The sequence below is a fragment of the Lynx canadensis genome, chromosome A2, assembly GCF_007474595.2.
Source record: "Lynx canadensis isolate LIC74 chromosome A2, mLynCan4.pri.v2, whole genome shotgun sequence".
NCBI lineage: Eukaryota > Metazoa > Chordata > Mammalia > Carnivora > Felidae > Lynx > Lynx canadensis.
The window spans coordinates 12342581-12412616 of record NC_044304.2 but is presented as its reverse complement, the minus strand read 5'-3'; the positions used below and the strand labels follow the sequence as shown (position 1 = coordinate 12412616).

Genomic DNA, 70036 nt, shown 5'->3' with positions numbered 1-70036 from the left:
GCAGAGAGAGAGGGAGACACAGAATCGGAAACAGGCTCCAGGCTCTGAGCCATCAGCCCAGAGCCTGACGCGGGGCTCGAACTCCCGGACCGCGAGATCGTGACCTGGCTGAAGTCGGACGCTTAACCGACTGTGCCACCCAGGCGCCCCACAGGTGATATAATTTCTTAGGACAAAAGACATGTGCACACGTGCACAAGCATAAATGCACGTCTGTAAAAGTGATGCTTTTTCTGGTTGTCAAAATGTCCACTTCTTGGTCGTCATATTGTACCTTAGTTTTGCAAGGTGTTAACTTTGGGGGAAACTGGGTAATGGATGCAGGGCGCTACTTCCTGTTTTTTTTTTTTTTTTTTTGCAACTTCCTGTGGCTCTCTACTTCAGGATAAAAAAGATGGAAAGAGGAAAGCTGCTCAAGGTGCCTGGAAATATGCTGGGAAGACGCTGGTGCGAACATGCATTTGTGCTTTCTGCTACTTTCAAGGAGTTTCTATTTATTCTTTCAAGCGGAGATTCCTTAGAAAATTTTTTTTAATGTTTATTTATTTTGAAGGGAGGGAGAGCACAAGTGGGGGGAAAGGAAGAGAGAGAGGGAGAGAGAGAATCCCAAGCAGGCTCTGAGCTGTGAGCACAGAGCCAGATGCAGGGCTCCATCTCACGAGCTACGAGATCATGACCTGAGCTGAAAACCGAGAGTTGGACGCTTAACTGACTGAGCCGCCCAGGCACCCACCCCTCAAGTGGAAATTCTTAATGGGCTAGGTTTGACTGAATGAGATCATGGCTGGGGCGAGACCAGGGGACAAGATCCCCACCACAGCTCTGTAATGTACTACCTCTGACTAGTTCCATTTTACAGATGAGGAAACTGAGGCTGCAAACCTGCTAGAAGTCGATACAGCTGGGAAAGGACAAGGCTGAACCGCAAGTCCGGGCCCACCCCGAAGCAGAGACCCCAGACGCTGATTACAGTCCCAATGGCAGATATCTCTATGAAAGCAATTAGCGTATTTGTCTTTGAGTCATAAAGCAAGCGATAGCCACACAGTAAGTGCTCAATAAACAGTAGCCATTAACATTGTTATTCACATAAATGGCGTATTCAAAATTGATACGTCATTGCTAGTCTTAACTCAAGTATCAGGTTAGCATCACCTGTGATGTCAGGTGGGCATCAGGTACCCCTGATATGATGGGATAGGGGGATAGGTTTCCTTCCAGAAACCGATAGCCCCCGTCTAACCACGAGAAAACACCAGACAAGCCCAGATTGAGGGGCATTCTGCAAAAGATGTGGCCAGCGCTCCTCACAATGGTCAAAGTCATCAAAAACAAGGAAAGGCTGAGAAACTGTCACAGTCCAGAGGAAACTGACATGTGACACACGTCCCTGGATGGGATCCTGGGACAGAAAAACATTGATGGGAAAACTGAGGAAATCTACATAAAGTCTGGAGACTAGCTAATCGTCATGTACCGATGTTAACTTCTTAGTTCCTGCAAATGTACTGTGGTCACATAAGTTGTTAACTTATCTGTGTGAAGAACATGCAGAGACTCTGTACTATTTTTGTAGCTTTATAACACTGTAATTTTCCTGAAAATCTAAAATTACACCCATATTAAAAGTTTATTTTCAAGGGGCGCCTGCATGGCTCAGTTGGTTAAGTGTCCGACCCTTGATCTCAGCTCAGGTCACAATCTCGGCTCGTGGGTTTGAGCCCTGCATGGGGGGCTCTGCACTGACAGCATGGAGGCTGCCTGGGGTTCTCTTTCCTCCTCTCTCTCTGCCCCTACCTGACTCTCTCTCTCTCTTTCGAAATAAATAAATAACCTTAAAAAAAAGTTTATTTTTAAAAATGGACATGTCATTACTAGAATTAATATAATATATTGTCATCAATATATTTTAGTAAAATTAAAATACCGTTAACATAAATTACTATATTCTATATATTTAAACAAATCAATATATTTAATACGTTCATAATATAATTCCACATATTTAAATTTTTTAATGTTTTATTTATTCTTGAGAGAGAGAGAGACAGAGCATGAGCAGGGGAGGGGCAGAGAGAGAGGCAGACACAGAATCGGAAGCAGGCTCCAGGCTCCGAGCCATCAGCACAGAGCCCGACGTGGGGCTCGAACCCACGGACCGCGAGATCGTGACCTGAGCCGAAGTCGGACGCTTAACCGACTGAGCCACCCGGGCGCCCCTAAATCCATATATTTAATATGTGGATAAAATGAGTTCATGTTTTTAATATTTTTAGTACGAGAAATTGACATGCTTAATAGTCGTGGAGAAATTGACATGCTTAATAGTCGTGGTGCTGTAAATGGACACATCTGACCTGTGAATGATAATAAAACCTGTTTCTTGCTGACAGCAAACAGCCGGGAAATGGCTTGTAAAAACGTTACATTTTTACAAAAACCTTCCTGGTAGCCAGTGCAGAGTATAGAAGAACCAGAGGGGGAGGCTAGAGGTGGGAAGTAAGGGGCCAACTGGGAGCGGGGTGATAGACTCGGGTCAAATCCCTATCCCCCACCTCAGGCAAAGGAGACCCCTTCCTGTGCCTCGGTTTCTAGCTCTGAGGCAGGCGTAGGGGGGCTGGAGGACCCAGTCTCCCCAGCAGGGGCTGGCTGTTGGGCTAAAATTAGGTGATCCACAGTTTCACATCTTCCAGGACTATCTGGGTTCAGCCCTGAAAGTCTCGGACACACCAGGATAGCAAGTCATTTCAGAAGCCTTCCCCCAGAGCCAGGAGCCTCCCTGGGAGAAGGAGCTGGAGGAGGAGAAGAAAGGAGGGTCCTAAGAGGCAGAGAATTAACCAGAACATGGCTGCACTCTTGGATCAGTCAAATAACCCCTTCCAGAACCAGGGATCCAGGAGTTAGGCTGGTTTGACATTTACAGAGGTACGGGCTGTGGTGTTGGGACAGTATGCAATGAGCGCATTTGAACATGGGGCATCTCCTGTGGACCCTGAGGGGGCGTCCCAGTGGCCTTACCTGACCAGTGATAACGATGCCACTGCTCCTGGGTGATGAGGCCCAGCCTCCGGGCCTCCTGGGCTCCAGAGCGTAGCACTGAGGTCAGCGTGGCCTCTTCGGGCCCACAGGCCTCCGAGGTGCCCAGGGCCTGCAGCAGGTAGGTGGGGGGCACGGCGTTCTCGTCCCTCCGGAAGTGTTGAGCTACCAACTCCAGGTCGCGTGGCTTGGAGGTCAGCTGGGCCCTCAGAGCCTCCCACTCCTTCTCCTCGATCAGCGTGGGGACTGGACAGGGGCCGTACTGGTCACCGAGAAGGGCCTGGCAGAGAGAGGGGCACGCGTTCAACCCTCGGCATGGGCACTTAGCTCGGTGGCCCTGGGTGAGACACACTGAGCCCCCCAAGATGGGCCTGGCTGTGGTGCCACGGCGATAAGTCCAGTAAGAGGTGCAGGCAGAGCCTTAGAGCACCTGCACGTGAAGGTACCTGAGACGTGGGACATCCAGCAGGTAAATTTTGAATCTGATCCCGTGTCAGCCATCATGGAATCTTTTGCCTGGAAAACCCTCTGAGGGGGGTGCCCGGGTGGCTCAGTTGGTTAAGCACCCGACTCTTGATTTCGGCTCAGGTCGTGATCTCACGGTTTGTGGGACCGAGCCCCGTGTCAGGCTCTGCACTGACAGCATGGAGGCTGCTTGCGATTCTCTCTCTCGCTCCCTCTCTCTCTGCCTCTCTCCCGCTCACACACTCTTTCTCCCTCTTTCAAAATTAATGAATAAACATTAAAAAAGAAAGAAAACCCTCTGTGGAAGCTAAACAATGGCCCCCAAAGATATCCAACCCTAATCCCTGGACCCCGTGAATGCACCTTGTATGGAAAAGGGCTGTGAAGGGTTAATTTCAGGTGTCAGTTTGACTGGGCTAAGGGATACCCAGATAGCTGGTCAAATATGATTTCTGAGTGTGTCCGGGGTGGTGTCTCTGGAGGAGACTGAATTGGTGAAACGGGTGAAACAGATGGCCGTCCCCGACACCTCATCCCGTCCACCAAGGGCCCAAATACGACAAAAAAAAAAAGGAGGAAAGGTTTCCCTCTCTCTGCCTGAGCTGAGACATCCTTCTTCCCCTGCCCGTAGACATTGGTTCTCATGCTTTTGGACTCAGATCAGGACTTGGAATCTTCAGCCCCCTGATTCTCAGGCCGCGGGCCGACAACTGAATTACGCCGCCTGCTTTTCTGGTTCGCCAGCTTGCATGTGGCAGATGGCGGGACTTCTTGGCCTCCACGACAGTGTGAGCCAGTTCTAATAAATCTCCTCTTATGTGTATCTCTCTATATCCTATCGGTTCCATTTGTCTGGAGGACGATGGCGAACACAAAGGGCTTTGTAGATGTGAGTAAGTTAAGGATTTTGAGCTAGGGAGATTTTCCTGGATTACCGGGGCCCCAAGTGCGATTCCAGGAGTCCTTATAAGAGACAGGCAGAGGGAGAGAAAACTACAGCTTCTTATAGGTTGGCCCTGGCTTGCCCCAGAAATAGAGCCGTGACAAAAGCTAAGATCTCCGTCGGCCCTGCCCAAAATCTCATGCTATGATGTGGTCCTGGGGGCAGATGGGTCTCAAGCGTGCAGGGTGGATCCTGTCTTTATTTAGAATTAAGGATTGAGCTGCAGAACAAAACACAAGGAAGAGTGCGCTGGGCAGAGCCCCTTGCAACCAGAGGGAACAGCATGTGCAAAGGCCCTGTGGCAGGAAGTGTGGTAAAGAGCCCAGAGAAGGAAAGCTGGGGTTGGGGAGGTACTTGAAATACCAACAAAGAGGGGCAGTGCTAAAACATAAGGCCATCTCCGTGGGCAAGATTTTGTGGGGAGTGATGTGGCCCTAAGACTTTGGTCCGAATGCTGAGAACCCCAGGAGCCCCTCTTTCTGCCCCAACAGAAGGTGCAAACTGCAATGCTAGAGAATTAGGCTAGAGGAGGCCTAGGACCTCGAGCCTCAAGTCTTGAGTTTCCTCATCATAAAATGGAAGCAATCACCCCTCCCCTCTTCACTGAGTTGTACCAGAATATTCCAGGCATGTGCACCCAGGAAACCTGGATAAATGGAGTCTGTGATGGAGGGAGGTTGAACAGGAGCCCACTCTCCAGGGGACTTTCCCGCAGTGCCAGCCTTGGAGCAGTGAGAGAAGTTGGAGATGCCGGCCAGCCACAAACCACCGATCCTAGGAAGGAGGCAGAGGGTGGAAAATTCTCCTGCCTGAGGGACCAGAGTCAGAACAGGAAGAGCTTGAAGGAAAAAGGCCAGGACCTACCAGGAGCAGCTCTCCGGAGCTGCTGTGCTGGAGCTGCTGGTGGCCCAGGAGAACTAAGCCTCTAAAGCAAGTACCACGGGGAGTTGACTCCTGCTATTCGTGCTGCCTAATGACTTATTTGCTAGAGAGCCACCTCTCCAAGGGCCCCTGGTGCAGCCCTGATCTGCACAGAAAGACCCCCATGCGAAGCCACTGAAGGAGAATGATGCCGTGACCCTTGGGTGACAGAGGGGAGGTGCTCGGTTTGGGAGGAAAGCCGGAAGTGGGTAGAGGTCACCCCGGCGGCCCAAGGATCCCTTCTGGAAGGACGAGCAAGGTCCCTAGGCCGGTTGGGCCTGGGGAAAGCTCAGGGATCATCATCCCGTCCCCCATGCCACCTGGAAGCTGCGTTGTGCTTTTACTGCCTGCACCTGGGGTTGCAAAATCGAATTCCTCCTGGAGTTCTTTTTGCCCCCATCGCCCATTTTTCTTTAGAAAAAAAAAAAAAAGTTTTTCTTTTCTTTTTTTTTTTTGAAATGCCACAAAATGATCAGTCATCAGGCTCATTTGGAAAACGAAATCGGAAGATTGGTGGAGGGTGGGGAATGTATGAAGAGGGAAGGTAGAGGCCTCCAAACACTAGGATGCATTTTAAGCAACGATAATTAAAGCATCGGGACTCGAAGGGCACAGACTTCCGCTTATAAGGTAAACAAGTAGCAGGGATGCAATGCACAGCCTGAGGACCATACTTAACACTGCGGCATGTGTGTTTGGAAATTGCTAAGAGGGGCGCCCGGGTGGCTCAGTCGGTTAAGCGTCCGACTTCCGCCCAGGTCATGATCTCGCGGTTCGTGAGTTTGAGCCCCGCGTCGGGCTCTGTGCCGACGGCTCAGAGCCTGGAGCCTGCTTCAGATTCTGTCTCCCTCTCTCTCTGCCCCTTCCCCACACTCATTCTCTCTCTCTCTCTCTCTCTCTCTCTCTCTCTCAAAAATAAACATTAAAAAAACTTTTTTTTAATTTAAAAAATTGAAAAAAAAGAAAGTTGCTAAGAGAGTAGATCCTACAAGTTCTCATCACAAGGATAAATAAACCATTTTTTTCTTTTTCTTTTTTTGTATCTATATAAGATGATGGATATTAATTAAACTTATGGTCATCATTTTACAATTTGTGTAAGTCAGGTCATTAACGCTGTACGTCTGAAACTTACACAATGCTGGATGGCAGAAAATATCTCAATAAAACAGGAGAAGAAAAAAAAAAGCAGAACCAACATACAAAGAAAGGTATAGAGCAAAAGATTGAAAATGCAAGCCGGACCGTCCACATGAAACTTAACACATAATAAAGAAAGCTTCTCATATGTGTCGGCCAGGTCTTACTTAGTTTCTTTTAGGGAGATCGAATCTCTAAGGCAACGCTAGAAACTCCAGCAATGTTGGAAGTATGCTCCTCTGTGTTGTCCAATATGGTGGCCAGCCACCCCATGTGGCTACTAAGTCACTGCAATGCGGCCAATGGGACTGAGGGACTGAAATTTTAATTCAACTCAATTTTAATTTCTTTTTTTTTGAATATTTATTTTTGAGAGAGAGAGAGAGAGAGAGAGGGAGGGGCAGAGAGAGTAGGAGACACAGAATCCGAAGCAGGCTCCAGGCTCTGAGCTGTCAGCACAGAACCTGACGCGGGACTCGAACTCATGAACTGTGAGATCATGCTTGGGGCCGAAGTCGGACGCCTAACCCACTGAGGCACCCAGGTGCCCCAATTTTAATTTCTTCACCTTAAAGTTTGTGGCACGTGGATCATGGTTATCGCCCTAGACAGTGCCATTCTAAAGCCAAGCAGCTCCCATACATTTCTCTTTATTTCCCTAGAAAACAGTTTTTATTTCATTGTATTTAATTATTTTTCTTAAGTAGGCTCACATGGAGCCCAACGTAAGGTTTGAACTCACAACCCTGAGATCAAGACCTGAGCTGAGATCAAGAGTCAGCTGCTTAACTGACTGAGCCACCCAGGCGCCCCCAGAAAACAGCTTTAATAATGGGGACCACCCTCTCCTACATTCTACTTTATCTTCAGGAGAGGTTCCAGAGGATTTTTCTGGAATTGTTCAAAGCTTCTTTGTGACTAAGATGTCTTGGGCAAGACTTTTTCCCTCTTTACCTTTTAGGACAGAGGTCAACAAACTTTTTCTGTAAAGGGTCAGATAGTCAATCTTTTCAGCTTTGCAGACCAGGTGGCCTCTGTCACAAGTATTCAGCTCTCTGTTCGTAGCTGGAAAACGGCCCTGGATGCTACGCAAATGAAGGAGTGTGGCTGAGCGCCAATAAAGTTTTATTTACAAAAGCAGGCAATGGGCCGGATTTGCCCCCTAGGCTGTAGTTGGCCGACCCCTGCTCTAGGATTTGAGAGCTCAAATGTCGTATTTAATGTATCTGGAACGTGCTGGTGTGATAAATCAGGACCGTGGAATAACATTTGCCGATTGTAGCCTAAACCACTAATCGTGAGCTGGGGTTTATTTCAGTGACAGAGAGGGTGCTGTTGGGATGGGTAGAGAGAAAATTCCCTGGAACATGGAAAAATTGACCCCACCTGGCATGGGAAGAAGTTTTCCCAGAGGCAGGCTCTAGATGGCGCCCCAGAGGCCATTCCCAACACCATGAGGCACAGAGGAGAAAAAAATTCCCGACATCCTGTGGGTTTCCATCCTCTGTATGGTTTTCCAGGATCCCCAGGTTCCACACGCAAAAAGTGCATGAGCTGGGAAAGCTGGGGGAAGGTCCAGAGCAAATCCCAAGGTTCTTTCGGGCTCCAACCCTCTGCTCTCCAACCTACCTGCTGCTTCCACTTGGCTGCTAATGTCTGCATCCCAGCTAGCTCTGTGGAAGATGAGTACTGTGATCGATTAGCAATGTCTGCCATGGGCAGGCTATGGAAATTGGGTACTAGAGCAGAAATACCATCTCTCCTCCACTGATGGGTTTGGCTAGTGAGCAGGGGCCACGTACTGGTGCTGGAATGAGAAGTAAGCACCAACCCATCCCTCCCAAGAGACTCACAACAAAAGCCGGCCCTGTGGATGTTTTCCGACACCGGTCGAGTTCCTCCAAGCAGAGTTCTGTGGTCATGTGCTCAGTGGCCTCAGTGTTCCGAATACCCCACCTGAGATCGACAACCTGGAGATCACAAGCGTGGGTTTGTCAGGGAGGTGGCAGAGTGGGTGAGTTTTTTTTTTCAATTCCCTTTGACAAAGGCATAAAGTTTCTTTCAATAATTTTTGACAGTCTCACCCCAAAGGGGGATGTACGAATTGAAAGAACTTGAATGAAGCCCGTAACCCCAGTGTAACCAGGAGAAAGACATCAGACAGACCCAGATGGGGGGCATCCGGCAGGATGGCCGGCCAGTCATGAGGACATGTCCACACTTGTTCTCAGAACTTTCTTTGCAACGAAGGGTATTTAGTTTGGCCGACATAGGACTTGGCAGGATCTCCCTAGCAACCGCACGCTTGAGGTCCACTTTTGCCTGCTTGCCTGAGGGGGGCCGGGGGGAATGGTTCAATTCGGGTAGCAAAGCCGAGCCAGCAGAAGGCTGCGATAGGGAGGCAGGGGGGGCGGGGAATGGGACTCAGAATGTCCCTCCCTCCCTAACTTCTTTTGGCCGGAGGGAAAGACGCAGAAATTCCTAACGAACTGGAACACGAGGATAAAAGGACGCTAGTGTTGAATGTGGCTGAATGCAGAGGGGGAAAAGGGTCAGCCACCAGGCTTGGGCAAGAGCCTTCCGCGCTGCGGGCCGCTGTCTCCCACCCCGGCATCGACGCTGTTTACAGCGTTTGTCACACAGCACCTGCCTGGACATGAAAGGCCCTTCATCAGTTCTCAGCGTGTGTGTTTTCCTTTTTAGAGCCTCTGCCATTGAGTTGTGTCTCATGATCCATGGCAGGCAGAGTCCCAGCACCGTTTCTTTCTTAGTGACATATAAACCACGGTGTGTCTTATAATCGAGAGGGCCTTTGATGTGATGGATCGCTGTCACAAATGGCAAGGAGTCAGTGTCAACTCCAAAGACGCTCTGTTGGTAACATGTGAGTAGCAACGTTCCCACCCCCGGATTGGTGCTAAGAGTCATAGGGGACTCTGTTTGGGGTCTGCGGTGACCGTGCCTGGCAGGCACACCATTATTGCTTCCGAAAAAGGCCCAGCCCACTCCCGTGTGCCCCCCAAACACCCCACGGTCCTCTTAGACTCCCCCTGAAGCTGTCCCAGCGCAGGGAGGGCCAGGAGGGCAGGGCAGACCGACAACAAAAGGCAGTAAAGGGACATGCCCAGGGAGCAGGGTCCCAGGGCACTGCCACACCTCCTGCTCTAACCACGGTGCCTGTGGCTACAATCCGTCCCCCTGCCTGTTTAGAGGACTTCCATTGCCACGGGGTGCATCACCAGCATGGAGCTCCCTGGAGCAAAAGGTCCTATGTGGCAGCCTGGGTGGCACAGCTCTGTTCCCTAATTTCAGGGCAGGGGAAACTGAGGCAGGGAGGGGGCAATTACCTCGAACATCAGACCGTGCTTTTGGCAGAAGTTCTGAACTTTGGGGTAGGCGGTGCTCTGTAGGGCTTCTCTCTCGGCGTCCATATCTGCAAGGAAGAGCGCAGAGGACATCAGTTGGAGGAACCCAGGACCCTTTCTTGCCCCACGGCTGTGCTTTCAGCCTCGTTTGCCCCCACTAAGGCTGGGGCCCCACGGGGCAAATTAAAAGATACAAAAACGCGCGAGGCAGGGGCGCCTGGGTGGCTCAGTTGGTTACGCGGCCGACTCTTGGTTCTGGCTCAGGTCATGATCTCGTAGTTCGTGAGTTCAAGCCCTGCGTCGGGCTCTGGGTGCTGACAGTGCGGAGCCTGTCTCCCTCTCTGGGAGGGATTCTCTGTCTCCCAATCTCTCTCTGCCCCTCCTCAGTTCACGCTCTCTCTCCCTCTCTGTCTCTCTCTCTGAAAATAAATAAAGAAACATTAAAAAAATAATAATAGACATGAGGCAAACCAAAGAGGGACTTTCCTGGTCTTAGTGCTAAAAATCCCACATCCCAGGAAACCCCTCCGTCTCCGCTAACCAGAATGATTGGTCCCCCTAGCCTGGGGTCGCCAGATAAAATACAGGATGCCCAGCTGAATTTGCACTTCAGTAAACAGTGAAAAACTTAATAGCTCAAGTATATCCCGTTCCTTGCACTGTTTGGGTACAGGTACACATGGGATAAACCCAGTCGAATCTGCATTTCAGATACACAACGAGTAATCTGTTAGCCTAAGTCTGTCCCATGTCACGCACTATTTGGGAAATACCTACACTGGAGGATTATTCACAGTGTATCTGAAATGCACATTTCACTGGTGTCCTGGTTTTTCACTTTTGCTAGACTCCGGCAGCCCTACCGAGGGTAAAACCTGGACCCTGAGACCTTTCGGTGACCCTGACTTCACTGTGCGGTCTGAAGCCAAGGGGCAGGCCATCCTCAGTTTCCCGCTCTGTAAAACGGGGGTGATGCTTCTACCTTGCAAGGCTGCGAGCTGCCCAAAGTCAAGCGCCTCTGCTCATCTTGGTCATGGCTGGTTTCTTAGCACTCGACCCAAGTGCTTAGTAGGCGTTGGTCGAGCTATTGAATCTTACAAGTAAAAGCATCTTGTGCGAGACAGATGTTGAAGAAACATTGGTCCTCTCCACCTGGTCAGGGGGAGGTCATTGGAGTGTTCAGGGAAGGGCTCCCAAAGCCACTGGCATGAAGAGGTTGCCCAATCCCTGGGTGTCAGCCTTGGATCTGCCTCCTACCCCATGCCCTTCCCGTGCCTGTCTAATCCTTTCCACGGGTCATTTACATCTGCCCACGGAGGTTTTATTAGGAAGTTGCTTTCTGCTTAGAACCTTGCTAAGCATCTGGGGCACAGTGACAAGCAAGACATACATGGAAGACGCAGTCCTACTGGCTGGGGGTGGGGGGCGACTGCTAAAATCTCCAGGAATCTTTGTAAACCAGTCGTTAACGCAGCCATCACGAAAAATCCAATGATCTAAACTTACGATGGAAAGAGCAGAGACGGCAAATCCTCAAAACTCATGTCTTCCTAATTTTTAAGTTTATTTTTATTTATTTTGAGGGAGAGATAGAGAGCAAGCGGGGGAGGGGGCAGAGAGAGAGAGAGAGAGAGAGAATCCCAAGCAGGCTCTGCACCCGCTCAGCGCAGAGCCCGACGAGGGGCTGGAACGCATGAGCCTTGAGATCATGACCTGAGCTGAAATCAGGGGTCAGGCGCTTAACGAACTTCCTAATTATTTTTTGGCATTTGCCTGTGAGCTCTGTTCTTGCATTTGGTCCTGGCTATTGATTTTGTATCGGGGAAATCTTAGAGAACGGCGAATGACCGCACATCTCTGCCTGACTCTGCGTTCAGAGAAGTCACGGCGGCGGCTGGAAATTGACCCGGCGGGAGGAGTCACACAGTGGAAATTGGCGGACAGCACAAATCGGTGGTGCTTTTCATTTCATGTTGTCTTGTTTAGATTTGGGGGGGCACGGGCTATTAAATATTTGCCAACACACTACTTTACGTAGTCTTTGCCCCCACAGAGCTCGCGGCTCTGCTTAGGGAAGCCACCCATTAAATAAGCACGGAAATGACTCCGGTTTATCTGGCCTGGGGCTTCAAGGGTTCCAAGACCCGTTGGAGCCCAGCGTGACTACAGCATGCGGATGTGGGGAAGGGCCATATAAGATCAAGACGGGAGGTGAGGAGAGTCGGGTCATGCAAGTCTTGGGGGCGGTGGCAAGGCTCTTACACTTTGAAATTTTTTTCTAATTTTTTTAATGCTTGTTTATTTTCGAGAGAGAGAGAGACACAGAGCGCACACGGGGGAGGGGCAGAGAGCGAGGGAGACACAGACTCCAAAGCAGGCTCCAGGCTCTGAGCTGTCCGCGCAGAGCCCGACGCGGGGCTCGAACCCTCGAACCGCGAGATCGTGACCGGAGCCGAAGTCGGACGCTTAGCCGACTGAGCCACCCAGGCGCCCCTCTTACGCTTTTGAAGCCTGGCACATAGCGCATCGTACCTTCATCATAAATGTTAGTTGCAATAAGATTTGCCACTCGGAGCAAGCCTGTCAAGTCAGGGTCTCAGCCTGGATTATCGAGGAGGAAACAGAGGGTCTAGGAGGCTCCTTCTCATTGGTTCCCACGTGGGCTGCTGGCCAGGCTGCATTCTTATCCAGGTCTCCTAGAGGAGCCCTCGAGCCAGGCCCTGGCCACCTCGCCCCTCCCCAAGAGTACCTGCTTGCCTCTAGCCCCCCAGCCTTTCCCGGCCCTTTACCTGAGATCGCGGCGCTGATGAAGACGGCCACACTGCTGGACCGAGGCGCCGGGAGGGGGCCTGCCAGACCCTGGAGAAGCCGCCGGCGGGTGCCCGGGCTGAGGGGACCCACGCTCATGCTGCCTGTCTGCCTGGATGACCCTTCCCCAGGGAAGGGCCTGGGATTCAGAGACCTCAAGCCGGAGGCCAGGTGGCCTTCTTGGGAGGACAGCCGGGCAGGGCCATCTGGAGTGGGGTATCGGTCTCACCCCCTCAGCGCCCCGCAGCCCCCCGTCCCCTCCGGCCCCCCCGGGGAGCTGAAGCCGCCTCTGCTCAGTCTGCAAGCACTAATGGGGAGACGGTGGCCCCTGGATGTGGTTGTCTGCTCCAGGCACTGGAATCTTTTGCCCCTCAACCAGCTGGTTCCTCACCCCAAGAGCTCAGCAGTCACCACAGCAACTATGGTTTCCTGGAGCCCAGCATGGGGACCTGGGGACCAGCCAGCCTCTGGAACACCTAGGTCCCCTGGGGCTCCGTGAAAGTTGAGCCTGGGCCCAGGTGTGCAGAGGGAAACTGTCAGGGGCTGGGAGCCCTGCCGGTCCTGGCTGGTCAGGCCAGAAGGACAAACACTGAGTGGAACCCCCACCTCATCCTGCGCTCACTGTCCCCTCCAAAGAGGTCCGGGCGCTGGGTGTACCGCTTAAACAAGCAGTTCTCAACTGGGGAATATTCTGCTTCTCAGGAGACACTTGCAATGCCTGGAGACATTTTGGTTGTCACGGCCGGGGGGAGGTGGGGGCTGCTGGTGCCCAGTGGGTAGAGACGAGGGACATTGCTCAGCACCCTAGATAGAATGCACACGACAGCCCCCGCCAGAGAAAATGATCTGTTCCCCCAATGTCAGCAGTGCCGAGAACCTGAGAAATCAGCTTTAAATCCACTCTAGCCAGATCTCCTCGCCTGCGGGAGGCGTGGAGACAGCTCTCGCAGATAAGAAGGGAGACTAGCACGTCTCCAGGGGCAGCTCAGGACCGGCCCATATCAAACTGAGATGTGCTCTTTGAAATAATAAAAAAAAAAAACCCACCACTTGTGACAACATGAATAGACCTTGAGGGCGTTGTGCTAAGTGAAATAAGCCAGACAGAGAAAGACAAGTGCCGTAAGATCTCACTTCTATGTGGAATCTAAAAAAAGCCAAACTCCCAGAAACAGAGAGACGGTTACGAGGGAAAGGGGGTGGGGGGAATGGGGTGCTGTCAGTCAAAAGATTACAAACTTCCAGTTAGAAGACGAATAAGACCGACCTAGGGAATCTAATGCACAGCACGGTGATTACAGTTAATAATACTGTATTATATACTTGAAAGTTGCCAACAGCATAGGTCTTGAAGGCACTCACCACTAAAAAGAAACAGTAATTATGTGCATGCTGGAGGTGTTACCTAACGTTACTGCGGTAACCATCGTGCAAGATACAAGTGCATCAAAATCAACACGTCGGGCACCTTAAACTTACACGGTGTTATACACGCTGATGATCTGTCAATAAAGCTGGGGGGAAAGATTAACCAAAAACATGGCCTCTAGGACCAGGGAAAGACCTTCTCATTATTGAAAACACCCTGGTGATCTGAGTCCTGCCCACCCACCTCTCGATATTAACAAACCACAGGCAGAAGGAACGTATACCTGGGAGTCCATGGGTCTGGTGGGAATGCTTGTCCATCCATCGCTGCCCTGGAAAAGTTAAGCAAGTGGCCTCTTTCCTGGGACACTGGCCGCACCATCCGTGAAGTGGGAGTGACAGCTACTCGAAGGCGAGCTGGGGTGAAGAGAGAGAGGCAGTCCACTCGGGATAGCACACAAGGAAGCGTGATGTGCCTGAAAAGCAAAAGGAATGCCCAACGTACCCGTGATGCACCCGACGCAAGCAAGGCATTTGGGTGCTTGAACGTCCAGTCCCCACTCTACATACGGGCGTTTCAGAAATTCTGGTATCGGTTCAACCAAACAGCCGGAGCTTTTGCAGTATCTTTTCCTCTCTGCCTCAACTTCCCTTCTCTGCCTTGTCCACTTAGGAGAAAAGTCTGCCTTTCAGGGGTCCCCGAGACCACCCTCAGATGTGAGGGTTTGCTAGAAGCACTCACAGAATTCGGAAAAGCTGTTTTCATGGTTATGGGGCAGCACAATGAAAGGACACAGATCAAGGTCAGCCAAGGAAAGAGGCGTGCAGGGCAGCATCCAAGGGACACCAGGCTCGGGCCTCCAGTGTCTGCCCCCAGCAGGGCTGTGACAGTGGCGCTTAACTCTCATGGTGACGACGTGTGACAGCAGGCTCGGAGGGTTGCCAGCCTGGGAAGTGCAGCTGAGCCTAGGTGCCCAGGTTTTTACTGGGCATCGGTCACACAGACATGGCTGACCTCCAGAGCCCCTCCAGAGCTGGCACCACGTGACCCAAGGCCCCCCACCAGAAATCGCATCATTAGCACAGACTCTCTGGTATATTCCAAGGCCCCCAGATGAACAAACACACCCCCATCAGGCAAGACATTCCAAGGGCCTAGAGGCCACTTCTTGGGAGCCGGTCAAGGGCCAAACCTTTCATGTCCAGAATGTGGACAACCCAGGCCTGTTGAATTAACTTTTCCTGCACAGACCTGAAAAATGTTATAACATAATTGACTGTCACCATTTCACAAATGAGGAAAACTGAGGAGCAGAGCAAGAACTTTTTCACTAGCCTGGAAGGGTCCGGTCGGGGAGTGAGTGTTGGTCTGGTCCCTTCTCCTCCAGGGACCCTCAGAGCCAGCCTGGCCATCCAGCCACCTTCCCATGACCCACCCAGGCCCTCTGATTTAGTTGCACTCTGCTGACCTCACCCAGGCCCCAGCTCTGGACCCCAGGGTCCATCTAGGTTTGTCCCTATCACCTCCTCACCAATCCCCTGACCTTGAATTTGCCTCCCCCAAATCTCTGTTCCTTCCTCCATTTATCTCAGTCTCCAATAGGCCCCTTGGACTCTACCCCACCCCAGCATGTGGCCTTGTGCCCTTACTTACCACCTCCTCACATCTACAGGAGTATTGGAAGGTTTTGACCTTGACCCTCACACTAGGCTTTCTTTCTATTCCTGGAGCCCAGACTTTTGCAACATCAGCACTACTGGCATCTGGTGCCAGATCATTCTTTGCAGTGGGGGCCATCCTGTGCATTGTAGGATGTTGAGAACATCCTGGCCTCTACTCAGTGGATACCAGCAGTGGCACCCCCCCCCCCCGCCAAAGCTGTGACAATCAAAAATATCTCCAGACATTGCCAATGTCCACTTGGGGGCAGAATCATGCTTAGTTGAGAACCCCTGGTCTAAGACAACCAGCTTTACTGCAGCCTCAGGGCCTTTGCACATGCTGCACCTGAACTCCCCAATCTGAATCCTTTCTTGCCACCCACACCTCAGCTTACATGCCACATCCTGAGAGGCTCTCCCTGACCATCACATTGCTCAGTGACCTCCCTCCCTAAGTCACTCCCAATGCCATCACCCTATTTTTTAAAATGTTTATTTATTTATTTTGAGAGGGAGACAAAGAGAGAGCGCATGAGCAGGGGAGAGGCAGAGACAGAGGGAGAGAGAATCCCAAGCAGGCTCTGTGATGACAGCGCAGAGCCCGATGTGGGGCTCGAACTCACCAACCGTGAGACCATGACCCAAGCTGAGAGCAGGAGTCGGATGCTTAACCGACTGAGCCACCCAGGCGCCCCTGCCACTGCCCTATTTTAATTCTCTGCATGGTACTCACCACCAGCTGATAGGTTTCTTCTTGCTTGTTTACTGCTTGTCTCTCCATAAGAACATGCCTTCCATAAGTGCAAAGACTTGTCTGCCAAGGTCAGAATGCTTGGCACACGGCAGGTGCTCACTAAATAACTGTCACATCAACGGGCTCATCCACAACTGTCCATCTTCCTTGACTTCTATTAGTCACTGCAGGCAATCGAGCAAGCCTGGATTCCCCCAGGAGGGACACCTTGCGGTGCCTACATTCTGGTTTTCCTCGGGAGCTCTGGCCTCCCTCTCACTCTTGCTGGTGGTGGCAGGGCTGATTTAAAATCCTCTGAGGAAGCAGGCTGGAGAAGAGAGTTTTCTGGGCGCAGCACTGCCCGGAAGACAAGCCCCCGGCAATCTTAGTAACTTTTGTCTTAGGTACTTCCCAGGTCTCTCCCTGCCAGTTCACCCAGCAACTGGGATAATGAAAGAAATTGTGTGGCTCTCGGGCCCTGGCTTAGCTGGGCACTCAGCCAGACTTGATGGTTAACCGTTGTGTGCCGGGCTAATACACTCATCATAGCAGAGGCCATTTGTTAAGGGTCCATGAGGTGCCAGCTGGTTGGCATCTTGCGTGGGCAGTGTGCCCGAGAAGCAGATATTATCATCCTGTCCCACTGATGAAAAAAAAAACGAGGCCCAGATAGGTGAAGCCCTGTGCACGGGCCACTTGGCCTCTCTGGGCTTAAGTTTTCTTAACAATCTCCAGGGTTGGTAAAACAATGAAATTCGCTTACACAGTGAGCCTAGCACCATGCCTGGGGCATGCACAGGGCATGCACATGAAATGTTAGCCGGGATTAATTACTATTATTTCCAGTCTCACCCAACAAGTGGTGGAGTCAGAAACCAAAGTGCCCAATGTCAATGTCCCAGCAAGTGTTCATGCAATCCAAGTCTCTGGAGCAGGGTTTCTCAGTCTCAGCCCTGCTAATATTGGGGGCCAGAGCACCTGTTGTGGTGGGGGTGTGCATGTCGGAGGAGGCCATCAGGAACACGTGACTGCAGGTTTGACCCACCAGCTGGACCTGGGCAAGTGGAGGCTCCCCCTCCCCTGTCCTTGGAGTGTTCACTCCGCTGGCCTTCCCCGCACGAGATGCTCCCCAAGGACACAGCCTTGAGATAGTGATGTGGTGTTAGGACCATCTGGACTGCGCACGAGACTGAACCCAGTTAAGGCCGCTCTATAAATGTTAAGATTCTGGCTGGCAGGTGTGACGATCAACTCATCTGTGGCCACTGAAGACAAGCCTTGAAAGCTCCCTTGCTTATCAAACCTGCCGCCCACCCATCTGAAGTGGCCGGCTTTTCTTTGGTCTCTCCCTCCCCTCCAAGTATCGGGGCTGATTTCAGATTTCACACGGGAAGCTCACAGGGGTGCTGAGCCGCATCCCTGGCCTCCACCAACTAGACGCAAATGGCACCAACCTCTCCCGATCATGACAGCCGAAAATGTCTCCTGACATTGCCAAGTGTCCCCTGGGGACCAGAATCCCCGCCTCCACCCTCTGGTTGAGAACCACTGCTCTGTCATGTTACTATATTCATGGTACCATCATCATGTTATTATACTTTGAGGACCTCTTAGCTTCAGGTGCTAATATAACATACTGTCTCCAGTTCTCCCCGGGGAACCGGGACCTTCATTTCGCTACCCTGGTTTACCAAGGATGAAAACAGGCTTCGGAGAAGCTCAACAATTTGCCCGAGGTCCCTTGGCAAGGGAGTGACAGGTCCGAGCCTCAAACCTCAACGTTTGTCAGCTACATTGGAATCTGTAGGTTTTAAAGAATTCTTGGCAACATTTTTTTTACGTTATTTTTTAATGTGTATTTATTTTTGAGAGAGAGAAGAAGGGGAAGGGACAGAGAGAGAGAGAGTCACAGAATCCAAAGCAGGGTGTCAGCACAGAGCCCAATGCGGGGCTCGAACTCACGATCCAGACCATGAGATCATGACCTGAGCCAAAGTCGGAAGCTTAACCGACTGAGCCACCCAGGTGCCCCAGTTTTATTTTTTTTTCAATATTTATTTTTGACACAGAAAGAGAGAGAGAGAGAGACAGAGCACGAATGGGGGAGGAGCAGAGAGAAAGCGGGACACAGAAACCAAAGCAGGATCCAGGCTCCGAGCTGTCGGCACAGAGCCCGACACGGGGCTTGAACTCACGAACTCGGAGATCATGACCTGAGCCGGAACCAAGAGTCAGCTGCTTAACCAACTGAGCCACCCAGACACCCCTTGGCAACATTTTTGAAGTGAACTAATGGTATCATGGTATAAGGTGTTTTTAAAAAAAGAATGTCTTTATTTTTTGGAGATGCGCAATAAAATATTTTATAGAACAGTAAGATTTCTAGAATGACTGGGATTAACTTTGAAATAATAATCCCAGATGAAAAGGTGGATGGGGTGGGGCTGGCCAGGGGGTGATAGGAGTTGGATCTGGGGCTCTCGGTTCATGATACCATTCTGCCTACTTTGGGGTTTGAAATTCTGTGCAGTAAAAGTGTAACATATTCTTCCATACCTGTTCTTAGGGAAAAGTTATAATTACCATTACGTTGGGGTGCCCGGGTGGCTAAGTTGGTTGAGCAGCCGACTCTTGATTTCGGCTGGAGTGGGGGTCTCACAGTTGGTGAGTCCCAGCCCTGCATCGGGCTCTGCACTGAGTGCGGACGCTGCTTGGGATTCTTTCTCTCCCTCTCTCTCTGCTCCTCCCCTGCTCACACTTAGTCTCTCTCAGAATAAATGAAAATAAACAAAAACAAAAAAATGATTACAATTGTGTTGGATATTATGTGTTGGGTAGGGGCTGAGCCATAAGCGAGGGCATTTTCATACCTTCTTTGCCTAACGATATCATTCCCACCTTAAGAAAGAGGTACGGAGCCGGGAGATGTTAATAAATCAGCTCAAACTCTCGGCCTGGAAGGAGATGCCTTGGCTGAGGACGCGCGGGGAAGCTGCGCCCCCTGGAGGTCAGCGCGGGAGTTGCCGCGGAACGGGCAGAAGCCGCTGGAATGCAGGGCAGAACGGAAAGAGGAGGAAGCGGGAGACGTGTTGGCTGGTCTGGGGTGCGGCGTTTTGGGGGGAGGGCACAAAAAAAAGCAATAGAAATAAATAATATTTTGTCATTTTTTATGGTGACAAAAGTGTAAGTAAAATTTTAAAGCAATATCGAAAAAATAAAATCAAGGCAACACAATCCACAATGAATGAAATCTCACAATTTTGTTTTACCTTTTTAGACAAATTTTTATTTGTTTTTGAGAGACAGCAAGAAAGAGAGGGGGTGGTGCAGAGAGAGGAGGAGACAGAAGGTGCAAAGCAGGCTGTGGACTGACAACAGAGAGCCGGATGTGGGGCTTGAACTCACCAACTGGGAGATCATGACCTGAGCTAAAAAGTCAGTTGCTTAACTGACTGAGCCACCCAGGCACCCTGAAATATCACAATTTAAAACATAGTGAGGCAAGTGAGGTGAGTATGTAAATGCAGGGTTGGATCCTATTTTCATTAAGATTTTGATGATTTGTGGGGCGCCTGGATGGCTCAGTCAGTTAAGCGTCAGACTCTTGATTTCGGCTCGGGTCACCGTCTCACAGTTTCTGAGTTGGAGCCCCTCGTCAGGTTCTGCACAGGCAGCAAGGAGCCTGTGCTACAAAAAAAAATAAAAAATAAAATAAAAAAAATAAAAAATAAATAAAAAATAAAAAGATTTTGATGATTTGTTCGAGCACAGATCTTTTGCATGGATTTTGTTTTTATAAAATACTACTTGAAAATATTATGCATCTGTAAATCAAAACCACAGCAAGATACCACCTCGCACCGACTAGGTCATCGATAATCAACAAAGAAAATAACAAGTATTGGCAAGGCTGCGGAAGAGTTGGAACCCTCATGCACTACTGGTGGGAATGTAAAATGATGCAGCAGCTGTGGGAAACAGCTTGGCATTTCCTTGGAAAGTTAAACGCGGAATGACCATGTGATCTGGCATTCCCATTCCTAGGTAGAGACCCAAGGGAAGTGAACGCAGGCGTTCAAACAAATCCTGTACAAGGAGGTTCAGAGCAGCGCTAATCAAAATAGCCAAATATGCAGACACCCCAAATGTCCCTCAAAAGGCAAACGGATAGACAAAATGTGATAAATCCACACAATGAAATGTTACCCTGCCGGAGAAAGGAAGGAAACACTGACACGTGCTACCGCGTGGAAGAAGCTCGAAGACATTATACGCTGAGTGAAAGACGCCAGTGGCAAAGGGCCGCGTAGCGTTTGGGGTGATGGACACGTTCTGGAACTAGATAGAAATGATAGCTGCCCGACATGGTGAACATATGAAATGCTGCCGAATCGTGCACTTTACAATTATTTATTTATTTTTAAGATTTTTCTTTGTAAGCAATCTCCATACCCAACGTGGAGCTTGAACTCACAACCCAGAGATCAAGAATCGCGCACTCAAAATTAAAAAAAAAAAAAAAAAAAAAAGAGGGGTGCCTGGGTGGCTCAAGTCGGTTAAGCGTCTGACCTCAGCTCAGGTCATGATCAAGCCCCGCGTCGGGAGCCTGGAGGCTGCTTCGGATTCTGTGTCTCCTTTTCTCTCTGTCCCTCCCCTGCTTGTGTTCTGTTTCTCCCTGTCTCTTAAAAATAAATAAACGTGGGGCGCCTGGGTGGCTCAGTCGGTTGAGCGTCCGACTTCGGCTCAGGTCATGATCTCACAGTCCGTGGGTTCGAGCCCTGCGTCGGGCTCTGTGCTGACAGCTCAGAGCCTGGAGCCTGCTTCGGATTCTGTGTCTCCCTCTCTCTCTGACCCTCCCCCATTCATGCTCTGTCTCTCTCTCTGTCTCAAAAATAAATAAACATTAAAAAAATAATAAATAAATAAACGTTAAAAAATTTTTTTAAAGAATCGCACACTCCACCAACTGAGCCAGCCAGGTGCCCCTAAAGTTATTTCTTTTCTGTTATGTGAATTTTACCTCAATTAAAAAAAAATGGATTTAAATAGGAAAAAAAAAATTATTACAGTGGAAGCTGAGGCCCTGGTCACACAGCTAGTAGCTGTGTGCAGTAACTGGGTGGGTGTTTGAACTCAGGTCCCCTTATCATCTGTATTTCGAATTACAGGAGGGTTCAGAATAACTGCCCAATGGAAATCGACAATTGGCCTCATTTTCACCCACTGGTTCGGTAAGTTTCTCAAGGGTTGCAGACCACACTTTTAACATCCTCGATGACAGTTCTGGACCCCCTCCTAGAAAATGATGTGTACACATAATTTTGCCTGCAGTCCCAGGCAGTCTGTAGAACTCCTAATTCCTCCTGCCCTCGATTGGAGCAGGGCCAGTGAGGTCCTGGCTAAGAAGCTCAAAGTCAAGGAGCACCTGGGTGGCTCAGTTGGTTGAGTTTCCAACTTTGGCTCGGGTCACGATCTCACAGTTCATGAGTTCGAGCCCCGCATGGAGCTTTGCACTGACGGTGTAGAACCTGCTTTGGATTCTCTCTCTTTCTCTCTCTGCCCTTCCCCCACTAGCGCTCTCTCTGTCTCTCAAAAAAATAAATAAACATTAAAAAAATTTTTTAAAGCAGCTCAAAGTTAGACAATACTCTGATATTCAACCATCTAAGGAAAAACCAAAGGTATAATTATGTTACTAAAGAGACACTCACCTGCATACAGAAGAGAATATGGCAAGCACACCTGTCACTTTCTGAGTGTTTACATGTACAGATTAAAAGGACTGTTCAGAGTGACTACCTTTGGGAGGTGGGTTGTAGGTGAGAAAAGTCTCTTTTTCTCCCTCTCTCTTTTTTTTTTCTTTATGCACGTCTCTGTAGTTTCCATTTTTAACAACCAGACTGTATTATTTTTATAATTAAAAAAATCTGAAAGATGCACGAACAAAAGTCTTTGCCTTTAATTTTTTTTAATGTTTATTTCTGAGAGAGAGAGACAGAGTGTGAGCAGGGGAGGGGCAGAGAGAGAGAGAGACACAGAATCGGAAGCAGGCTCCAGGCTCCGAGCTGTCAGCACCGAGCCCGACGTGGGGCTCGAACCCACAAACCGTGAGATCATGACCTGAGCCAAAGTCAGATGCTTCACCGACTGAGCCACCCAGGCACCCCTGAATTTGATCATCTCTTTAAAGGCTCTCTCTCCAAATAAGGGCACGTTCTGCAGTACTGGGGTTAGGACTTCATCCTATGAACTTTGGGGAGATGTAATTCAAGCCACAACAGTGGGTTTTACTCACATCTGGTTGTTAAAGAATGAAGTTGGCCATATGGCTCCCTGTTGGGATTTTTTCACGGCCACCATATCATTAAACAAAACCATGACAACTGCCCCCCACACCCCACCTGGATCTAGGATTCCCAGCAAAGGAGACCCACCATCTCCATGGAAACCCAGAGATCCTTCAACAGATCACCACTATGAACAGTCCTTTTATTATGCACACATAAACAAATGTGGGGAAAACGTTTTTTTTCTGTTTTAACACTGTCTTTGGCTCCTTGCTTTTGTCACATAATAATACAACACAGACACCTTTTCATGGCAGTCTCCTGGAGATCTAGTTCATTCATTTTAATGGCTACCTAGAATTCTACTGAGTGGATGGGCTGTAATTTATTTATCCGATCTCCTATTCCGTGTGAGTCCTGAGACCTGAGAATCAGGGGGCTGAAGGTGTAAGTTCCAATCTGAGTCCGGAAGCCCAAGGACCAGGAGTGCCAATGTCCAAGGGCAGAAGATGTATATACATCTTGACTCTAACAAAGAGAGGGGATTTGTCCTTCCTTTTGGTTCTATTAGGGCCCTTGACAGATTGGATGATGTCTGCCCACCCCTCCCCCCACCGGGCACTGGGGAGGATCATCTGCCTGACTCAGTTCATCGACGCAAATGCTAATCTCTTCCAGAGATACCATCCCAGACACCCCCAGAAATCATATTTGACCAGCTATCTGGGAATCCCTTAGCCCAGTCAAGCTGATACCTAAAAGTAACCATCACGGTGATGATATTTGGAAATAGGGCCTTTGGGAGGTGATTTAGATTATTGGGTCAAGAGGGTGGGGCCATCTCCTTAAGATTAGAGTCCTTATAAGAAGAGGAAAACAGAGAGGAGAAGCCATGTGAGAAGGTGACTATAAGCAAGGAATTGAGCCTTGACAAGATCCCAAATCTACCGGCACCTTGACCTTGGACTTCCAGCCTCCACACTGTGAGAAATAAATGTCTTTTGTTTAAGCCGCCCAGCCTTTGGTATTTTGTTATAGCATCCCAAGCAGACTGAGACACAGAGCTGGCTGGATACCAGGTTACATCATGGCTGGTGGGTTGGCTTCCTGGGGCTGTCATAACAAAGTCCCACGAAAGAGTGGCTTAAATCAATCGAGATGGATTCTCTCACAGTTCTGGAGGCCAGAAATTGAAATGAAATTGCCAGCATGGCCACGCTCCCTCTGAAGGTTCTAGGCGAGGATCCCAGATATCAGTTATATTGGATTAGGGCGCAGCCTGGTGGTCTCATCTTAACTTGATGTCACGTGCCAAGACCCAGTCTCTAAATAAAGTCACACTCCTAAGTACTGAAGATTGTTGGGACTTGAACATACCTTTTAGGGGGACACAATTTCTACCATAAGGGGCGAGTGTATATAAAGCCCTTCTGAGAGTTAAGTTCAATGGCCATCTCCAGGGAAGAGCAATGGAACGAATGAATGTTGGGGTCTTTTTTCAGGGAACATCATTTTCATTTGAAATATCTGACCAACCATGATTCAGACTTGGCTGTTTGGCAGACGTTTTCTTAAAAATGAACAAAATGAGGCTGTCACTCCAAGGAAAACAACTCAGTTCTGTTGCCAATGATAGAATTCAAGCTTTCCAAGGAAAATAAGAATTTTGGAAAATCTGCATCTGTCGCCGTGATCTTAACTGCTTTCTGATACTTAAAGAAAGGCTTTTCTGATAACATTGGCAGTGATATTAACGAATGGGACTTTCTGATATTGAATAATGAAATCCGAAAGCCTCTTCATAACCAGTGAACTAATATTTTCCCGACGACCAATGCATGATGTTACAATCAATGTAGAAGGTCCACTCAGAGTGCCAGACAGACGGATAGCTATTAGGGTAGCCAACTGTTGAGGGCTGAATGGTGGCTGCCAAAAAGATATAGTCAGGTCCTAACCCCTAGAGACTGCTAGTGTGATCTTATTTGGAAAAGAGTCTTTGCAAGTGTGATTAAGTTAAGGATCTCAAGATGAGATCGTTTTGGATTACCTGGATGGGCTCTAAACCCAACGACAAGCATCCAGTATAAGAGGAGGCATGGACAGAGAGGAGGAAAAGGCTACGTGACAATGAAGGCAGAGATTGGAGTGATGGAGCCACCAGAAGCTGGAAGAAGGAACCTCCCTTGAAGATGATCACACATACAAATGCCCAGGGACGAGAGAACGTGCTGTATTCTAGGAATTGCAAATCATTCGATGAGGTTCAATATTACATATAACAAATTCAGATATAGACTACAGGAAATAACAAAATAGATACCCACAGACCCACCATCTAGCAAACTTTTTCTTTTAAACAAAAAAAAAAAATTTTAACGTTTATTTATTTTTGAGAGACAGAGTACCAGCAGGGGAGGGGCAGAGAGAGAGGGAGACACAGAATCCGAAGCAGGCTCCAGGCTCTGAGCCAGCAGCACAGAGCCGGATGTGGGGCTTGAACTCACGAACCAAGAGATCGTGACCTGAGCCAAAGTGGGACGCTCAACCAACTGAGCCACCTAGGTGCCCCACAGACTTTTTCTATAAAGGTCCAGATAGTAAATATCTTCAGCTTTGCAATTCAGATCGTCTCTGGCTCCACTAATCAGCTTTGTCACTGTAGCTCGAAAGCAGCCACAGACGATACCTAAACAAATGGGCACAAATGTGTGCCAGTAAGACTATTTCTGGACACTGAAATTTGAATTGCAAAGAATTTTCACATATCATGAAACAGTCTTCCTCCCCCCCCCCCAACTGTTTAAAAAAAATGTGAATCCATTCTTAGCTCGAGGGTCATACCAAAGCAGGCGACCTTGATCTAGCTTAAGAAATAGAATATTTCCAATATTTGAAAGCTCCCTGCACCCCTCCTGGCTATCTCTCTCCCTCTCCTGACAAAGGGCGGTCTTGATCTTGTATCTTGTGTTCACAATCTCTTAGTTTATGTGACGGTTTGACCACTTAATTAGGTACCCTGAACCAATATGTCCTTCGGTTTGTATATTTTTGGCTTTCAGATAAAGGGGAACAAGCTAAGAACACTGCAAGGAGGAATGCCTGTATGGATCTTTTAAGCTTAGTGGCGCACAAAGCCTTTTTCCACGGTGGGCAAGAGAAACTGAGGCTAAGGGTGGTTCGGGGATACCCAGAGCTACATAGTTTTCATGGGGCCTCTAAGATGGCCCCTGATGATCTCCGCCTCCCTGAGGCACACTTTTATGTGAGCCTTCTCCCACACTGCCCCAAGGTTGGTCTGTGTGACCAGTAGAATAGGGCAGAAGTGGTAGGAGGTTATACGAGACTGTGGTTTCCATCTCGGGCACTCTCTCGACGACGGAAGCCTGTATCCATCAGCCAACAAAGAGCCTGGAAGAGGTACAGGAATGTTCTTGGAGGTCCATTCTCCATCTGAAGTTAGGCTTTCCAGGGGCTGCTTCTCTGAGAGAGACTGAGCCCGAACCGCCCAGCTAAGCCACTCTGGGATTCCTGATGTTTGGAAACCATGTGAGATAGGAAGTATTTGCAGTTTGAAGCTGCTACAATTTGGGGTGTTGTATTATGCAGCGACAGCTAACTGATTAATGGGGGCAGTGCCAGAACCTTTCAGCTCCTTGCCTACGCCCTTATAGGATGCCCTGCTTCTCCCAGTCTGAGTCTGTCTGCCTTACTCCCACAAAGACTTTTTAGTAACCATTTCCTAACATTTTCGGCAGCAGAGGCACATCCTAGAGGACTCTTGTGTAACCCACGGAAGGGACAATCGCAGTGAGATGCTAGACCACAAACACAATGGGGGATGGGTCAGCCAGGAGGGAATCTACAACACCTGGTGGGGCAGGGGAGCATGCGTATGTCTTCTCAACCAGTCCAGCCAGAGATTCCTGGGGTACGTGTTTTCCAAACGCTCCCACACCCCAGCCTACGTCTGTGCTGTGGTCTCCATCTGGAACACTTTTCCTGACATCTTTTAACCCTCCCTGGGTATTTTAAGGCCTGAGACAAATCTCTCTCCTCCAGGAAGCCCTCCTTCACCCTCTGTGATCCCTCTGAATCCCCCCATGGCACTTCCTTCTGATTTATAGATTCAATATTTGTGTCCCTCCGCCCCACAAAAAGTACATATGTTGACATCCTAATTCCCAATGTAATGGTATCTGGAGGTGGGGCCTTCGGGAGGTGATTAGGGTTAGATTAGATCCTGAGAGTAGAGCCCTCATGATGAGATTAATGCCCTTAGACAAAGAAGAGAAGACACAGGATCTCTCTGCTCCCCACCGTGTGAGGATACAAGGAGAAAGTGGGTGTCCACAAACCAGGTAGAGAGCCCTCACCAGATGCCACATCTGTCGGCACCTTGATCTTGAACTTCCCAGCCTCCAAAACTATGAGTGATGTCTGTTAAGACCCCTAGTCCATGGTAATTTGTTATCGCAGCCTAACTTAAAACACCTGATTATGGTTTGCTCTTACTGAGAAAATGTGACCACAGGGGATGATGAGATGTTTAGTTGTAGTGTGGTACAGACTTCGATACAGCTCTCTCGGCTTTACCTAATTGTATTGTTCATTTCTTCCATGGATTGTCACATTTTTAGAGTTAGAAAGAGTATTAAAAATCATCCAGGGGCTGGGGCACCCGGGTGGCTCAGTTGGTTAAGCTCCCGACTTCGGCTCAGGTCATGATCTCGAGGTTTGTGAGTTCGAGCCCCGCGTCGGGCTCTGTGCTGACAGCTCAGAGCCTGGAGCCTGCTTCCAAGTCTGTGTCTCCCTCGCTTTCTGCCCTTCCCCCGCTCACCCTCTGTCTCTCAAAAATTAAAGAAAAAAAAAATTATCCAGGGCACCTGGGTGGCTCAGTCAGTTGAGCATCTGACTCTTAATGTCAGTTCAGGTCTTGATCTCGGGATCACGCGTTCAAGCCCCACACTGGGCTCCGTGCTGGACGTGGGGCTTACTTAAAAAAAAAAAAAAAAAATCATCCAGTCCAGGGGGGTTGGCCAACTTTTCCTGTGAAAAATCAGAGAGTCCATATTTTCAGCCGTGCGGGCCAGATGGTCTCTGTCGTAAGGACTCAATTCTGCTGTTGCAGCTGGAAAGGCCATAAAGGGTATGTCAACAAAGGAGTATGGCTACATGCCAATAAAACTGTATTTACAAGCCCTAGCAGTGGGCCAGATTTGGCCCGGGGGCCACGGTTTACCTGCCTATGACCTAGTCCAACGTTTTCATGTAACAAGGAGGGGTTCACCAAGGGTCACGTGGGAAGTTAGGAACGAAACCCGAACTCACAGGCCTGCCAACATCCTATCTTTGTGCCTTCGCTTTGACCTCTTGGCTGGCTTCTGTGGGCCCAATTAAACCTTCTTTTCCTCCACTAATTGAGCTGGGACTTTTCCCAGATGCCTCTGGGCAGGTACCCACCAGAAAGTGCAAGGTACATGCACTCGTAACCGCCTGTGTCTCAGGTTAGCTACTGGTAGTTTGCCCTTCCTTCTTAACATCAGAGACTCTCCTACATTCTTCCCATGCATACATCCTATGCTTCCCTAAACAGACTCAGAGACGTGAAGTGTCAAGAGAAAAAGCCAAGGGGTTGGAATGAGATAGACCTGGGTCCTGAGTCCGCCCCACCGGGAGCTCTGCGTGACTGCGGGCAAGTCACTTTGCCACCGAGCCCGAAAGTGTTCCTATAAAACGGGAGGAACAACCCACCTCAAAAACAAACCGCTTGTAAAATTCCTGCTTGGCATGTTGTGAGCGCTACATGGAAATTCCCAGATGCGGTCTGGGCTTGGATTTGCTCATGACAGAGTGGGCGGTTCCTAGGGTGGTCCCTGGTATTTGCACTTTTGTATAACCCCTACCCTCGGGTGTAGAGGACTTGGGATTCGCTTTTCACAAACAGAATAGGAGACAAAGGAAGTGATAGAATGTGGTTCCTCAGACGATTACATCTGTGATCACCGTATGATCCCGAAATTCTACTTCTCGATATTCATCTCAGTATATAGCTGAAAGAATACACAAGGAAACTTTTTAGATGATGGAAAAAATGTTCCCTATCTTGATTATGGGGGTGATCACGTGGGTGTATACATTTGTCAAAACTGGTTAAATGGGCCACTTAGAAGGGAGGTGGGGTGATGGAATGTCCTTTCCAAGATTAGGTTGTAGAAATCTATGACCCAGAAATTCCACTCCCAGGTGTATGACCCAAAGAACGGAGAACAGGTGTTCAAACACATGTTTATAGCAGCACTATCTGCAATGGCCAAAAAGCAGAAACAACCCGGGGGCGCCTGGGGGGGGGCTCATCGGTTAAGTGTCCGACTCTTGATCTCAGCTCAGGTCATCCATGATCTCGAGGTTTGTGGGATCGAGCCCCGAGTCGGGCTCTGCGCTGACAGCGTGGAGTCTGCTTGGGATTCTCTCTCTCTCTCTTTCCCTCTCTCCCTCTCCCCACTCGTGCTCTCTGTCTCAAAATAAACAAATGAACTTAAAAAAAAGGGCTGGGGGAGGGGGAGGGGGAGGGGGAGGTAGGGTTCAATGGGGACAGTTTCGGTTTGGGAAGATGAAAAGGTTCTGGGGACGGCCGGCCGTGGTTGTACAGGACAGTACAGCAGTGCAACTGTATTTTATGCCACAGGACCATGCATTTAAAAATGGTTAAGATGGAGAACTTGATGTTGTGTATTTTACCATAGTGACAGTAATAATGATAATGGTAATGATGATGGTGGTGATGGTGATGATAATCACAGGACATTTCTTTGAAGCCAAGACCCAGGAAACCACAGAGCATGACTCCTGCAGCTAAAATTAGGCTGGGCTTGAGCGCCTGGGCTTGAGAGTTCTTACACCTACAAGGGGCGGCAGCCTCAGCCTCCCCCGCCAATCATCCCGCAGCCAGAGAGTGGCCTACCCACCCCCTTCCCAAAATAGGCTGGGAGGCTATTTTGGTACAATTTGTTCTCTCATAAAATGAGATCCTAGCACATTGGTGCTCCCTGGCGGGCAGCCGGCTTATCACCAACACCCAGCAGGTGCTAGATGAGCCCAAGGAGAGGTGCTCAGGGGAATTGCAAAGCTGGCCTTGGGAATCTGGCTCCAGACCTTCCTGCTAGTCACCCTGAGACGAAACTGAGGCTCAGAGAAGGGGAGCTCCTCGCCCAAGGCCACACGCCCCGCGGATGAAAAGCCAGGGTGTGGACGGGTCTGAGAAGCGACACGGCCGATTCCGTTTTTTCTTTCAGCTTTGGCAAAGACAGGCGGTTGTGGATTCCCCACCACGGTCAAGATACGGAACCGTCCTATCCCCGCCCCGTTCTCCTGGCCCCTTCGAAGACGGCCTCTTCTACGCCCCAGCCCTGGCACCCACTGATCTGTTTTCGGCCCCTATCAGTCCATTCTTCCTAACACATCCTGTAATGAGAGCACACAGGATGTAGTCCGAGGCTGACTGCATTCGCTCGCCAAATGCCTCTGAGACTCAGCCTCATCGCTGTGTGTATCAGCAGTCGGTTCCTTTTCATCGCTGAGTAGTATTCCATCGTGTGATGTTCACCCACTCGCCGGCTGCAGGACACGTGGGATGTTTCCGGTTTTTGAAAACAGCCATTTTAAACATTTCCTGGGTGAACACGACTTGATGTTTCACTTGCGGCATTATATGGCGAACGGTGTTTCATTTCCCATGAGACCACCCAGCTGTTTCTGGCCAGCACTCGGCTAGCGTTCCAGGTGCTCCAAATCCTTACCAGCACCTGGCATTGTTAGCTATTATCTTATCCATTCTAAGCCGTATCGTATTAACCTGCTACGGCTGCCATAACGACAGAGTGGCTTAAATAAGAGAAATGCATTTTCTTACAGCTCTGACAGCTCCGGGTCCAAGACAAAGGCATCGGCAGCAACGTGTGTTTTCTTCTGAGGCCTCTTCATTGCTTGTAGATGGCCATCTTCTCCCTGGGCCCTCATATGGTCTTTTCTCTGCCCGTGTCTGTGTCCTAATCCCCTCTTCTTATAAGGACCCCAGTCGTATTGGAGTAGGGCCCACCCAAAGAGCTCATTTTCACTTAATCACCTCTTTATTTTTATTTATTTAAAAAAAAATTTTTTTTTTCAACATTTATTTATTTTTGGGACAGAGAGAGACAGAGCATGAACGGGGGAGGGGCAGAGAGAGAGGGGGACACAGAATCGGAAACAGGCTCCAGGCTCTGAGCCATCAGCCCAGAGCCCGACGCGGGGCTCGAACTCACGGACCGCGAGATCGTGGCCTGGCTGAAGTCGGACGCTTAACCGACTGCGCCACCCAGGCGCCCCTTAATCACCTCTTTAAAGACCTTATCTCCAAATATGGTTACGTTCTGAGGTACTGGGGATTGGGGTTTCAACTTATGAATTCTGGGGGGACACGATTCAGCCTCTAACAGATATGCAGTGGTATTTTGTTGTTTTAAGGTGTATTTCATGTGATTACTTGCCATCCATATATTCTCTTTGGTGAACTGTCCAGATTTTTTGCCCAATTTTTTTATGGAGTTTTTTCTTCCTTCCTTCCTTTTTTTTTTTTTTTTTAAATAGAGAGAGAGGTGGGGAGGGACAGAGAGAGAGACAGAGACAGAGAATCCCGATGTGGGGCTCGATCCCACGACCCTGGGATCAAGACCTGAGCTGAAATTAAGAGTTGGACGCTCAACCGACTGCCCCACCCAAGGCGCCCAGGAGTTTTTCCTTTTTTATTAGAAAAGTTTTTACACCTTTACTGAGATAGAATTGACATACAATAAACTGCGCATATTTAAAGCATAGAGTTTGATAAGTTGTAATGCGCATATAGACCTGCGAAGCCATCACTACAGTCAGGATTGTTAAGATTCCCATCGCCTAGTTTCTGCCTGCTTCTTCCCCCTTCCTCCCACCTTCCCCTTCTAGTCCTCGTCTCCCCAAGCATCCATTGATCAGCCTGTTACTCTAAGTTAATTTGCCTTTTCTAAATTTTATTTAAATGGACTCATAGAGTGTGTGTTCTTTTTTTGAAAAAAAAAAGTTTATTTATTTTGAGAGAGAAATAGAACTCAAGAGTGTGAACAGGGGAGGGGCAGAGAGAGAGAGAGAGAGAGAGAGGGAGAGAGAGAATCCCAAGCAGGCTCCGCTCCGCACTGTCAGCACAGAGCCTGATGTGGGGCTCGACCCCACAAACTGTGAGATTGTGACCTGAGCCAAAATCAAGAGTTGGGTGCTTAACTGACTGAGCCACCCAGACGCCCCTCGTCCACTCAGCTTTTGATGGACGTTTGTTTGTTGTTTCCAGTTTGGGGCTATTACAAAGCCGCTATGAATGTTGGTGTACATGTCTTTGTAGGGACATGTACATATTTTCATTGCTCCTGGGCAAGTACCTGAGTAGAACAGCTGGGTTATATGACAAGTGAACACCCTATTTTTGAAGAAACTGCCACTGTCTTCCAAAGTGGCCACGCCATTTTACACTCCCGCCATTTTACACTCCCACCTGTGGAATATGAGTGTTCCTCTTGCTCCACACATCCTCGCCAGTACTTAGTATGGACAGTCTTTTATATATATATATATATATATATATATATATATATTTAAATGTTTATTTATATTTGATAGAAAGGGACAGTGTGCGAGTTAGGGGGGGCAGAGAGAGACAGAATCCGAAGCAGCCTCCAGGCTTCGAGCTGTCAGCACAGAGCCTGACGTAGGGCTCGAACTCACAAGCCACGAGATCAAGACCTGAGCCGAAGTCGGACGCTTAACCAACTGAGCCACCCAGGCGCCCCGGGCAGTGTTTTTAATTTAACCATCCTAGAGAATGCGAACTGGGTATCTTCCCACCCATTTCCTGGATGGCTAAGGATGTTGAGCATCTTTTCATGTGCTTTCTGTGTGTGTGTGTGTGTGTGTGTGCGCGCTATCTGTATATCCTCAACGTCAAAGTGTCCATTCAAATCCTTTGCTAATTTTAATCAGGCTATTTATTGACTTTTGAGAATTCTTTATATATTCTGGATATAATCCCATTATCAGATGTGTGATTCCCAAGTTGTGCTCTTAACAAGGTCCTGCACATGGGGTGCCTGGGTGGCTCAGTCGGTTAAGCGTCTGACTTCGGCTCAGGTCATGATCTCGTGGTTTGTGAGTTCGAGCCCCGCATCGGGTTCTGTGCTGACAGCTCGGAGCCTGGAGCCTGCTTCAGATTCTGTGTCTCTCCATCTCTCAGCCCCTCCCCTGCTCATGCTCTGTGTCTCTCTGTCTCTCAATAATAAATAAACGTTAAAAAACAAAAAACAAGGTCCTGTACAGACTGAGCTGCAAACCCAATCACCCAATAATCCTCCCATCTGCCTACAAAGGGCAGTGATAATCATCACCCTCTTTGCCCCCAAAAGGCAAACTGGCTTGGAGAGGGGGAGGCCCCGTGACCTGTTGGTGACACAGTAAATATTTGAACTCCAAACCCCAGACTTCACCCACGGGCTCCATCCCGATTTGGGACTGCCGTGAGCCTCATCTTCCTGGAAACACTGAATGTCTCTAAGGGTACAGAACCCCCCTGTGTCCTGAGGCCTAAAGAGCAGGAATGAATCAGACAAGGCAAGAGACAAGGGTTCTTTCACAACCGATTTATTTGCTGAACCTTCATGCCGAGCCTTGACAAACATGCAAGAGGATGAATTCGGAGCTTCGGGACCCACCCAGCTCCCTCCCAGGTGTCACAGGATCAAGGCACTTTCCCAACAGCCGGGCAACATCCGGGGCCCTGCTGACCCCGCCCTGATCTTGACGCAGCTGTAGGCTGAGTACCCACGTGCAGAGGACAGCTCTAAGCGGGCCCAGTCTGGGCCAAAACCCCACCTGAGACTGGCCACACCTCATCTACCCACCCCTGCTTGGATGTCCTGGCAACAGGTTGAGATGAAGGAGGCCGGGGGCAGGGGGTGGGGGCTCAGCTATCGTTCCCCTCACTCACCCTGAAGCATGTCCCGGGCCCGCCCAGCGGCAGCAAGATGCCCAGCACAGAGCAAGCCGACTCCTCTGATTGGCTGATTGAGCAGTGGAGGAGGCAGGCATGAGGGAGGCCTGACGCTTCTAGGGCCCAACAGCAGGTGCTCGAGCCCCTTCACAGAGCTGGATCTTGGGACCCCTGCCCGGCCAACTGCATTTCTTTGGTTTAGCACCAGCCTGAAGCCAAAGATCAGAACGAGCCTCCCCCACCCTCCAAGCTCTCCAGACTGGCCTAGGTGTGTCTACCGAAGGCCCCCTTTGTGCCAGGTAACTTGTGGGGTTCTCCGATCCACAAACACAAATCATCTAAGATGCAAAGCCGCTCCCAAGCATGGTGAACATCCGTCAAGGCCTCCCCTCCCGACTTCGTGGTGCTTAAGAGTTTATAAGGCTGGTTCACATCCAGGCGCACACCAACACTTCCATAAGGAGGAGGGCTGGGGGTCCCCACCGTACAGATGGGGAACGGAAGGCTTGGAGGAGGCAACTTGCCCGGTGCCTTCCAGGAGGGGTGGGCAAGAAGAGACGTGGAAGGTCATAGCAGCCGCCTCCCAGCAGGTACTTAGGAAATGGCCATCAAATTCGTGACTCTCAACCTGACCTGAAATTCTTTCGGAGTCAAGATGTAATTTTAGAGAGGAAATGATGGAGCAAGAATATACTGCTAGAGTTTCTGGCTGGAGCCACTGCCAGGATTCTGTGGGCCTCCCCCCCGAATAAAGCTGGGTCGCTATGGTGGCCTGGCAGAAAGAGAGGGACCCCTCCATTCCCACAAATGCCCCTCAGCCCCATATCTCATTTAACGCCCCCCGCCCCCATCAGCCCTGGAGGGTGGGCTGATGGCCCCAGTTTGTAGACTGGGATGTCAAGGCCCGGAGAGGGGAAAGCTGAGCCCAGGAGGCGCCCACACCAACTCTGAGGGTCCTGGGTCTGGGTCTTCTCCCCGGCACCCCACAAGGCCTCTGGGCCACCCACTAATCTGCCTTCTTGGTTTTCTTCTTCCTGGAGCCCTCACTCAGCTCCTCCTTGGACTTAGCAGGCAGGGCCGAGTGCGGGGAGCCGGGCCCACCGCCGCCGTGGGACCCGCCGTGGGACCCACCATGGTTGTCGTGGTAATGGTCATCCCCCCAGGCAGCCCCAAACAGCACAGGGCAGATGTAGCCCTCCAGAACATCAAAAGGGGAGCCATGAGAGTGAGTGGCCGTCAGGAACACCTGAGGTGGGATGGAAGGGGGGCAGGGAGACAGCGAGAGAGACAGAGGGAAACCGAGGCAGAAAGCAAAGTAGGGGGATGGGAGAGGGAAGAGGGGAGAGAAGGTCAGCCAGGTTAAGGTCAGAGGTAGCCCAGACCCCCCCCCCCCCGGCTTTATGCACCCCCAGGAGGGTGACCAACTGTCCCAGGTTTCCCGGGATACGGAACTTCCGGTGTTGAAACCCAGATAGCATCGGGCACACGGAGACAGGCGATCTCCCCCCTTGCCTCCCACCTGGGCTCAGAGAGGAACAGTGCTTGGCCTGAGGTTGCTCACTGCCTTCCCCTTTTCAATGGCCTATGGGTCCCCTCCCGGCCAGCCAGCCAGCAGCCACGCTCCCCAGATGCATGGGGAAGGCAGTGTGGTCCCTGAAGACCCCCCCTGGGTGAGTCAACCCCAACTCAAGGCCTCAGGATCAGACCAGCACCATTCCTGGCCTAGCCTGGGTCCCCTGTGTCCTGAGTGTGCCTTCCCTGGGTCTCATCCCTCAGCTCTCCACTGCCAAGGCACAAGCTCCCCCCCCACCCCCCGATTCTCCAAATGGACTTCGTACACTCCTGCCCCACTCTTAGGCTGGGCCCTCTGCCCAGAAGGCCTTATTCTTCTCACCCAGTCCCCTACCTGCTGGGCACTCCTCTTATCAGACCTTCTTCCCACGCACGGACCTCCTGGCACCCCCTTCCCCAGCCCCCTGCCTTAGGGCTGTCCTTTCTGGGACACAAGACTACAAGCCCGAGCTCCCAGCCTGGAAGGTGCGGGTTGGGGTGGGTCAGGGCAGCAAGACTTACCTTACAGGACACCATGAACACGGTGAAGATGAAGGTAAGGCTGGCTTTGGACACGGGGAGCCAGCGGGTCTGCTGCAGGGTGAAGAGTATGGCTCCATACAGGCTGGCCTTTGTGGGGCTGGAGGGGGCAGCCTCAGTTACCGTGAGGCACCAGCCACGCAGCCCAGGACTTTTTACCTCTGGCCCCGACCCCGCCTGCCCACTGCCGGCCCCAGCTCACATCCCAGCTTCTCCTGAGCATGAGGTGGGAAGGGGCCTGCATGGCACGGATACGGTGATGTCTCCCTGCACAGTAAAGGGTTAACAGGGCCCAGAGAGGTTCTTCTTTCTTAACTTCCTTACGGGATAGGTTTTCAATATTTTAACTTGTTGCAGAAGACAGACCCGTGACTTCCGTTCCTGATATCTGTTGTGCACTGCCGTCCTTAATGATGATAATTCTGCCTGGTATTTCCAAAGCACTCGCCCACCAGGGACGGGTGCTGCGGAATCTATCCGTGTGGTTCCTGGGGACCCCTCACCCTCAGCTGATGAGGCGGAAAAGGAATCCAAGAGGGGAAACCACCTGCCCATTTAGTTGCAGACAACACAGCTAGCTGTCTGGGTCCCCATTTCCTTGTCGGTGGCCCGAGGGTGGGAATACACTTTCGTAGGGGGGGTGAAATGAGCGAATTCTCTCTTCCGAGGTGTGAAATGGGAATTGTCATGAGCGTATGGGCAAGCCTTTTAATTTTGTAGTATTTAAATTTTGTTTTAATGTTTATTTATTTTTGAGAGAGAGAGAGACAGAATGTGAGTGGGTTAGGGGCAGAGAGAGGGGGAGACGCAGAATCCGAAGCAGGCCCCGAGCTCCGAGCTGTCAGCACAGAGCCCGACTCAAGGCTCGAACTCACGAGCTGTGAGATCATGACCTGAGCCGAAGTCAGATGTCAACCGACTGAGCCACCCAGGCGCCCCTAATTTTGTCATATTTTAAATGGCCATGGTTTTTATTTGTTGTCGATTGGGAGAAAATTGAACTAGCCCAAACCAGTTAGGTCTTTTAAAAATGTATAGGCTACAGGGGCCCCTGGCTGGCTCAGTTGGTGGGATGTGTGACTCTTGATCTTGGGGTTGTGAGTTCGAGCTCTGCGTTGGGTGTAGAGATGCCTTAAAAACAAAATCTTAAAAAAAAAAGCAATGTATGGGCTACATGCAGCATGAGGCCCTACGCGGAGTCCTGGATGCAGCTGGCTCTGCCCACCTCGTCCCAGCCACATTCCCCATCCACACTCTGTGCCATATGCTCTCCACCAATGCTCTGTACCCCCTGCTCTGTACTCCTCACTCCCCATCCATACTCTGTGCCCTGACCCCCCAGAGCTGGGCAGAATCATTGCTCTTTTCTCACTTGACAGGTGGCAGAGGTGCTGGCCTCTGTCCAGAGGTTCCTCCTTTGCCAGAAAACTCCTACTCACTCTTCATAACCCGAGTCAAGTATCTCATCTCCCTGCAACTCTGCCTGCCCCTCCCCCCTGGGCAGAGCCCTGGTTCCCCGTTTCTGGGTCACCCAGCCTTGACCTCTGGAAGCTTCTGGAAGACAGAATCAGTGGCTGAGGCTTCCAAGTCACCAGGAGTATCCAACCCAGGGTCAGGCCCAAGAGGCACCTGTACATACAGGAAGGATGAGGGGTGGAAATGGGATACTCACAAGGACATGTGCAGGATCTCATTGGTCTCCGGCTTCCAGACCCCTCGGAGCAGCTGCTCAAATTTGGACATGAGGGCGACACCAGAGCCTACAAAGACAGGGTGCCCCTGAATGAGCCTGCCACCTCCAGTTCCCCCATTCTTCTCAGCTGAATTCCCAAGGAAGCAGCTTCTCCAGAGGGACACTGAGCCTGGGGGTCTGTTCATCAGTTGCAGCAGGGAAACTGAGGCTCAGAGAGGGTCACATGGCATATTTGGAGCAAAACTAGCATGAAGGAATTGAGGTCATATCTCATCTGCAAGGTATGTCTCAGACAAATCTGGGTTGTCTGCCCTGATGCCCTTAGGGAGTCCCGGATCCTGAGCTGTGCATAAGGCTTCCAGAAGCCTCCCCATCCCAGTCTCTCTCCTCCTCAGGGCTCTGAACTCTCAATCTTTCTTAAGCCACTTGCCCTCCAGGAGGCATGCTGTAACTCTACGGAATTTGCTCTGTAGTATAGGCTTCCTGGAGAGTAAATAAGGAGACCTATATGCAGACATAAATGATTATCGTTCTAGAAGAATCTTTCCATTTACCCCAAATGTATTGGTTAAAGAGGTTGGACTCCTAGAGCTACTCCAGAAGTAGCTATGCTACTTGAGGTGCCTAGTATGTACCACTGGATCAGGGGTTCATATGTGGAGTGATTTTGCCCCTAAGGAGGCACTTGGAAATGTCTGGAAACACTTTTGGTTGTTGCAACTGGGGAGGGGGCTGCTACTGGTCAGCAAAGGCCAGGAATGCTGCTCAACATCCTATAAAGCACAAGACAGCCTCCACCTCAGAGCATGATCCGGCCCCATGTATCAATGGTGTGGAGTACGCTGGAGCTCAGTGGAGGGTGAGTCTAGGCCCCGATATTTTCGCAGTACACACTTTGGTATTAGGCAGCAGGGATGAGGTGTCCAGTGGTGTTAGCACCTGCTTGAGCCTTCTTTCCCTGTCTTCCTTTTACCCCTTGGTCCACCTCTCCAACTATTATTGTCAAATTGTCTACTTCTCCTTTAACTTCTCTCAGTTCGTGCTTTATATATTTTGGTGTTTTTAGGTGCATACATGTTTGTAATTGTTACATCTTCCTCGTGGATCGACCCGTCATTATAAAGTACCCCTCTTTATTTTTAGTAGCATTTTTGTTTGTTTGTTTTAAAGTCTGTCTTGGTCTACCTCCTAGCATAGCTAGAGGAAAGGCGAAAGGAGGCCTTCAGAGTAGTTAAGAATGTGGACGGTGAATTCAGAGGACCTAGAGACAGACCTCGCGGCACTCCCTTAGCTGTGTGACCATGGGCAAGTGATTTCATTTCCTTCCTCAGTGAAAGGGGATGACATTAGACTTCTAAAGCAGGGTCTTAAGGATCAAATGGGGTAAGATGCACAAAGGGCTCAACTCAAACCTGTCCTGGGTCATAAAGTCTTCACTGGGCATCCATGAACACGGACAGGAAACCGAACTACATCTTTTTCACGCCCCTCACTGAAACACAACCTTTCCTTCCATCGTGAAGGGAGGTAGTGAGCTGAGCAGGATTTGCAAGTCTATGACTCCATCACCAACAGAATCCACAGATTTATTTCCTTTTCACGTTCCCGTGGTTGTAGATGGTTTCATAATATCATTTGTGCTGGACAGCACTTCAAAAGGTTGAGAATTCCCTATTTGCTAACGAATGGTCTGTTATTGAGTGCCTCGGTAGAGATGTATAAAATGACTATGCCATACTAAAACTTTGTTTGATGCCTATTTTGAAATAACGGGCCTCTTTTATCATCATATATATTTCATTTTATGCACTTAAAAACATAAAAGGCTTTCCCGGACTCAAAAAGGGCCATGGTCCACAAAGGTTAAGAACCCCTATAGTTACAGGGGTGTGATTTCTTCTCCAGGAAGCGTTTGGCAACATCTGGAGACACTTCTGGTTGTTACGCTGGCAGGTGCTACTGACTTCTGGTGGGGGGAGGCCAGGGATGTTGCTCTACATGTTACAACGCATGGGACAGCACCCCTCCCCCCCCAGAGGGTGATCTGGCACCAAATATCAGAAGTGTTGCAGCTGAGAAAACGTGCTTGAGAGACAGCCGTCACTGTCTCGTTGTCCTGTTAATCTTTGACAGCTAAATTCCGGAAGAATTTTCCCATTTACTCTAAAGGTGTTGGCTAAAGACACTGGACTCCCGCAACAGTCCTGACACCTCTTAGCCTGGACCAATATCTATGCCGACCTGGGTGCCCGACATGTAGCACACTGAGCAGGGGTTCTTAACCAAGGTGATTTTTCCATCGTTATCATGGTCCTGTTTACCTTTGACCCAGCCGGTGGCAATCATGACGAACCACCCATGGTGGTAGTGGTGGTGGGCGTGATGGATGCCCACGGCGATCTTTCGGACTCTGACTACCTCCTTCATGGCCACAAATATAAGTTTCACAGGTAAGAAGCAGACACACTTGTAAAAGAGGTCCAGGGGGCAGAAGAAAATCAAGTACCTTTGGGGAGAGAATGAGGAGCGTCAGGGGGAGACAGACCGTGGGGGGTCCCTGGGAGGTTGGGTCCAGACCTCCCCTCTCCCCCAACTTGTTGGGCTCCGGACAGAGCTGGGCAGCGGAGAGCAGTGCGTTCAGGCCCACGGTGGAGGTTGTGCTGATGGGTCCTATTTCCTCCAACCTCCCGCCTCCCACCTCCCAGGTGGCTGGGTCACCCCTGCCCCCGGCTCTGCTCTCCCACATCCCACCAGCTTGACAGTGCTTACCAGACGGCCGAGGCCAGCAGGACGCTGGAATTGTTGCTGAAGTAGTCGATCAGGGGCTCCCCGAGGAGCAGATCCGCCAAGATGTAACTCCCGAAGCAGTGCAGCATGGCGCACAGCCAGGACGCCAAGGGATGGCGCCGGGACAGCTCGACTGCTCCTGGGGGGCGGGGGGAAGAGGCCGTCACTGGGGTGCCAAGAGCGTGCTTTGTCCCCATGCCCTCTGGTCAGCTTATCCTAATTCAGCTGCCTTTGCAGAGCGCCCGCCCCATGCCTTGCAGCTCGCCCATTTCAGAGGAAGAACCCAGGCTCAGGGAGGCGGGACACATGCCTGAGGTCACACAGAGGAAAGGCAGAGCTGGGTCGGGCCTCTCTCCTCTGTGCTCAGAGAGGTGGCAATGATTGGTAATGCCAGCTCCCAGTTAGCAGGCAGCTCCAGGTCGCAGACACCGGGTTCACATCCACATGAAGGACTCCTTCAATCGTCGTTGATACCCACCGCCAAGTGATCACTCTCATTATCCCCACAAAGAGAGGGAGGCGTGGAGATAGAGCCAAGTGCAGATGGGAACACTTCAGTAGGGCTGCTGCTGCCTCGGGCTGATGCCAAGATCCCTACAGGCTCACGCCCAGTGTCTCGGTCTCTCCCTCTTTTTAAATTTTTATTGTTGCGGTAAAATATACACGAAATGTACCACTTTCACCATTTTTTAAGTGCACAGCTCAGGGGCATTAGGCACATTCCCACTGTTGGTGCAACCATCATCGCCATCCATCTCCAGGACTTTTTCATCGTCCCCAACTGAAACTCTGTCCCCCTTAAACACTTAACTCCCCGTTCTCTCCCTTCAGCCCCTGACGTCCACCATTCTACTTTCGGTCTCTGTGAATTTGGCCCCTCTAGGGACCCCACGTAGGTGGGATCACACAGTATCTGTCCTTTCGTAGTCTGGCTTATTTTCCTTAGCGTGATGTCCTCAAGGCACGCTCGTGTTGGAGCACTGCTAGTGTTAGAATTCCTTCTTTTTTAAGGTTGAAAAATATCCCATTGAATGGTTAGACCACATTTTGTTTCTTCAACTCATCCACCGATGGACGTCTGAGCTGTTCCCACCTTTTGGCTGTTGTGAATAATGCCGTGAAGAACACGGCATGTACAAATATCTATCTGAGTTCCTGGTTTCAACTCTTGTGGCGACATATCCAGAAGTGGAATTGATGGGTCATATGGTAATTCTATATTAACATTTTTTTTTAAGTTTTAAATATTTACTTATTTATTTATTTTGAGAGACAGAGAGTAGGGGAGGGCCAGAGAGAGGGAGAGAGAAAATCCCAGGCAGGCTCCGCACTGCCAGCACTGAGCCCAGCATGGGACTCGAACTTACGAACCATGAGTCCATGACCTGAGACAGAATCAAGAGTCAGACGCCCAACGGACTGAGCCACCCAGGCGCCCTATGCTTAATTGTTTGAGGAACTGCCATATTGTTTCCCACAACCGCTGCACGATTTCACATTCCCACCAACAGGGCATGAGGGTTCCACCTTCTCCACATCCTCGCCAACACTTGTTATTTTCTGTTACGAGCTAGTGGCCCGGAAGAAATAAAGACACACAAGCAGAAGGGGCCAAGCACAAATGCCACCTCCTCTAGGAAGGCTTCCTGGCTCTGCTGAGTCGGTCACTCCTGCCTCTGGGCTCCCACAACCCTGTGGACTTCATTCTACCATGGGTCTTGGTATTTTACTTAATTGTTCTTTTTTTAATTTTTCTTTTAATGTTTATTTATTTTTGAAGGCGAGAGAGACAGCGTGTGAGCGGGGGAGGAGCAGAGAGAGAGAGAGAGAGAGAGAGACAGAATCGGATGCAGGCTCCGGGCTCTGAGCTGTCAGCACAGAGCCCGACGCAGGGCTCGAACTCACAGACCGCGAGATCATGACCTGAGCCAAAGTCGGACGCTCAACCGACGGAGCGACCCAGACACCCCAACTTAATTGTTAACACCAACGGGAAGTAGATGAGAGGTTGCCTCGGGCTAGAGGGAATGGGGGAGAATGGAGAGTGACAGTTAAAGGATAGAGGTTTCTTTCGGAGGGGATGGTCGCACAATTCTGTGAATATACTAAAAACCAATGAACGGGATGCTTTAAATGGGTGAATTGGGTAGTATATGAATTAGAGCCCAATAAAGCTGTTATAAAATAAACAACAACGGAAAAAAATGTAACTTATTTCGGTTTCTGTAACGGAGGATACACACTCATAAATGATACTAAATTGAGTCTTCCTATGAACCCAAGGCAACAACAACAACAGCAAAGGATGGTTCTGCTTAGCGGAGAGGAACAGGAATCCTCTCCCTCAAGAAGATGGCTCAGTGCATCGGCCTGCAACTTTACAAATCAGACAGCAGCGCCCCACCCCAGAGCATCTCGGTTGGCCAGTCTGGGGTGTGGCTGGGCTTACGGATTTTTTGATGTTCCTGGGTGATTCTTATGGGCAACAATGTTGAACATCACACGGCGACAGAGGAATGAGCTGGCTGATGTCCTGATGTCCTGCAGCCCTGATAAGCCAAGATCTTCTATCCGTGGCTAGGAGGATAGGCTCCCAAGAACAATGGTTTCCAAACTGTGTTCCTAGGAACCCTGAGGATTTGCAGGAGAGACCAAATGGGAACGTTCTGGGTCCTTCACCCCATGTCCACCAGAGCATACCTGCATTTACTGCTTCATCTCAGTGTTCAAGACAAGCCTTTGTTTTGTTTTGTTTTGTTTTGTTTTGTTTTGTTTTGTTTTAAAGCTATCTCTGTGCTGGGGGCACCTGGCTGGCTCAGTTGGAAAAGCATGAGACTCTTGATCTCGGGGTTGTGAGTTCTAACTCCACAACGGGTATAGAGATTGCGTAAAAATAAAACCTTTGGGGTGCCTGGGGGGCTCAGTTAAGTGTCCGACTCTTAATTTCAGCTCAGAACATGATCTGACAGTTCATCAGTTCCAGCCCTGCATAAGGCTCTGTGCTGACAGCGTGGAACCTGTTTGGCATTCTCTCTGTCTCTCCCTCTCTACCCCTTCCCCATTTGCATGCTTTCTCTCTGTCTCAGAATAAGTAAATAAACTAAAAAAAAAAAAAAAAAAAAGAACTTTAGAAAAAAAAAGCGTATGTCAATACTGCCGAATAAAGTCAGTAGCTGGTGTTAATGGAATTGTAGCAGTGTCAATTTCCTGGTTGGAGTAATGAGCTACCAGTATGTAAGACGATCTCGTTGGGGGAAGCTGGGGGAAGGGGACTTGGGAACTCTTCGCACGACTTTTGCAACTTCTTACGAGTTTTTAACTTTTTAAAAAATGTGTTTAATTCCCACATTGAAATAGAGGGCAAAGGTCTAGTTCTTAAAAAGTAAGTTTATAAAAACTATCTAGGGGAATAGGATTAATGCCTCTGAATCAAATCCTCACACTTTGTATTACATAAAGTCTTTAGAATCTTTATAAATAGGTTCTATCATTATGTCAAATTATTTTGTTTGTTTTAAGTAATCTCTATGCCCAATGTGGGGCTCGAACTCACAGCCCCGAGATCAAGAGTTGTATGCTCTACCGACTGAGCCAGCCAGATGTCCCCTATCTTCATGTTAACATCGCCATAATCTTCTGTAGCCACACCCCAGAGTTGCAACCTGGTGTTTCCTGCTGGGACAACTATTGATTTCTTGATTTCTTCCCTCCCCCACTAGTTTCATTTTCCAGAGAATGCTTTTAGGATTAAGCTGTAAGGCACAGACACTTAGCTCTCATGGCCAGAGCAGGTACCAAAGACTCCCCTTAAATGATTTACTTGAATCCAGTGACAACGCCACTCAATGTGGATGTGAAATGACAAGGTTACATGTGATCTGTTAATCAAAACACTAATCAAAATAAATGATTCCAGGTTTGGCTTGTTGTTTTTTTTTTTTTTTAAGGTTACCTTGTTTCTAGAAATTGGATGCCTCTTGTCTCTAAGTTGTCAAATCTGAATGCGTGGCCTCTCCGTGACATGCACTACGTCTGAAGCTATTGACATCAATACCTATGCATACGGTCGATACACTCAAAACATTGATTTGGTCTTAGTCCTTCGTTGAATATGGGGACCTCATCAGTCTTACCTGCTGCTGCCCCCCACCCCCGCCACCGTGCGTGGCACTGTGCCTGACACATAGTAGCTGCCCGATAAATAGTTGTGAGAGAATGAACTCCTGCCCTCACAGAGCTTACATTCTTGCAAATGTGGGCAGAACAGCTCGTAGGCATTGAGGTCGTGTTTGCGCACTTTGGGATGCACCGTATGAAAACCTCCCCTGCTCTATCTCTTTGTGGAGTTACTATTTTGTCCCAGGCAACTGTCAGCCTTGACTCTATCGCTTTTAATCACGCATAACAGAGGGATCAATATCCCCACTTGCAGCGAGTTATATGGGGGACCAGTGTCCCCCTGCCCAGAATTCATGTCCGCCGGAACCTCAGAATGTGACCTTATTTGGAATAGGGTCAGTGTAGGGTTTTCATTCCAAGAAACATGAAGTCCAATCCCTTCTGTAGAAGGAGCTGCCTTCTTAGCTTGGTCAACTTTATGGGGGGGGGGGGCGGCTAGGAGTATGTGCCCCTGCTCCAGAGGGAAAAAAAAGCCTCAGTTTCCCTCCATACACACAGTTGGGAGAATCTATAGGCAACACCACCTTGGAGGCAGTTTGGCAACACTGAGGAAATCTGAGGCTGTGCGTTGCCCACGTCTCAGCAATTCTGCTCCTCACGGCTGACTCAAAAGAAACTAGCAAAGGAGACCGGGGTGGGGGTCAGGGGGAGGATTTCACCGCCACACTGTTATATACTATCTCTTAGTGAGGGGTGGAGACTCACACAAAATGGGTTACCACAGAGCCGCTATTTAAAAGTGAACTAGATCGGGGCGCCTGGGAGGGCTCAGTCGGTTAAGCGTCTGACTTCGGCTCAGGTCACCATCTCAAGGGTCGCTGAGTTCAGGCCCCGCATCAGGCTCTGTGCTGACAGCTCAGAGCCCGGAGCCTGCTTCCGATTCTGTGTCTCCCTCTCTCTCTGCCTCTCCCCTGCTCGTGCTCAGTCTCTCTCTCAAAAATAAAGATTAAAAAAATTTGTTAGTAAAAAATAAATAAGTAAAAGTGAATTAGATCTATGGCCCTGGGAACAAAATCCCTTCTGGTTGAGAACCACCCCTCTAGATAAATCCACGTGGATAAATCCCGTACGGTTATTACTGAGTAAAAACGTTAGGTTGCAAGAGGATACATTTATGTATATCTTAAGAATATATTTGAAACAACATACTCCATGTAGTTTAGCGACACATACACAGCAGAGAAGGTGTAAATACAGGCGTGGGAACAATACGAGCCAATTTTAGGGTGGCAGTCACATCTAGAGAAGGAGGGATGGGGAAGGGACAGGGTTGGCTGGGTCTCTATTTATTTATTAAAAAAATCATCTGAGGGGCACCTGGGTGGCTCTTTCGGTGGAGCGTCCGACTTCTGCTCAGTTCATGATCTCATGATTCGTGGGTTCGAGCCCCGCATCGGGCTCACGGCTGTCAGCGTGGAGCCGGCTTCGGATACTCTGTCCCCCTAGCTCTCTGCCCCTCCCCCACAGTGCTCTCTATCTCAAAAATAAATGAGCATAGAAAAAAAAAGTATTTAAAAAATAATAATAAAAATAAAAAATATCTGAAGCAAATCTATGTTCACATCTGTTAAATCTGTGTAGAGGGAAGAGCGGTATCTGTGATATTTATTCCATGTGTATGAAATATTTAATCACCAAAATGGTGATTAAAACAAGAGTCTCTTGGAAACAAGAGTCTCCCGGAAAGCTGATAAGCAGGAGGGCTATGGGGTACTCATCTGCCTTATCACACTGGGCTTCACACTCTGTACTGAGCCCCCTCGCTACCTGTCCCCTCTCTGATGGCCATGACCAGAGGGCCAGGAACCAGGGAAGTCTTGGGTGGGCAGGGAGATCCTGTTCCTCCAGGAACAGGAGGTCTTGGGTGGGCAGTGGGGCGCCAGGCTACATCCTATCTGCAAGAACCCAACAAAAATTTCCGGAAGACTCTTAAAAAATCATGTTCACAGCAGCACTGTTCACAACTGCCAAAGGGTAGAAACAACCCAAGTGTCCACCAATAGATGAACGGATAAACAGAATGTGATCGAGCCACACAATGAAATATGATTCAGCCTTAAGGAGAAGTGAAGTCCTACAACACGAACAAATCTTGAAGACGTGCTAAGTGAGAGAAGCCAGACACAAAAGGTCACATGGTGTATGATGTCATCTATAGGAAATGTCCAGAAAAGGCAAATCCATAGAAACAGACAGCAGGTTAGTGGTTGACAGGGGCTGGGGGTTGGGGGGAAGGGGGAAATGGGGAGTGACTCTTCATGGGTATGGGGTTTCCTTTTGGGGTGAGGAAAGTGTTCTGAACTTAAATATTCCATGTAGGTGGAATCATATCACATAGCCTTTTACCTCTGGCTTTCACTGAGTGCAATATTTTCAAGGGTAATATTCATCTTTCTCTGCTGTGAGGTATTCCATGATAGGAACAGATCACAAGGTATTTATCCATGCTCTTTTTTTATTAAAAAATTGTTTTTTAATGTTTGTTTACTTATGAAAAAGAGAGAGAGCACAAGTGGGGGAGGGACAGAGAGAGAGGGAGACACAGAATCGGAAGCAGGCTCCAGGCTCTGAGCTGTCAGCACAGAGCCCGATGCGGGGCTCGAACACACAAGCCATGTGATTGTGACCTGAGCCGAAGTCAGATGCTTAACCGACTGAGCCACCCAGGCACCCCGTCTATTCTCTTGCAGAAACCACATTTTATAATCAGGAAACCTGCCTGATAAAAGTTGTTTGAGAGGAAGTCCTAAACACACTCCCCTTTTTCTTTGCCCTGCCCCCCACCCCCCCAACTAACCAGGTGACCTTGGACAGACCATTTTTGCTCTGTGTCTGGCTCCTTCTATCAGGTGTGAACCCCAATCCCCTCTTTGCCCAGCTCCTAACAAGGGCTGGGATCGAATTTTCCCTCCTCACTCTGGGGTTACAAGCCCAGAGTACATCTTCTCCCCACTCTCAGGGTAGTCCTAAGTCTTAGCATTTACAAAGGTCCTACAGTATGAGGCAGAATGTTCTTTCCTCTTCTTTGGGGCGTCTATTTAAAATGTGGCCAGCTGAGAGTTAATCCTTCGGAGCAACTGGTGGGTCCCGCAGGAGCCGGGTCAGGTGAGGCACCCATGTTTTGCAGAAATGGATACCTCTGCATCTAAAAATAACCCTGAGGGGTTGAATTCTTTCCAGGGTCATTCTTGTGCCCTCTGGGACCATCCCAGGGACTGAGGCCAGGGAGTGGGGGAAGGGGCTTTTGTGGGAGTAAAGCAGGCTCCCGTGGGTGACTCCTGGTAGAAAAGTCACAGGCCCACGGTGGCCTCGGACAAATGACTGCCTCCCACTAGCCTCCGCTTCCTCTGCTTTCAAAAGAAGAGAATGAGGGGCGCCTGGGTGGCGCAGTCGGTTAAGCGTCCGACTTCGGCCAGGTCATGATCTCGCGCTCCGTGAGTTCGAGCCCCGCGTCAGGCTCTGGGCTGATGGCTCGGAGCCTGGAGCCTGTTTCCGATTCTGTGTCTCCCTCTCTCTCTGCCCCTCCCCTGTTCATGCTCTGTCTCTCTCTGTCCCAAAAATAAATAAAAAACGTTGAAAAAAAATTAAAAAAAAAAAAAAAAAAAAGAAGAGAATGAGAGCACTCCCTCCTCAAGTTGTGATGATTCAATGCGATGTGCACGATTATCAACACGCTTCTCAGCGCTATCAACCTTAGTGATCTCAGGAGGAGTCTCCTCATTGCCACAGATGAGAAGACTGAGGCTGATGGGGGATGGGCCTGCCCTGAAGATCCACAGCAAGGTGGTGGCCGAGAACCTTCCCCCGGGGGCTCTTTCCCTTTGCCAGACTCCTTCCTGGCTTCCCTTGCTGGGTTTTGGGGCGGCATCAGGATCCAGGAGAATGTGGGTTGCAATCCCAGGTTTGCCACCAAAGCGTTCCCCTCTCACTGGGTGAGCCCAGGCTAGTCACTCCTCTCCTCGGGCCTCAGCTGGTGTATTTGTGTATAACAGGTGGTGCTGGCTAGAGTGACCAACCACTCTGGGGTGGCCCGGGACTGAGGACCTCCTGGGACATGGGACTTCTGATGCTTGTCTTAATTGAACCTGGGCGAGGTGGTCACCCCAGTGCTCTTACTCATTTCAAAGGGCGCCAGTGAGGACAAAAAGAAATTATTGCTTAGTGCTTAGCAATTATGCAAGAGTTATTCCTGGAACTGGATCTGAAATGGAAAGTACCTGTGGGTGGAAATTTTAGCTGATGGATTTATAAAAATCGGCTCTGCCTGAGGAGGGAGGAGGAAGCTCCCCTCAGGTTCCTCATTCTGGCCTGGGGTGGGCAGCACAACATTCCCTCTCCAGGGGTCAGTGTCCTGTCTGTGGATGGCAGGGAAGCACTAGAAGGTTCCACGGGGCGCTCTCAGCTCTGCTGTGGCTCTGTGATATATAGTCTGAGGTCTAAACGTAAGAGATGTATTTACAGAGACTCTCAGTGACTTTAGGGCAAGTCTTCCCCTGAGCCTTCGAGTTCAGCCACCTGCCTTGGTTTCTTTCCCTGTGAGAGACAGTGGCCCTGGAAGAACTTACAGTTTGTGCCAGAGGTCCCAAAACAGGAGTCGAGGAGCCGTCTCTTTAGCCCCACAGCATTTTAGAAAATGTTCAAACTGCAACAAAGACATCTTTCAGTAGGTGAATAATGACACTATGGTGCACACACACCATGGGATCTTACTCGGCAATAAACAGGAATGAGCTCTCAGGCCCGAAAACACATGGACGAGGCTTAAATGCATGTTGCTATAGGGGAAAGGAGCCAGTCTGAAATGGCCATACACTGTACGATCCGAATTCTATGACAGTCTGCAAAAGGAAAAACCATGGAGACAGTAAAAAGATCAGTGGTTGCCAGGGGCTTGGGGGAGGGGGCAGGATGATTACGTGGGGCTTGGCGGATTTTTAGGTTAGTGAAACTATCTGTATACTATAATGGTGGATATGCGTTATGCATGTGTCAAAATCCACAACATGTACAACACAAAGTAACCCTAATGTAAACTATAGACCGTGCTTGATAAGATGTACAGTGATGATAATAACGATGTGGATAAATGAGGTTGGTTTGTTGATTGTGACAAATGTACCCCTCTGTGCAGAATGTTGATGGTGGCGGAGGTCAGAGAGTAGATGGAAACTGTACTTTCAGCTTCATTTTGCTGTGGATCTAAAACTGTTCTAGAGGGGCGCCTGGGTGGCTCAGTCGGTTAAGCGTCCGACTTCGGCTCAGGTCATGATCTCACTGTCTGTGAGTTCGAGCCCCGCGTCGGGCTCTGTGCTGACTGCTCAGAGCCTGGAGCCTGTTTCAGATTCTGTGTCTCCCTCTCTCTGACCCTCCCCCATTCATGCTCTGTCTCTCTCTGTCTCAAAAATAAATAAACGTTAAAAAAAAAAATTTTTAAAAATTAAAAAAATAAAACTGTTCTAGAAAAAGGTCTATTGGTCTGGAAGGTTCTTTGGATAGGTCAAGGCTTAAAGTATCCAGGACTGTCATTCATTCATCATTCAATCGTTTGGTCATGCAGCCAACATCCACTGCTTCCTCTCCTCTTCCCGTAGAGAGCTGGGGGTCCTGGAGGTGAGAGACCTGGTCCCCCCTGCCCCTACCGAGAAGCTCCAGGTCTAATAAGGAGATCCTGCCTCTTTTAGCCCATCACTTTTTAAATATTATGCAGATTTTGATTCAGCAGGTCTGGGGTGAGGGGGAGTGGTGCCTGGCATTCTGCATTTCTTAACCAGCTCCCAGGGGACATAGATGCTGTTCACCTGAGGACCACACTCTGAGCTTTGTCCTCATTCAGGCTTCTCATGAAAGCCTGACCTGGAAAATGCCTGCATCCCAGGAAACACATCCTCCCACGGCCTTACAAATGATGGTAACTACCTCTCACAAGTGCCTTAGACCCTACTACTGACAAAGGTCTCAATAGAGTTTCACAACAGCCAGGCAGAAGAGTCCAGGATTATGTTCCAATGAGCCTATTTCATAGATGAGTGAGCTGAAGAAGCTCTCGAAGGCACAGTAACCAGCCCGGTGTTTCCTCAGTGGTAGAGGCAGAACTGACTCCTAATTCAGAGATTTTTTTTTTTTTTTTTCCTAAAAGCCAGCTTGGCTGTCGGCTTCACAGGTGTGCTACCTGTGCAACTGCCCAGGACCCTGTGCTCAGAGGGGCCTCCCATTCAGTTTAGTGTTCTGCTGTCACTGTCTTGAGATTCTTAAGTTCTAAATGAGGGGGCCCAACAATTCTACAGCTGGTTCTGCAATCAGCACATAGATACTGAGAAGAAAGCTTTATAGAGGCTTGGCAAGAACACCAAACCGGAGGGCTAACAGCTAAGTCCAAGTCACCTCCCTTTTCTAAGGGGAAGCAATCGTAGTGATTTCCGGGGTCAGGCAGACCTGGGTTTGAATCCCAAGGTTGTCATCTACCAGCCCTGGGACCACAGGCTCATTGCATTATGTAAATTACCTTAGTCACTATTTCCTATTTCCCCAGTTACAAATGGGGATATTCTGATTCGGTTTATCTGGGGGCGGAGATGAGATGGGGGCTTAAGAGGCCCCAGGAGCCTCTGATAAGCGGCTAGGGTTCAGAACCACTGAGCCTTCCCAACCTTCAGGAACCTTCAGGCTCCATTGTCTCTAGTTCAGATGATTCACTCTGTGACTGGCAGAAACATCTCGACCCCTCTTGCAAGCTCCTGGCCAGCCTGAAGACCTCTTTCTTCCAGACGCTTGTGTCTTACGTTGCTAACGGGGCTCCTGCCCTCCACGGTTTTAGATAGCCCAAGGTGTGCTAGGTTCTGTACTTGCCCAGGGGCCTGGCCTGAGCCACCAAAAATTCGTCCTGGACAGGAAATACAGCCCTGTGTTCATGCTAAGACAATACAAAGGTTATTTTGCTTTGCAAAGTAACTGGTCTCCAGAACAGCTTTTAAAGGATAGGCTTTAGCTTGTGGGTGGACAAAAATAAAATGGAATAAAAACACTTGGCAAGCAGACTATGATCCCGTTTGCATAAAATCATGTTTCTACATCTCTACAGGGTTATAAATGCATAGAAGAGAGGTCTGGAAGGGTCGACAACACATTAACTGTAATTATCTCTTTCTCCTTTGCATTTCTCAGCTCGATTTTTAAATATACAGAAGCACCTATTTTTATCATCTGAAAAAAAAAAAAAGCTATTTCTATTCTGCCAGAAAAATATAGGAGTGATTTCATCTAAGTGGGAGAAAGTTTCGGGATGATTGATCCCTTTTCTAAGGCTAAATTCTCAACTCCCTTTCCTTTGCTGGCGTGCTATAATAGTTATAACACCAGGAGATGAACAAGAAACATTGGGTGAGCCTTGTATAAAAATAGAACACATTCTAAGGAGGCTATTTACCATCACTTAAAAAATGTTTTCAAAAGACCCAAGAAGCAGAGTCTTTCTTCTCTCCTGCGATTCTCCACGGGGGTCTGGAGCTGGCGGGGGTAGCTAACCCCGAATCACCCTGCCCTAGGGCCGGTTCCGCTCAGTCAGTGGAAGGATAGGAGCCAGGGCTGAAAGAATTCCTGCCGGGAGAGGAGACCCAGCTTCGCCCGGCCGGAGGAGGAGGGGAGATTGCCCGAGGGCCGCAGCGGAGAGGGGGCGCCGGTGTCACTTTCTCAGAACCGGATTACTGCCCCCAGCACGGCCGGCCCTTATATAGACACTCAGCAGCCGCTCGGGCTCCGCGCGCCAAGGGCAAGAGGGGAGGTCAAGGCTGCGGCCGGCCGGCCAGGACATCTGGACTGGCCCGCAGCGCCGACCCCCGCCTGCGCCCTCACCAAGACCTACGCCGCTTGCGCAAGTTCTTAGGACCATGCCAGGATCCCTGACCTGCTCTCCCAGCCCCCTCCCAAGCACCTGTTCCCCCTCCTCTGAACAATCACGTTCCTCTGCTGCCCTTCAGCGCGTATCTGCTCCCCCTCCCCCAGCCTCACAATCCCGGGGGCTTCTCTCCTTGCTCTCCCTCTTGTCTCCCACCCCCCCCCTTCGCCCACCCCATGTGGAAGAACCGCATGATCCCGGCACCTGCTGCTCCCCGGAACCAGTCCCTCGGACTGTCCCCCCAGCATCTAGGGCATCCCCCGCCTCGGACCCGCAGGTTTACCCCCGCCCCCTCCCCGCGATGCCAGCCCCCGCGGGCTCCTGGCCCTGGCTCACCTGGCTCATACTTGAGGTAGAGAATGGAGACGATGAAGTAGCTGAGGTCGAAGACCGGGAAGAGCGGCACCCGCGAGAAGCTGAGCGCCAGCTCGCCTAGGCTCAGCGCCGAGAGCAGCTCCATGGCGCCCGCCGGGTCCCACCCCAGCCCCCGGCCCAGTAAGTCCCGCAGCCCGCGGCCCGGCAACTGCGCCCCCGCCGCTGGACCCGCCCCCGCCCGCCAGGCGCCGCCCCCAACCCGGCCCCCGCGGGAGAGGAGGGACGGCCCCAGGCCCCGGGGCGGGTGGTGGGGCCGTTCTGTCCCTTGAAGCCTAGTCGGGTGTCCCCTACTCCGTCCCTCGGGCCATCGCGACCCCATTCAGCCCAGCGAGGCGGGGTGCAGGGGTCCCTGTGGTGTGCGTTGGACAGGGTAGCCGTCCCTGGCGGGGGGGGGGGGGGGGCCTTCCCATGCGGAGCCCACCCAGGCGGGATGGATCAGTTAGGACCCTGTCCCGGTGGGACTCGATTAGGATCCATGTCCTCTTTGGAGCCCTTGGATCGGGACCAGCACCCTCTGTGGGGCCCGACCAGTTGTGAACCCCATCTTCCCATATCCCAGAGGGTCAAGACCCCAATTGTTTGTGGAGCTGTCATGACCCTAATCCTCTATGGGGCTCTGTAAGTTACGATCTCCATTCCTCACGGGGATCCCTGTTCTCCGAAGGGACAGCTCTGTTGGGACCTCCTCCCTCCCCCCCACTCCCCCGTAGCGCCAGCCTAGTGGGGATCCCCGCCTTCCACTGGGGCCCAGGAGGACCCCCCCCCCCAGCCCCGCCCCGGGCATCGGTGCCTAGAGCCCACTGCATCAGGACCCATTGCCCTGTGCATCTCAGTGGTCAGAAGGCCCGGTTTCTCCAGAAGCCGCATCGGAGACCCCAGCCCAGAAAATAAAGCTACTGCACTGATTTTCCTGCGCGCTGGGGGCCTCACTCCAGCGCGGCACGCCTCCAGTGCGTAACCTAATACTGCCGCGGGTGACTCCGTCCCGGGTGACGTCACACCATCGCCCCGCCCTCTCCTCAATACCCTCCGGGCCTCCCAGAGAAAAGGGGCGCTTGTTCTTTCCTAAAGGGGCCTGGCCTTCAGAGGGCGGGACCCTGCATGTCTTGGCCTTCGATTGGACCAGCCCTCGCCAGCGCGGCCTCGAGATTGGTCGGTTTGTGCTCCTCTCCCCTCCCTCTTCGAGGCTTCCGCTTCCGGTTCTGACGGACGCTTCGGCCGTAACGATGATCGGGGACATCCTGCTGTTCGGGTAATTAGGGGGGGCCAGAGGCTGGGGTAGGAAGGATAAGAGGGACAAGGGGAGGCCCAGGTAACCTCATTCTCCCTTCGCAGGACGCTGCTGATGAACGCCGGGGCGGTGCTCAACTTTAAGCTGTGAGTAGGCCGCTTTGGATCGCGGCTCCACCCAGGGGACCCGTAGACCCGCCCCCACGAGCGTGAGCCCGCCCCAAGTCGTAGGCCACGCCCCCAAGCCCCAGCCAGCCCTCTGGCCACGCCTCCTTCCTGGTCTGTCCTTCTGTGACCCTGCGCTCCATGGTGACTTGAAATCAAGACTTTTCGTTTCCGGCGATCTCCCTTCTTGCATCCCGGAGAGCCTCCGGCCGGTCCCCCCAGAGTTCTTAGCCTTCCTTCGTACCCACAGACTAACCTCTCCACCTTGGTGGCTGCAGGCCTTGCTGTGATTGGCCGGTAGATGATGGTCCAAAGGGGCATTAAACCCCCCGAGGTCACCAAGTCCGCTGCAGGGCTAGAGCTGAAACGGTGTCCGAGGCCCTCTGAGCTGAGGGTCAGGGCCAGAGGACTGAGTGGTCTTTATGTCCCACCGAAAGTGGATACTGTCTGTTCCTCTTTGTAGGAAAAAGAAGGACACGCAGGGCTTTGGGGAGGAGTCGAGGGAGCCCAGCACAGGTAAGACCTCCTTTCTGGACTCTGAAATTAGTCCATTCAGAGAGGACAATTTGTTCTTACCAAGCCCCAACTCAGTTTTCTTTTTAATAATCTGTGTGTGTGTGTGTGTGTGTGTCTGTGTGTGTATGTGTGTGCGTGTGTGATTGTGTGTGAGAGAGAGAGAGAGTTGGGCCTGAGGATGTGCTGTTCCTTTTGTTCACCTCTGTCGACCTTCTTTCTCCTGCTAACCCTCCCCGCATAAGTCAGAACTCATATAACTTCGTACAGTTAGAATTTTCCTTTATGTATGATACCATGTGGCTAATATTTGCCCCTCACACTTGCTCCAACTTGTTTTGGCCCATTTCTGTGCCCTTTTGGTGCCAGTCTTCCAGCATGAATGAATGAATGAACGAACGAGCAACTGAACAGCCTCACAAGTAGCTATTGCTTTCAGAGTACTGCAGACCTGTTTTTTCTTTTTTAATTAGATGCCAACATTAGCTTTCAAATAAATCAGATGTCACGTAAAAATTCAGTTGTCTGAATTTTCAAGAAAATTTTTCAAGAAAAATCTGAACATCCTACAGCTCAGGGTTCAAGCAACCTCTTGGCACCTGTTGGGTGAAGTTGAGAAAAACAGGACCCCGTTGAAGCAGGGCCTGTGGCCTCTACTCGTCCCAGCCCCTCATCGTGATATCATTTCACCTGCCTGGCCTCTGGAGGCCCTAAGTTTGACACTTCTTGCTGAATTTATTCATGTGACTGTTTGAGACATGAGACGTGTACATGACTACTGTGTCCATACATTTATTCATTCACCAAGCATTATTGAGCACCTGTCACATGCCAGCCACTGTGCTGGATGCTGGGGACACAGCAGGGAGCAGCCAAGGCGGTGGGTGCTATGATGGAGCATTACGTAGGGACAATAGGAACCCTGAGGGGCAGTGAATTTGATGACAGTCTGACAGCTCCCTTTTATCGGGGGCCTACCTGGTGGCGGCTGCCCCCTTAGGTGCTTCCTATGGGTATTTCCCCTCCGTCTCCACCCCTAAAAGGTAAAGGGCATTTTCCCATTTTATAGGTGTGGAAACTGAGGTTCAGGCTTGTGGCTTGACTTGCTTGTGGTCACATAGTAAACCAGTGACAGCCTCTTGATTGGAACCTGGCTTTTTCGGACCCCGCAGGTTGTACCCTCAGTCACTAGACCATCCATCCATTCATTCTTTTGTTCATACATCCATTCATTCAGCAGCTATGTGTATATTGCTTACTCACTCTGTGGAAGGTACTACACCAACTCCTGGGGCTGTGGTCTATAGATCTAAATCGGAGCTGGGGTGGGTAGGATGTGGGAGGGCTTGGTGGTGGTGAGAGTGTCCACGATAAGGACAGTCACAACAGTGGCTTCCTTGTGATCAGGGGCTCTGTGCACGTCTCCTTCCAGCTAGTAATCTTGTGCTTGTTGCTGCTGCTGCAGAAAATGCCCCTCTCCCTGTGCCTGGCTGACCCCCTGACACAGTAGTGGCTGCATTTGTTGAGAGCTGTGTGCCAGGCACTGTGCTGAGGTCTTCCTAGTTGCCCATTACCCCCATTTACACAGGAGGAAGCTAGGGCATTTATAGGCCAGGGGCTGACCAAGGTCACCTGTGTGGAAGGGCAGTAAACTCCTGCCCAAGTTTAAGGTCGGAGCTTATACACTTCCTCGAAGCACTTAACCCCCGCTCCCCAGCATGGGCTAGGTTGGATGCCCCCTTTGTATGCTCCCATGGCACTTGTCATGGTGAATAATCAGGTGTGTGATTAACTTGTTTAGTATTTGTCCTCCGTGTGAGCTCCTTAGGGCAGGGATGCCTGTCTCGTTTCTCCCTGTATCCCCTGCACTTGGCTGCTGCCTGGAACAAATGGCCTTTAGTTAGCACCCGTTGATGGCAGGAGAGCCTGTTTTTTTGTTTTTGTTTTGTTTTGTTTTGTTTTGTTTTTTGATGCTGGGCTCAAGGAAGGGCCTTGCGAGCACTGCCTCTCAGACATGCTGGGGATGGACCCGCGTTTGACATCTGCAGTCTGGGCTGAGCTGCACGTGGCTGTCCCAGTGGGTTGAACAATACCGGACTCATCTAAGCTGCGTTCAGCAAGTCCGTGTGCTCATCTGGTGCTTGGATGATGCAGTGATGCCAGATGGCTGTCATATCGGGTGGCCGTGTAAATTTCTGAGCTCCTGCCTGGTATTTTCTGTACTTAATGGACAGCCGTGGTCTAGAGATGACATTTTGGGTAGCATGCTTGTAGGTTACCCTATCTGGACCCGTTCATTTCATTCTGGAGGATTAGTAAGGGAGGATGATTGACTTAAAACCCTGAAGGAGGGTTCTGGAACCGACATCTCTGGAGTCTCATCGTACCAAGCTGTTTCCTCTCGAAATGGGTTCTGCTCTGTGGCATCGGGGAACTAGAGTGAATCATCATCAAAACAGAACTCCCCTTTTACTTGCCTGAATTAGTGTCCTTTTTCAGCTGCAAACACTGAAAACCCAGCCAAAGGGTAAGGCAAGTTGAAACCTCCCAAGGGTAGGACGGTTCTCAGGCACACCTGGATTCAGGGCTCATACCAGCCGCCCTGCATGCAATCCTCTCCTTGTCTTTCTGGGTTGGTTTTACTCTCAGGCTGCTTGTTTTTACAAAGGTGACCCGAGAGCAGGGCTTGGCACATTTTTCTGTAAAGGGACAGATCATAAACATTTTAGGCTTTGTGGGTCATACCTTCTTTCTCTCTCTCTCTGTCTCTTTTTTTTTTTTTTTTTTTTTTTAGTGCTTATTTACTTATTTTGAGAGGGAGAGAGACCACGTGTGCGCACGAGCTGGGGAGGGGCGGAGAGAGAGGGAGACAGAATCCCAAGCAGGCTCTGCATTGCCGTCAGCGCAAGCCTGACGCGGGGCTGGAACTCACAAACTGGGAGATAGATCGTGACCTGAGCCCAAATCAAGAGTCGGATGCTTAACCAACCGAGCCACCCAGGTGCCCTGTGGGTCGTACCTTCTCTGGTGCCGCATCTCAGCTTCGTTCCTTGAAAGCAGCCACGGCAAATCCAGGCATACCTTGTTTTATTGTGCCTTGCAGAGAATTTTTGTTTTTTACAAACTGAAGGTGTGTGGCCACCCTGAGCGAGCAGGTCTGTTGGCACAATTTTCCCAACAGCATTTGCCCACTTTGTGTGTGTCGTATTTTGGTAATTCTAGCAGGTTTTCACATTTTTTCATTGTTATATTTGTTTCGGTGATCAGTGATTATGACTTGCTGAGAGCTCAGATGATGGTTAGCATTTGTTAGCAGTATTTTTTTTTTTTTTTTTTTTTTGAGAGGGATAGTGTGCGTGCACTCGGGGAGAGGGAGAGAGAGAATTTTTTTAAAAAATATATTTTTTTTTTTTTTTAATTTTTTTTTCAACGTTTATTCATCTTTGGGACAGAGAGAGACAGAGCATGAACGGGGGAGGGGCAGAGAGAGAGGGAGACACAGAATCGGAAACAGGCTCCAGGCTCTGAGCCATCAGCCCAGAGCCTGACGCGGGGCTCGAACTCACGGAGCGCGAGATCGTGACCTGGCTGAAGTCGGACGCTTAACCGACTGCGCCACCCAGGCGCCCCTTAAAAAATATTTTAATGTGTTTATTTTTGAGGGAGAGGAGAGACGGAGTGCAAGTAGGGGAGGGGCAGAGAGAGGGGGAAACACAGAAACCCAAGCAGGCTCCAGACTGAGCTGTCAGCACAGAGCCTGACACAGGGCTCAAACTCACGAACTCTGAGATCATGACCTGAGCTGAAGTCGGCCACTTTACCGACTGAGCCACCCAGGTGCCCCGGGAGACAGAGAATCTTTAGCAGGTTCCATGCCCAACTTGGAGCCCTATGGGGGGCTTGACTCTAGACCCTGAGATCATGACCTGAGCCAGAATGAAGAGTTGGATGCTTAACTGATTGAGCCACCCAGGCACCCCAGCAATATATATATTTTTAAAGTTTATTTATTTTGAGAGAGAGAGAGAGCAAGTGAAGGGGAAGGGCAAAAAGAGAGGATCCCCAGCAGATGTGGGGCTCGAACTCCCGAACTGGGAGATCATGACACAAGCCGAAACCAAGAGCCAGATGGATGTTCAACCGAGCATCAAGCCATCTATACACCCACCAATAATTTTTAAATTAATGCATTTACATTATTTTTTAGATGTAATGCTGCTGCATATTTAATAGACTATAGTATAGTGTAAACGTAACTTTTATATGCACTGGGAAGCCAAAAAAATCATTTGACTTGCTTTATTGCAGTGGTCTGGAGCCGGAACCAAATCAACAATAGCTCTGAGGTTTATCTCCTATATATAAATGAGGGGGCATGGGTGTATTTTGATAAAACTTATTTATAGACACTGAAATATGAATTTTATGTAACGTTTGTGTCTCACAAAATACTCCTTTGATTTTTTTTAACCATTAAAAAGTATCAAAGATATTCTTAGTTAACAGGCCATATAGAAACAGGCGGGAGGGGCTGGCTTTGGCCCATGGGCCACAGTTTGCCAATCTCTGACCCAAAGGACTGGGCTTACAACTTCCTAGCCCAGAAAGATGGACAGGAAGCAAATGCCTCCTTCCCAGTGGTTGAGACAAAAATCTCAGGACTGACTCTCATTGGGTAGACTTGGGTCACATGTTCCCTCCCTGAGCCAATCAGAGACTGGGGACTGGGTGCTCTCAGGGGTTGGTCAGTGGCAGCTACTGCCAGAATGCCAAGGGTCAGGGAGCAGAGGCGACCCACAGGGAAAGCCATGCTGCCCCTGGAACGTGGGGTGGGGTAGTGGGATGGGGGTGGGCGGAAACTGCAGAAGCACACTGCAGCCGTGACAGCAGACATGTGAGCCGTGCTTGTAAAAATGCTTTCTGCCTTTGCAGGTGACAACATCCGGGAGTTCCTACTGAGCCTCAGATACTTCCGCATCTTCATTGCGCTGTGGAATGTCTTCATGATGTTCTGCATGATCGTGTAAGTCCAGCCTGCCTGTCCCCTTCCGTGTCATCCTCAGTGTCGTTCTCCAGATCGACCCACCTGATGGTCATTCCCTGTCTCCTCTGTCGGCACTTTTGTGTCACGCTTTCTGCTTTCAAAATAAGAACTCTCCCAGGGTCTACACGGGTTAGACTGTGTCACTGTGGTCTAGGCCAGAGCTTTGACCGGAACACGGTGTTCTCCAAGTCCTGGCTGTTTCTGGTACCTCCGCAGAGGCTGCCAAGAGATACCTTCCCTCGAGCCTTGGCCCTGTTACCTCTTGCCAGTGTTTAGTGTATGCTCGGTGTCTTGCCAGGGTGGAAAATGTGGCTTGAATGACCAGTGTGCTGCTGGGTCCCTGCTTCCTGACTTGCTGGAAGCCAGCAGAAGGGTTTCAGACTTTTTTCTGTTTTCGTGCCCATTTTTCATTTCCTCATTAGGCTTAACAAATCTAATGGGATTGGTTTTCCTCCCAGCAGCGGGGCCTTAATTTTGATTCTGCTATTAATGAATTGTGAGACTCTAGTAAACAGACTTGGGAAAAACAGTAGGAGAATCTGGCATTTTGTCCATGCTGGGCTGGTCCCTTGCTTCACCCTAAAGAGGGAGAGAAGGAAAATCGACTGTCCTGAATAATTGAGATGCTGAATTTAGGGTTGCTGGGGGGACCTTGTGCCAGTCCAGTGGCTGTTAGAGATGGACTTAGGACTTAGGAGATGGGGGGGAGGGGGGGTTCACTGTGTCACTGGAAAGTGTTTTAGAGCCCAGAATGAGGACCGCAATGTATGCCCAGAGAGGCCCTCTTTGGGAGCTCGGTTGAGGCCTGTCCAGGTACAAAGAGGGCTCGTGAAGAGCCCAGGGGATTTGCAGAAGAGCATGGGAAGCATAACTAAGATTCACAGGAGGTAGAACAGTGTTGGGGGTGCTCCTCCAGCCTCGGTCTTTCCATGTTCCCACCTATTCATTCATTCATTCATTCCTTCATTCATTCACAACTATCCAGCACGGGCTGTGCCTTGGGCTTATAGCTGAGACCAAGACAGCCATAGTCCTTGCCATCAGTGAATGCACACAGTATAGCAGATGGGACAGGGACAGAAAACAAATAAATAGGAAAACCTCACTCATGAGGCAAATGGGAGGCTCTCAGTTTGGGAAATGGTCGGGAAGAGCCTCTCTGAGAAGTGCTGTTTAAATCAAAACCTAAAGAACGAGAGGCAGCCTTGCCATCTGCAGAACCGAAGAGAAGCACAGTAGCACTGGACGTAGCACGCGCGAAGGTCCTGGGGCAGGGGCGAGCTCGGTGTGTTTTTTTTTTTTTTTATTTTTTTTTTATTTTTTATTTTTTTTTTTTATGAAATTTATTGACAAATTGGTTTCCATACAACACCCAGTGCTCATCCCAAAAGGTGCCCTCCTCAATACCCATCACCCACCCTCCCCTCCCTCCCACCCCCCATCAACCCTCAGTTTGTTCTCAGTTTTTAACAGTCTCTTATGCTTTGGCTCTCTCCCACTCTAACCTCTTTTTTTTTTTTTTCCTTCCCCTCCCCCATGGGTTCCTGTTAAGTTTCTCAGGATGCTCGGTGTGTTTTTATCATTTTGTTCTTTTCTGTCCAGCGGCTTCATCATCCTTCTCTCCCAGCTAGCTTCCTTTACTGCTCCTCTGCTGGCCGGTGACCAGGATGGTAGTAGCCTCAGGCTCTGTGACGTTCCAGCTTGGCCCAAGGCTGGCTTAGTCTGTAGCCTAGTGTGCTGATTCTGCTTCCTGAGAGCAGAGCCTGATTGGCCTAGCTTGGTGTCACCCAGGTCCTGCTAGATTGGGGTTGTCCTGGTGCCGGCAGAATCACTTAGGTTGAGTCAGGGAACCACAGCCCTTGGGCCATATCTATTTCCTGGTTTTCCTGATGTTTTATTGTCATGCGGCCACACCCATTTCTGTGACTGCTTTTGGTTACCGTGGAGCGCTTGAAACCTTGTGATGGAAACCGCCTGGCCTGCAAAGCCCAAACTACTTACAGTGCCACTTGCTACACAGGGAGTGTGCCGACCCCTGACCTAGGCCGGCTCTTCCAGTAGGGGCCACAGGGAGGGAAGATCTTTTTCAGAAAGGGCCCTGTCAGGGAGGCAGTGACCGGCTTTCCCAGGATATTAAAAAACTGGAAATCACCTCGGCTCCGGTCGTCATCCCGGGGTCGTGGGTTCATGCCCCGCATCAGGCTCTGTGCCGAGCCTGGAGCCTGCTTCAGATTCTCTTTCTCTCCCTCTGCCCACCCCCCCCCCCATGTGCTTGCTCTGTCTCTCAACAATAAATAAAATAAGGGCTTAGATGTGTTCAAAGTAACAAAGGCTTTTTAAATAATAAAAGCTGTTCTACTTTTGCAACAAAAAAAACGAAACAAAACTGGAAATCACCTAAATGTCCAAGAACAGGGGAATAGTCAGGTAATTCAAAGGACGCCCGTACGACTGTTATGCTACCGTCACTGATGGTGTGCTAAAACTTCTGTCTATACAGGGGAGTGTTCTGAAAGCAAAGGCGGCTGGATGTCACTTAAATGCGCACTCTGGCCTCAGTTGTGATTTGCACGCGGTAAACATTAAATAAATGCCGGAAGTGTGTGGGGAGACTTCCAGGCAGGGAGTTGGACGGATCTACTCCAGGCTGTCCGCAGACGTGACCATGCTCAGAGGTTACCATGCTGTGACCGCTGACGAGGTTAACAGGGCCTGAGGGGATGGTTCACAGTTCCCTGCACCCACTTCTGTATTGCTTGAGCTGAGCTACTTTGGAATTTTTAAAAAGGCACGAAAAACTTGAAATACAGAGAGAAACGTGCCTGAAGGTTTAGGGACCGAGAGTATTACCGTCTGCAGCTTAACTTGGGAACACATCAAAGATAAGGGAGACAGATTGACAGGTGCCCTGTACAACAGAGTGTTAATTGCAGAGTGGAGGTGGTGTATATGTGGGTGTTCACTGAACCATTCTGTTAAGTCTTCTCTACGTTGCAATCTTCATACTGAAGTATTGGGGAGAGGAAGACCGGGAGAACACGAGCGTGTAAAACCACGGAAAAGGATGAACAAGTACAAAAAAAGTGCAAGTTGGTGTTCACAACTCAGTGTTTTGTCGTATATTCACAGGGTTGTGAAACCACCACGGCCATCTAATTCTAGAACGTTTTCATCACCCCCGAAAGGGAAACCTCGGACCCATTAAGCAGTTCCTGCCTGTTCTCCCCTCCCTCCAGCTTTCTTGATGGATCTGCCTGTTCTGGGTATTTCACATAAATGGAATCGCAACAGTGTGTGGCCCCTTCTGTGTCTGGCTTCTTTCACTCAGCGTGATGTCTCGTAGGTTCCGACATGCCGTGGCATGTCAACACTGCATTCCTTTCTGTGGCCAAAGAATAGTCCATTGTATGGCTGCGCCTCGGCTTGTTTTTGTATCCATCCGTTGATGGCTATCTGGGATGTTTCCATTTTTCGGCTGTCTCCAGCATTGTTGATACAAACATTGGCGCACACGTTTTCGAGGCTGTCTGGTAAATACCGAGGAGTGAGATTGCTGGGTCTTAGGGTCACTCTATATTTATCCTTTTGAGCTTCTGCCAGACTATTTTTTAAAGTCGCTGCAGTAGTGTGCCTTCCCACCAGGAGCGTACGATGGTTCCAGTTTCCCCACACCCTTGCCAACGCTTGCGATTGTCGGTCTTTTTGATGAGAGCCGAGCCGTCTTAGCGGATGTAAGGGTTGATTTGCATTTCCCTGATGGTGAATGACGTCGAGCGTCTTGTCATGTGCCTATTGGTCATTTCTGTATCTTCTCTGGAAAAATGTGTAGATCCTTTGTCCATTTCTTAGTTGGGTTATTACTGAGTTGTAAGAGTTCTTTTTATAGTGTGGATCCCAGTCCCTTATCAGATATGTGATTTGCAAGTGTTTTCTCCCATTCTGGGAGTTGTCTTTTCAATTTCTTGATGGTGTCCTTTGAAGCACAAAAAAAATCTTAGTTTTGGTAGACTCCAATCTATTTCTCCTTCTGTCACTGGTGCTTTTTGTGTAATAGCTAAGGAATTGTTGCCTAGCCCGAGGTCATGGAGATTTAAGCCTAAGTTTTCTTTTCTTCTTTTTTTTTTTTTTTAAAAAGTGTATTTATTTATTTTGAGAGAGAGAGCATGCAAGCAGGGGAGGGGTAGAGAGAGAGAGGGAGAGAGAGAACCTCAAGTAGGCTCCACGCTGTCAGCGCAAAGCCCGAAGCAGGGCTCAAACTCACAAACTGCAAGATCGTGACCTGAGCCAAAATCAAGAGTCAGATGCTCAACCGACTGAGCCACCCAGGCACCTGTAGGCCTAAGTTTTCTTTTAAGAGTTTTCTAATTTTAATTTTAATAGTTAGGTCTGTGATCCACTTTGAGTTAATTCTTGTAGATGGTGTGAGGTAGGGATCCAGCTTCATTCTTTTGCATATGTCGTAATCCAGTTGGTCCTGCACTTTCTGTTGTCCTTTTTTTTCAAAAAGGCTTTTTATTTTGGAAAAAGTTTGGATTTATAGAAATATCGTAAAGGTAACAGAGTTCCGTGTGTGTGTGTGTGTGTGTGTGTGTGTGTGTGTGTGTATATTTTAAGTTTATTTTCAGAGAGAGAGAGAGTGCATGCGTGCACACACATGAGAGTAGGGAAGGGGCAGAGAGAGAGGGAGAGGGAGAATCCCAAGCAAGCACGCTCCACACTGTCAGCACAGAGCCCGATGCAGGGCTCGAACTCAGGAACCGTGAGGTCATGACCTAAGCCGAAATCAAAAGTCAGATGCTTAACCGACTGAGCCACCCAGGCAAACCCCCACCATATATATCTTTTTAACAGCCCTGTGGTTTTCCCCAGTAAACCTCTATCATAACTTACATACCCATTCTCAACTTCATGGACATTTGTACAGTTTCCAAGCCTTCCCTGTTCAGGATTTCCTTCACTGGAATAACGTTAATATCTTTTTTTTTTTTTTAATTTATGAAAGTCATCACTGACTGGCAGTAATAGAGAATGGGCTAAAATGTTACAGATTCTGATGAAGTAGATACTTTGTTAAATAGCTTTCTTCTTTTTAAAATGTACTGTTTGGGGGTGCCTGGGTGGCTCAGGCGGTTAAGCTCCGACTTCAGCTCAGGTCGTGATCTCACACTCCGTGAGTTCAAGCCCCGCGTCAGGCTCTGTGCTGACAGCTCAGAGCCTGGAGCCTGCTTCGGATTCTGTGTCTCCCCCTCTCTCTTCCCCTCCCCTGCTCATGCTCTGTCTCTGTCTCAAAATAAATAAAAACATTAAAAAAAAATAAAATGTACTGTTTGGTAGTGTTAAGTATGTTCACGTTGCATAACAGAAAAATCACTTACAAAATTATAAAGGATACAAAATAATCTTAATAGTAACATAAAAAATCTTCTGAAAGTGTTTTCAGAGCAATAGCTTTGCTTTGTTCGCATCTTCATGTACATTTCTGCCCTCCGACTTTTCCAGGCTGTTTGGCTCCTGAGCCCCAGATATACGCCTTCCCGGGAACCAGGAACCAGGAACCAGGAACCATCTTCCCAGATGCCGGGTCTCCCTTCCTCCGTTCCTGATGACTTCAAGAATGGTTTTGACTGGAAAACCAGCGATCTTCCCAGAAAGCCCAAGTTCGTGGTGGGTGGAAAAAAATGTTCGCCAAGCTGCACACGGTTTCCCAGCCACGTCATTGTTTTCTTTTCAAAGATCTTTTCACTTTGGTCTCTCCTCTGAAATGCTGACTACTTAAGGAGTTTGAGGAGGGCTTATGGAAGGGGAATGTGATAACATTGCATTCCCTACGGATAAAAGAACATGTCTAGATTGCTTTTTTAGATTGGAATTCCTCTTCTTCCAAGCTTCCGCTAGAAACCCATTTCTGGATATTTCTCCGTTTATTTTTAACAACCATCCTTTTTGGTTCCAACTACCCAAGTTTTGAAAAAATCATTTTTATCCAGGGATCTGAAACAGAAGGGTTGGCTTTTGAGTTTGATGGAACCTCTTTACTGGACTGTATTTACGAATAACAAGCAAGTTCATTGTTGCTGGGCCTGTGTCCAAATTCCTTTCCTGTCTCGATGGGCTCTGCTTGGCCACTCAGTGCAGCTGAGGTCATCCCTAGGACTTTAAGGGTGAAGTATTACCGATTCCCATGGAAGAGAGGTACAGAGCAGGCAGATGTGGGTGTTAGGAGAAACTTCGCCTTGCCTTGAAGCCCTCTGTTAAAGTCACTTTTGGGGCCATTAATTGTATCATTTTCGGAACGAGGGTGCCGTCCATGGGGGGTATCAGGACCCAGTTCTCAAAGTTTGGAATTCCGGGTCTGATTTTCAAGTGAGTGATTTCAAGGTTGAAAATCAAGAAGCCTCACTCGAGGAAATCTAGCATTTTGCACAGAATCTTCATTGAAAGGGAGGCCTTTTATTGCCAAGACAAAATGCCGGTGGTCAGCACCCAGATCCTGCCGGTGTTTGATTTGTTCGTTGTGGTTTTTGAAATCCTGATTTGTAGGTAAACCTGACGGGAGGAAGAAGTAACCAAGTAAACCTGTAGACTTGCAGAACTGAGTCGCATTGAAAATAAAGCTCATTTCTAAAAAGGATCTTTTGTTTATATATTTTTTAACCAAGAAGTTAGTTGACTTCCAGCCCGAGTTGTTGTGAACTACACTGTGGGGAACACTGAGGATTCATTTCGGAGGCTGTCAAAAAGTCAGAAAAGAGGCAATATTTAGGTTTCCCTTTTGAGATTTTGCGTGAATAAATGTGCGGCTGGAATTGGGCCAATGTGATTTTTGACCCGGCCACTCTTGGCGGTATAGAAAGAGCCGGTGACAGCAGCGGGGTTTTGCTAGACTAGGGTCAAATCCGCTCTCACTGCTGCTTTGCCAACGTCATTCTCCTTCACTGCTTGTGTAATTTATTCCCTTGTCACACCCGGGCGTGTGGTTTGTAAGTCGCCGGGGAACGTAGCGGCCGAATCGAGCTTCGCCCAGGCCTGTGTCCTTGTCAGCCAGAACAGATGTGCCGAGATCTTGCCTGGTCACTCATCAAGCCGTGTCAGTGGTGCGAGGAAACCTCGCCGCCTTATTCAGACTGGTGCTGAGGTTTCGGTGAGGAGAGGCATTCATGTGTTATGGGGGTGAATCGCGCTCTGCGAAGAGAATGTTGTCATTGAGATTTTGTTTCAATAGTTGTATTTTTTTCCCCAGAGAACTGTTATCTCCTTGTTAAGCTCCCATCAGCATCGCTTCGGAGGCTGCTGTACCTTTTGAAAGTTGTGTCTCATGGATGTGTATCTTGAGGAAGCTTTTCAAGAACCCTCATTAACGTCAAAGATTATTGACGTTTGAGTTTTGGGTGCGTAGGGTTGCCCAGAATTTAAGCGCTCATGCTTCTGGGTCAGTTAGGTGCGGGTTCGAGTCCCATCTCTGCTCCTTGCTAGTGAGACCTTGGCTGCTTGCTTCCCCACTCCTTGCCTCAGTTTCCGGTCTCCAAAAGGGGTCTGAGGGTCCCATCTGCCTGGGGCGATTGGAAAGTTCAGCAAGCTTAAATGTTCGGTGTGGGTGTCTTCACTGCCTGCATTTTCTCTCTCCTTTGCCTACATTTGTGCACACACACCTTTAAAGATCGATTGTATTGGTTTTGTTTTTATTATTTTTTTTGTTTTTCATTTTTTTATGTTTATTTAGTTTTGAAAGAGGGAGCGCACAAGTAGGGAAAGGGCCGAGAGAGAAGAGGACAGAGGATCCCATGTGGGCTCCATGCTGATAGCAGAGAGCCTGATGCGGGGCCTGAACTCCCAGACCACAAGATCATGACCTGAGCCGAAGTTGGACGCATGACTGATTGAGCCACCCAGGCGCCCCTAGATTGTATGGTTTAAAAAAATTAGAGGGGTGCCTGGGTGGCTCAGTCGGTTAAGTGTCCGACTTCGGCTCAGGTCATGATCTCGCGGTTCACGAGTTCAAGCTCCACATCAAGCTCAGAGCCTGGAGCCTGCTTCCGATTCTGTGTCTCCCTCTCTCTCTGCCCCTCCCCCGCTAGTGCTCAGTCTCTCTCTCTCTCTCTCTCAAAAAATAAACATTAAAAAAAAGAATTAGAAACAGTTTTCCAGCATAGAAAACATTTTCCTATCTTCCTATTGCCTTTCTAGCATTTTCCTTATATACAACGGTATACAGGCAAACCTTGGAGATATTGTGGGTTCAGTTCCAGACCACTACAGTAAAGCGAATATTGCAATAAAGCAAGTTAAGTCAAGTTTTTGGTTTCCCGATTCATACAACAGTTGTGTTTATAGACACTCTGGTCTAGTAACTGTACATTAAGCATCACATCAAAAAAAAAAACAAAAAACCCGTGCATTCGTAATTAAAAAACAACACTTGATGGCTAAAAAGCGCTAACCGTCATCTAAGCTTTCAGTGAGCCATAATCTCTGATCACAGATCACCGAAACAAATACAGTAATAACGAAAAAGTTTGAAATATGTTGAGAATTAGCACCATGTGACACAGAGACGTGAAGTGATTGGACGCTGTTGGGAAAATGGTGCCAAGAAACTAGTTGCCACAGACCGTCAGTTTGTAGAAAACACGGCGATAAAATGAGATACATGCCTGGATATGATGTTGTTTGATGGTGGAGAAGCCAGCTTGGGTTCTGAGTTGCCAGACAGGCTGCATGGTGCTCAGTTGTGTGTGTGTGTGTGTGTGTGTGTGTGTGTGTGTGTAAACTTTTTTAAGTTTATTTATTTTGAGAGAGAGAGAGAGTATGCGCACGCTAACGGGAGCGGGGCAGAGAGAGAGAAAGGCAGGGAGAGAATCCCAAGCAGGCTCTGCACTGCCAGCGTGGAGCCCAACGCGGGGCTCGAACTCACAGACCGTGAGATCTTGACCTGAGCTGGAATGAAGAGTCACACGCTTAATCGACAGGCGCCCAGGAGCGCCTCCACGGTGCTCAGTTTTAATCACTGCCTGGTGTCAGTAAATCTCTCTTTGACCTTGGCCCTCTCGTATGTGCTTTGAACTTGTACTTTGTCCACTCTGACAAACGCCACTGCTATAACCGTTGTGACCTTCGCTGGCTCCCTTCACCGGTGACTCTGGAGTATCTAGGAAGGCTGCATCATCCGGTCCACTGTGGTAGCTGGAGTGGCTTTTGTTTGCTTTATTCTAAAGTTTCTTACTACCAACGCATGTTCATTGTAGATGAATTGTAATAATATACGGCTTTACTCGAAAGGATACAACTACCAATAATCACATTCCCGCAGAGGGCGTCACTCAAGGTACACATCTTTCTGGCTCTTTCTCTGTGCATGTGCATTGGGTACGGGGCATACATTTTCATGACATAAGTTGTATCTTTGTGTGTTCTAGCCTGCTTTTCTCATCTGATGATACATTTCTGTGTTTTTTCCTACAGTTACGGTTCTTTTATTTTTTTAATGTTTATTTTTGAGAGAGAGAGCGCGCACGCGTGCATGCACATGTGCACATGTGCAGGGGAGGGGCAGAGAGAGGGAGAGAGAGAGTGAGAGGGAATCTGAAGTGGAGTTTGTGCTGACAGCAGACAGCCCTCCTGAATCGGGCCTCGAACTCACGAACCATGAGTTCGTGACCTGAGCTGAAGCCAAGACTCTTAACCGACTGAGCCACCCGGGTGCCCCTGTGTTTTTTTCTTTTTTCAGTTACCATTCTTAATAACTGCAAAGAAGTTATTGTAATGATGTGTCGTGATTAATTTAATTTGTCCCCAGCTGATGGAAACTTGAGTTGTCTCCGGGTTTTGTCTTTCATAAATAATATTGTGATGAACAATTTGGTATATCATCCCTAATGAATTTCAGGGTCACTTTTTATTTAAAAAAAAAATTTTTTTTTGTTTTTAACATTTATTTATTTATTTTTGAGACAGAGAGAGACAGAGCATGAACGGGGGAGGGTCAGAGAGAGGGAGACACAGAATCTGAAACAGGCTCCAGGCTCTGAGCTGTCAGCACAGAGCCCGACGCGGGGCTCGAACCCACGGACCGTGAGATCATGACCTGAGCCGAAGTCGGCCGCTTAACCGACGGAGCCACCCAGGCGCCCCATCGGGGTCACTTTTTAAAAGAGATCCACCTTGGGGCGCCTGGGTGGCTCAGTTGGTGAAGCATCTGATTCAGCTCAGGTCGTGACCTCACAGTTTGTGAGTTCGAGCCCCACATCGGGCTCACTGCTGTCAGCACAGAGCCTGCTTTGGCTCCTCTACTGACCT

General features: G+C 49.5%; 3 protein-coding genes across 6 annotated transcripts in view; 1 reads left to right on the top strand and 2 right to left on the bottom strand.

The window, feature by feature from the left end:
* NWD1 (NACHT and WD repeat domain containing 1) overlaps positions 1 to 16796 on the bottom strand; it is a 70967-nt gene extending 54171 nt beyond the window's left edge. Inside the window, exons 1-6 of one of the 4 annotated variants that reach the window (XM_032591547.1) lie at positions 16442 to 16796; positions 14331 to 14522; positions 14158 to 14192; positions 9853 to 9938; positions 8359 to 8475; positions 3019 to 3316 (exon numbers count right to left, since the gene is read on the bottom strand). In XM_032591547.1, coding sequence (XP_032447438.1) covers positions 3019 to 3316; positions 8359 to 8475; positions 9853 to 9938; positions 14158 to 14192; positions 14331 to 14428 — 634 coding nt within the window. In that variant the 5' untranslated portion in view covers positions 14429 to 14522; positions 16442 to 16796. Of the gene's footprint in view, positions 1 to 3018; positions 3317 to 8358; positions 8476 to 9852; positions 9939 to 14157; positions 14193 to 14330; positions 14523 to 14788; positions 14897 to 16441 lie in introns of those variants that run through there. The other 3 variants (XM_032591538.1, XM_032591541.1, XM_032591546.1) reach the window with 3 other exon arrangements.
* A 16614-nt stretch (positions 16797 to 33410) lies between these two features.
* TMEM38A (transmembrane protein 38A) lies at positions 33411 to 52928 on the bottom strand. Its single transcript, XM_030303672.1, has 6 exons — positions 52753 to 52928; positions 40329 to 40485; positions 39881 to 40065; positions 37539 to 37626; positions 35849 to 35966; positions 33411 to 35021 (listed from the first exon to the last, which is right to left on the bottom strand). The coding sequence occupies exons 1-6, from the start codon at positions 52874 to 52876 to the stop codon at positions 34782 to 34784; spliced, it is 912 nt and encodes a 303-aa protein (XP_030159532.1). The 5' UTR covers positions 52877 to 52928; the 3' UTR covers positions 33411 to 34781.
* Positions 52929 to 53964: 1036 nt separating this feature from the next.
* SMIM7 (small integral membrane protein 7) lies at positions 53965 to 66374 on the top strand. The gene is made up of 5 exons (XM_030303664.1): positions 53965 to 54043; positions 54127 to 54168; positions 54650 to 54702; positions 59632 to 59722; positions 65243 to 66374. The coding sequence occupies exons 1-5, from the start codon at positions 54018 to 54020 to the stop codon at positions 65256 to 65258; spliced, it is 228 nt and encodes a 75-aa protein (XP_030159524.1). The 5' UTR covers positions 53965 to 54017; the 3' UTR covers positions 65259 to 66374.
* Positions 66375 to 70036: the final 3662 nt, after the last annotated feature.

Bases quoted from the DNA above. Each gene is read 5' to 3' on its own strand.
- TMEM38A (XM_030303672.1), bottom strand. From the start codon at position 52,876: ATGGAGCTGCTCTCGGCGCTGAGCCTAGGCGAGCTGGCGCTCAGCTTC. The intron at 40,066-40,328 runs GTAAGCACTGTC...CTCTCCCCAAAG, and splicing joins CTGCTGGCCTCGGCCGTCTG to GTACTTGATTTTCTTCTGCC. The intron at 37,627-39,880 runs GTAAACAGGACC...CTGTCTTTGTAG, and splicing joins TGCCACCGGCTGGGTCAAAG to GCTCTGGTGTCGCCCTCATG.
- SMIM7 (XM_030303664.1), top strand. From the start codon at position 54,018: ATGATCGGGGACATCCTGCTGTTCGG. The intron at 54,044-54,126 runs GTAATTAGGGGG...CTCCCTTCGCAG, and splicing joins GGGGACATCCTGCTGTTCGG to GACGCTGCTGATGAACGCCG. The intron at 54,703-59,631 runs GTAAGACCTCCT...CTGCCTTTGCAG, and splicing joins GTCGAGGGAGCCCAGCACAG to GTGACAACATCCGGGAGTTC.